The following is a 72,089-nucleotide window of genomic DNA, read 5'->3' as shown; positions in this document are numbered from 1 at the left end:
AGAGACTCTGCTCCTCTCCTCTCCTTACTACTCACTGACTGAACTTAACTCTCCAACTAAGATGGCTTCCCTATATATACCTCCTATAATGGTGCTCCCCTATTATACATCCTCCACCCACACCCACTACTGGTTCCTCCTCTCTTTGGTTCCCCCCACTCCAGCCAGGGACAGGGCAGCAGAAGAAGTGCATAATGCCCTTCCAGCCGGCCTGGAGTAGTGTAATGTTGAATGCGGGTGTTGGGGTCCCGGGCAGCACTCCCTCCTTACCTGAGAAAAGGAGACGCCACACCTCTGGGTGAGGTGCAGTACCACTGTGGCGACTGAACCCTCAGGGGCGCCACACTTGTTTCCTCCGTCCCCTTTATTGGTTTAATATTTTTTCACTTTTTTGTTTATTTTATGCTCCATTGAGAGTTAAGTTTAACTCCACCATGAGGAGCTCTAGTGAAAACCAGGTAGCTACTTAGCTACACCCCTCCGAGGTAAGCCCGGCCCCATGGCACAGTGGGTCTATGATCCACATGTGTGACAGTTTGCTCAGGCCATAGATCCCGCTGATCCCAAGACTCCTCTGGCCTTGGAGCTACACCAAGAGTTGATATGTGAACGAGACCAGCAGGAAAGAATTTTGTCCTATCTGTGGACTGTAAATACCAGGTTGGATGCCCTGACAATGGCTGATTCCTTTGCTCCAGTCTAATTTGTAGCAATCTCGACAGAGAGTACTCAGCTTGCAACTTATGTACCTGGCACTAATCATCATTTGTCTGCTCCACCACGCTATGACGTGGATTCGAAGCAGTGTCGTGGGGTCCTGAATCAGTGCACGCTTCACTATGAAATGTAGGCCCATCAATTTTCCTCTGACCAGATTAAAGTGGGATTACTGATGTCCCATCAAGCAGGAGAGGCCCTAGTGTGGTCAACCCCTTGTGAACTGGCTGATCGAGTTATCCCTGCTACCCTAGACAACCTAATTTCCCTGGAAATCCGCATAGATCTCAGGTTTCAGGATTGGTCCAGAGAGGTGATGCATGAGAGGAAACCATTGCGTCTGGCTCCATCCTTCCAGAGACCCCTTGTTTTACATAGTTAGTAAAGCCGAATAAAGACTTGCGTCCATCAAGTTCGACCTGTTAGTTCTGTAATTGCTAAAGTTGATCCAGAGGAGGGCAAAAACCCCAAATGATTTAGCCAATCTTCACCTGAGGAAAAATTCCCTCCCGACTCTGAAACCAGCAGTCAGAATAAATCCCTGTATCAACCTACTATTTTATTTTATTTTTAAGTATATGCTGAAATCTGCCTGGTATCTAGAAAAGCATCCAGTCCCCGCTTGAACTGGTTTAGTGAATCCGACATTACCGTCTCCTCACTCAGTGAATTCCATATTCTCACTGCTCTTACCGTAAAGAACCCCTTCCTATGCTGGTGCTGAAACCTTTTCTCTTCCAGTCTTAGTGAATGCCCTCTTGTTACCGTAATATCCCTCCTTTTGAACAAATCCCGGGCAAGGTCTCTATACTGTCCCCTAACATATTTGTACACATTTATTATGTCCCCCCTCAACCTTCTCTTTTCCAGGCTGAATAGTCCTAGTTTTGCCAACCTCTCTGGGTATTGCAGTCCCTCCATTCCCCTTATTAATTTTGTTGCCCTCCTTTGTACCTTTTCAAGCTCATTTATATCCTTTCTATATATTGGGGCCCATAACTGAGCACAGTATTCCAAGTGTGGTCTGACCAGAGCTTTGTACAGTGGAAGAACAATGTTCTCATCCTTTGCAGCTATACCTCTTCTGATACATCCCATTACCCTGTTTGCCCTTACAGCAGCGGCCTGACTTTGGGCACTCCAATTTAGTTTGCTATCAATCAAGATGCCCAAGTCCTTCTCCATCTCTGAATTCCCCAATGATTTCCCATTCAGTGAGTACTGGTGACTTCCATTTTTCCTTCCCATATGTATGACCTTACATTTCTCCTCGTTAAACCTCATTTGCCATTTAATGCTCCACCTACCCAGCTTATCCAAATCCCTCTGTAGGTCTTCACTATCCTCTTTTGTATTAATTGTTTTACATAACTTTGTGTCATCTGCAAATATTGATATTTTACTATTTATCCCGTTGACTATGTCGTTAATAAAGATATTAAATAACATTGGGCCTAGTACAGACCCCTGTGGTACCCCACTAGTGACGCTTACCCAATCTGAGTATATTCCATTTATAACCACCCTCTGCCTTCTATCCTTTAGCCAGTTAGCTACCCACTTGCAAACATTTTCCCCCAGCCCCATCATTCTCATTTTGTATACCAACCTATTATGTGGCACGCTATCGAACGCTTTTGAGAAGTCGAGATACACGACATCCACTGGTTCCCCCTGATCTACTCGAGAGCTAACCTCCTCGTAGAAGTCAATCAGGTTAGTTTGGCAGGAGCGATTCCTCATGAATCCATGTTGGTTCGGGGTTAATAGATTATTAGCATCAAGATGCTCCATGATTGCCTCATTAATAAAGCCTTCAAAAATTTTGCCCACAACGGACGTCAGACTCACCGGCCGATAGTTTCCGGCGTCACTTTTCGCTCCCTTTTTGAATATTGGCACTACATTCGCCTGTCGCCAATCAAGTGGTACAGACCCAGTCTCAACAGAGTCCTTAAATATAAGATATAACGGTCTGTCTATCACATTACTTAGTTACCTTAGTACCCGTGGGTGTATGCCATCAGGTCCTGGTGATTTGTTTATTTTAATGTTACTGAGGCGTTTCTGTACCCCAGCTTGGGTTAGATTTGTCATACTTAGTGGAGGATTAAGCTTGTCACTTCTCATTTCTCCTGTTAGTTCTATTTCCTTTGTGAAAGTTGACGAAAAAAATTTATTTAATAGATTAGCTTTATCCTCATCTTTCTCTATGATTTTGCCTTCATCACTTTTTATCGGTCCAATATTATTCGATTTAATCATTTTACTATTTATATACGTAAAGAACAGTTTGGGATTTGATCTACTTTCCCTAGCAATACGTCTCTCTGTTTCCTCCTTTGCTATTTTTATTTGTTCCCCCTCTCTCCCCCTCAAAGATATATTATCCCATACACCAAATTAAAGACATACCTGGGAAGGTATCTTCAATTCTTGTCATTAAACAGGTTCTCTCTTCAACTCCTGTGCTCTTGAGACCTGAGGATCTAGTGGTCAGGAGAGGATTTAGACTTGAAAAGAGATCATAGGAGTTCAATGAGAGCATTGATGCCTTGCTTCTTCTGCAGAGATTCCTTGCAGGCTTGAAGAAGAGAGGGCGTAGAGAGGGGGTACTGTAACACTAATGCCACCGTCACTGCATGTTCCCCCTCACTCCTCCTGGTAGCGAAGCCAAATACTGACCAGCTGATATTTGTCAGGGAGGAGGTTAGACTCTGGGTCCCGCCCTGCTAATCCCTTCTGGGAATTCTCATAAATAAGAAAGCTTTGAGGTTGTAGCACCACATTACAGTGCTTTTTGTCCTTTGTATGTTGTTTGTTTTTTGTTACCTGATGAAGGCTGCACTGTAAAAATAGCAGCCGAAACGCGTGTAGATAAACATAGTTGGTTCTAAAGAGACTCAGTTTCCTTATATATATAAAATATATAAAAAATTGTAGTACAGTATAGTACCTGTATTCTATCCAAAATTAGCTTATAAATACTTGGTGTTACATTGTTGCAAACAATCATAAAAATACTTAAAAATATAAATATAATATAATTCTAATACTTTCATAAAAACACTACTATCATCTCTACATAGATCAATTCATCCCATTAAAAAGCAAGTGATGCAAAAAACAACAAAAAAAACAACAAAAAACTGAGTGCCTGGATGAATAATCACCGCTATAATCACAAAGAACGGGCAGATCAAACATAGTCTGTCCCGTCATCTTTTGCAGAAGTACAAAAAATGTTTCTGCATCACGGTCACACCACTGGAATATGTATCAAAAGGGGCTAATAATAGGAATAAATTATTAAACCGAAAGGAGTCCTGTTGAATATATAGGTTACAAAGCCTCTATCCGAATGGACTCAATAACATGATAGAGAATGTGTAAAGGTTTGTCACGGATGAGACAGACGTTTGTGCATGAGATAATATATACAACAGCATAAAGTTCCTTTCCCTTTATGAGTGGCAAAGGACGTTTGTTTGTTTTTTTAATTTTTTAAATTTTTTTATTTTTTTGGTTGTTTTTTTTTGTTGTTTTTTGCATCGCTCGCTTTTTAATGGGATGAATTGATATATGTAGAGATGATAGTAGTGTTTTTACGAAAGTATTAGAATTATATTTTAATTTTAAGTAGGGAGGCAGAAAAATTGTATAAAACATTAAGTAACGTAAATCTCCTAAAATTTTTTTGCACATACGCTTTTTTATAGATCTAAAAAAATTTTTTGTGTTTTCTTCGTGATACATGGGTTTTAATTTTTATGTCATTTTTATGTTCCTTTTTTATATTTTGCCTGATATTGGAAAAAAATGTAAAGAAAAATATGGAATACATGTCTATTTTTGACATTTTTTATGATCACAAGGGACATCATGCGGGCGTGGCTAGAAACAATTCAACCATTTAGACTAGCAGTGTCTTTTCTTTATTTTTTTGGTTTCCTTTATTTGACCTTTGAGGCTCATTTTAACATGTTATTCCATACTTTTTATTGCTAATTTTCCCTGTAAATGGGGTGGGGTTTAATAGCAACAGTTCCAGGTGAAATTAAGCCTCCTGCCTGAATAGCAGAGCTGTCTGGTAGGGATTAGCGAATCCTAACGGTAAAGTTCGGGGTTCATACCGGACATCTAGTGTCCGGTGCCGAACACAGACTCTTACAGTTCGAATTCAGCAGCCTAATAAAGCTTGTTGAAAGGCTTCAGTGCAACCAATCAACAAGCTTTAAGGCTGTGGGCACTTCCGGCCCCATCACAGCCATGCCAAGTAATGACCCCATATTGTTTTTTTGCTTTTATTTATTTATTAACAAGTATAGTAAATGTCTCGCCCCCCGGTGGGGCCTTACTGTCTGGGGCAGTATATATGTATATCACGGTGGCTGGCCCAGGGCGGACAGTGCACCAAAAGAGGTTACCAGCGCTGCGACAGTCCACTGAAACTGATGTTAGGGGCAACTTTGATGGGACGGCTCCCCACAGGTGGAGCAGGCCTCAGGGAAGTGTAGAAAGAAAGGAGGTGGGTGCGCTGGGCGTTGTGGTGCAGGTAGGGAACGATGGCGCAGCCGGAGTAACGGACAGAGACAGGGGGTTTTGCTTTGCTACCTTTACTGGTACAGCTGGTAGATATGGTCCAGGGTACTCTAGGTGAACGGCGCACTTTCGGACTTCTCCCCAATGAGCGGGTATAAGGCCTCCTGTTCTGTGTCTGTCTCTGTGTAAGCTCCTGGCCAGCCTGCAACTGTGCCTAGCTTATGTGTCTTGCTTGTTACTCCACCTGTTGCTCTGAAGTAGGACCTCCGGTTGGTAACCACTATCCCTGGACGTCGGGGCCTTTGTGGTACCTGGTCCTGTGAGTCTAGCTTCAGGTCTGACAGGTACTTGTAGTCCTCCTGGGATTCCGGTAAACCCTACTGGGTGTGAAGGGACCCTGTAGGCTTGGACCCGGTGTCCGGTAAATATATTGGGGTGAGCCTGGTATGCTCCTCTACCCCCTTTATCACTCCTTCTCTCCTCGCCGTCGGCCACGCTTGGGGCCTTCACTACAAGGCAGCTGGCGTGCTGCATCTTCACCGCTCTATGAGCGGTGGCACGCTCTCTGTCTGGCTTCAGAGCTGCTGGAGGCCTAGGTTGCCTCTAACAGCAGCCTGTGTGCTGTTCGCTGTCTGAACACTGACTAGAAACTTATCTCAAAAACAACTGAGCTGCCTAGCCCACCTTCCCTTTATATATCCCTATCAGGGCTCCCTCTGCTGGTATGAGGTGGAAGGTGGAGGTGTTTGCATGTAGTGAGGGCCTCTTTTGGAGAATTCCGTCCGTGCACCCTTCTGGGTTCTGTGGCACCAAGCGCAGCATGGCGCCACATTCCCCCCTAGTAAAACACAGTACTCCCGGACTGAAGCATTTTTGCAAAAACAGGTTAAACAATAACATTAACAATTACAATAATAACAACAACAATAAGGTTACAGCAAGTCCCATAACCTGGTGTCCTTTTCACCAAAAGTACATGGTAGTATGAGGGACCCGTCCGCAAACCCTCCACGTAGGCCCTGGGCGTGGCTGCAGGGCATAAGTGATCCAGGTGATGGACCACGTCTTCCGCCACGTCAAGTGGGTTTTTGTTCAGTGGTCAACAGCAAGGCACTCCAGGAAGTGCAATTATTTACAAGAAGCAGTTTTTGGGCTGCACATAGTCCTCAGCCACAAAGTTCTTTATGTACACTGACGGGTAACTAGAGGTAAGGTTAACTGTCCATAAGCTAGGCAAAACAAAACAATGATTAAATACATGACAATTTTACAATAGTAACATACCCCAGGGCCAACTATTTATACAATCAGAATTTCCTTCTTCATTCCCTATATCTGGCAGAGGTCTGACCTTTGGTACTACGTGTGGACCTGCATGGTATTGGAATGCGTGTGGTACTAGTATTCGCACTACTTCCCATTCTGTCAGTACTAGTGGTGGAGGGGCTACAAGACTGCCTTGACCTCCCTGCAGGACTGGCAAGTGTTAAGCTCACGCCCGGACTGACTGGCGTGAGCATGATTAGTGATCCCACTGTACCATGAACCGAGGAGTGCCTGGAGGGGCGTAACTAAGTATCAACCCGATCCGACCAAGGTCGCACGGCGGCTTAGTCGACTCTGTGGACCAAGGAGGAACCGAGCAGAGGGACCAGATGCGACTCCAGGTCAGACCCCGGTCACAGTTGTTGACCCACACTGGGGAATGCAGGAACAGGCAGGTTAGACTGGCACACAGGCAGGTGGGTATTGGCAAGTACGGCTGATATGCAGACAGGTGGGTACTGGCAAGCATGGCTGGTATGCAGACTGGTGGGCACTGGCAAGCACGGCTGGTATGCAGACAGGCGGGCACTGGCAAGCACGGCTGGTATGCAGACAGGGAGATACTGGCAAGCACGGCTGGAATGCATACTGGGAGGTACTAGCAGGTTGGAGCGCAGGCTGGATAGGGTCCAGTACAGACTGGGAGACAGGTACAGAGCCGCCGATGCGGTAGACAGGCAGAGTAAAGCGAAACCGCCAGAGTGGAGGACAAGGCAGAGCAGAGAGGAACTGCTGGTGGGGAGAGCAAGCAGAGCGGAGCAAAAACCGCAGGTGCGGTGGGCAAGGCCGAGCAGAGCGGAACCACAGGAGCGGTGGACAAGGCAGAGCAGAGAGAAACCACAGGTGCGCTGAGCAAGGCAGAACAAAGAGAAGCCGCCGAGGCGGTGGGCAAGTCAAAGCAGAGAGATACCACTGGTGCGGTGAGCAAGGCAGAGCAGAGAGAAGCTGTCGGAGCGGTGGGCAAGTCAGAGCAGAGAAAAGCTGCCGGAGCGGAGGGTAAGTCAGAGCAGAGAGAAGTCGCCGGAGCGGAGGGTAAGTCAGAGCAGAGAGAAGTCGCCGGAGCGGTGGGTAAGGCAGAGCAAAGGGAAGCCGCCGAAGTGGTGGGCAAGTCAGAGCAGAGAGAAATCGCGGCAGCGGTGGGCAAGACAGAGCGGAGCGAAACCGCAGGTGCAGTGGACAAGGCAGAGAGGATAGGGCTCTGTTCACAAGGAACAGACTGGAAAATACAGGAAGATACGGAGGAAGGGAAAAGGGACAAGCAGAACCAGATACACACAAGGTACTTCCTATGAAGTAGCGAGTGGACACAAACCTCACACACAGAAGTACAGAGACAACGAATAGGAGTTAAGTGCAGGTTCAGAGACTGCAGGAAAAGGGAAGGTACGGACATAGAGACAAACAGGTAACAGGCTAGGATACAGTTCAGACAGGAACTGCTACTGCAAAGAGATACAAGAACAGGCCTGGGTATACAGCCCCCAGAGATGGCGGAAACGGACAAGAATTCACAGATAACAGGTCTGGGTATGCAGCCCCCAGAGATGGCGGAAACAGACAAGAAGACACAGAACTGGACCTGGCAACTTCAGAGTCAAATAAGAATAGGGTATCTGCGCTGGTCTTGGTAGGTTAGAGGTACTAAAAAGGTGATGTTGTCAAATAGATAAATAGATAAATATTTTATTAGATAATAAAAGGTATTGGCAAAAAAAATTTTTTGGATAGAATTGTTTGTTAATTTAAAAAACCATGTTGTTGGCTGACCATTTGCAACTAAAAACACAATGGGTAGGGATCTTGCTTGGAGCGTGCTCCAAGAGGTTAATGGGTAGATAGCTTGAAGTAGGTGAGGAGGACCTAGAAGGGAAGGAGAGGGAAGGAGTTAATATAGGCCCTATTACATGAGATTTGTTTATCTACACCTTAGATTTTTAGAGGAATAGTACCTGTATTGAGGTATAGGCGTATTATGGTGGATACTTCGGATCCGTAGGGATACTATAAATGAAAGTCTGTGAAGGCAAATAAACAATGAGGGAAACAGACCTTAGAATTGGGAGCTGTGTGTCTATTAAGTCAAGGATTACCTTGATTGGTAGAAGAGGTGGGGAAGCTGGTGGAATATAGATCCAGGTAAGTGGCTGCCGGCTTTCCTGCGTTTCTAGGTAGGGTTAAACAGTGGATTTTAGAAGAAAGTATACTGTTGGGGTATACTGACAGGGTACTAAGATGGAAAATTACCCTGCGTTGGTGAGAGCACTATTGCACATGAGGAGCACCTTCTTGCTTGCTGTACTTGTATTAGCAAACTAGACTTTGTGCTGGTGCCAGGAGGAGCAAGAGAGGAATACTCTTTCTTGCTTCGTCTTCACTGTAAATTGGTGCCAGACAGGAGTAGGTGCTTCTTGCTTGCTGCACTTGTATTAGCAAACTAGACTTTGTGCTGGTGCCAGGAGGAGCAAGAGAGGAATACTCTTTCTTGCTTCGTGGTCACTGTAAATTGGTGCCAGACAGGAGTAGGTGCTTCTTGCTTGCTGCACTTGTATTAGCAAACTAGACTTTGTGCTGGTGCCAGGAGGAGCAAAAGAGGAATTACTCTCTCTTGCTTCGTGGTCACTGTAAATTAGTGCCAGACAGGAGTAGGTGCCAGCGTCTTGTTGCTGTCTACTTCTGAAGGTCAGCGGTGGTATACCGTATGCTGGAGACCATACAGTTGAGGCGGCAGTTGACAGTGCAAGCACGTACCTTCTGATAGTTCAGTCCGCTGGCGGCGTTGTGAAGGTCTGTATATTACTGACCTGTAGGTGAGAGCTGTTGCGCTTGATTGTGTGAGGGTCATGCCACACCCGGAGTCCCGGCCGGAGGCTCCGGTAGTGGCGGGCGCTCGGAGGTAGCGATACCTTCTTCCTGTTCGCGAAGACCTGCGGGACGTCTGGTCATGTGGTGTATGTGACGTAGGGTCACGTGGTGTCTCGCAGTGGATTGGGTACGGGTAGCACTGAGGACCTTTCCTACGCGTTTCGGATTGCACGGAATCCTTCGTCAGGGATGGTCCTTCAGTGCTGAGTGCTTCCTTATATACGTAAGTACTCGGTCCTCCTAGTGCTACATTTAATTGGAGACAGATGATACAGGGTGGAGTTGATTGTCGTAGTTGTTTAGTTGTTGACAAAAAACAGTATTTACTTGTGGTTAATACAACACACCCTAGGAGGTTCCAATGTGTTGCTAAAGTCTCCTAGCAGATGTTAACATAGATAATTAATTGTAGTCTGGGATCAGTGAATTATTTTAATTAGTTCCATTGTTCAGTTGAACGCAAAGAGTTCTATTTCACTGTTAAGACCTTTTGGTCTCAGTGAATTTAATTTGAAGATCCAGTTACTTTCAATTCGGGACATTTGGTTGATGTAATGACCTTGTCTCCAGTGTTTCTGGACAATTTGGATGCCTGTGATTTTTATACCTTTTATTGAGCCTTCATGTTTGTCCGCAAAGTGTTTGGCGAGGGGGTGTTTCGGAAATTTTGCCCGTATATTCCTTAGATGTTCACCCACTCTCCTATTTAGGGGACGTATAGTATGTTCCACATATAACTTCTCGCAAGGGCATTTTAGTCCATAGATTACCCCCTTGGTGGTACAAGTGATGAAATCTTTGATCGGGAATTCAATATCACCATGGGATATTTTATTTTGTTTTTTGTATGTAAATTCCTGCAGACTGAACATTTGTTGCATGGATAGAAGCCGTCAGGATTTGGAAAAAGGCTTTTCGGTAGAGTGGTGGATGGAGGGTTTTTAATAGATGGGGCTACTAGGTTGCCAAGGTTTCTGGCTTTCCTAAATATGAATCTTGGTTTTAGGGGGATCTGGTCCCCTACTAACTTATCGTCTCTAAGAATGTTCCAGTGCCGTTGAATAATTTTCCTTAGGAAGTAAGTATTAGAGTTGTATGTGGTTATGATTGGGATATCGATAGTGGAACCATTTGTGTTTTGATTAGTTGTTTCTTCTTTGTTGTCCAGGAGTTCTGCTCGGACAATTATACGTGTCTGGACCTTGGCATTGTCCAGAAGTGTTGGATCATAACCTTTATTTAGAAATTTTTCCGTCATGAGGTTTGCTTCCTCCTCAAAATCCTTTGGTTTTGAGCAGTTTCGATATAGTCTCCTGTATTGACTATTGGGTACATTTAAGAGTCAGCTTGGGAGGTGGCAGCTATTTGTGTGTATAAAACTGTTGGTGTCAGTGGGTTTGAAAAAAGTACGGGTGAATATTTGGCTTTCATTAATATATATATATTTAAATCCAGAAAGTTTACCTGATTAGTACTTATTGTTGAGGTTTTTTTGCCAATACCTTTTATTATCTAATAAAATATTTATCTATTTATCTATTTGCCTACATCACCTTTTTAGTTCCTCTAACCTACCAAGACCAGCGCAGATACCCTATTCTTATTTGTATTTAACCCTTGCAGCCTTTCTGGTTCACTGCTTGTATCAGCTGCAGGTCTAGGTTATAGTCTAACAGCGCCCCCTATCAGTACTAACTTCAGAGTCAAGGAGCACACTGAATGTTAGTGTTTCTCAGGCACCTCCTACTGGGTGGATGAGGTTTAAATATCCAGTGACTCACAGCAATAGGCTGGAGACACATCAAGGGTGTGCCCACAGCAGCTATAAGAATCAGGAAGTAACCGGGCCGCCGCCCTAAGCAGTCAGTCAAGAGGCATGCACACAGCATGAACTGGAGCAAGATTTGCAGGCTGGACTGACAGGTAAGATTGCGGTCTTGCATAGTGAGAGGTGGTGCACTATGCAAGCACGCCGCCAGGGATGTTACAGCAAGTGTACCATTAGCTGGGCCTTCCTGCTCTGCTCTATCCGGGGATTCTTCTTCCTGGAATTCTTCCTGAGCAGGCTCCTCTGGGGCACCTACTGGTTCTTCTTGCTGTGGGTAGAAGGTGATTACAGGTATGATTATTGCTCCTCCTAGTTGGGGCCAATCTGCTGGGAAATCTCCTAATTCAGTGTGTATCACTGCTTCTTTAGGCTCCTCCGGTACGGGGAGAGGCACTTCCTCCTGGGGTTTTAGCAGACCTGGATACAACTACAGATGGTCCCTGGATACTGTTGCAGTCGTTCTTCCTCCGTCCTTAGTAATTAAACCGCTCTTCTTGTTATCAAACCTTGAGTTTAACACAGTGCAGGGTTCTCTCTCCCACTAGTCATCAAGTTTGTGGTTTCTCCTTTTTCTTTTTAACACCACTTCTCCTGGTGTGAAGGGTTCTGCGGGCTCATTTTTATTGTAGTGGGCTTACTTCTTGTCCCTCACTCGAGTGAGACTGTCCTCGACACAGGCCTGTACTCTTCTGTACTGCTCCTGTCTGGTCATGTCCCAGTCCTCAGTGGACATATCTGCTTCGGGTTCTACTACACCAAGCTCCAGGTCCATGGGCAACTTTACGGGTCTTGCTCGCATGAGATATGCTGGAGTACAATTGGAGGAACTCACAGGTATGTGGTTGTACAGATCTACCAGGTCAGGTAGTTGGTCTGGCCACTAATTTCTCTCCTCTAGTGGTAAGGTCTTCAGCAGGTCGATGATGATGTTATTCATCTTTTCACAAAGTCCGTTGGTTTTGGGGTGGTACGGTGTAGTCCGGATCTTTTTACACCTGTACAAATGGCAGAACTCCTTGAACAATTCGGCCTCAAAGGCTGAGCCTTGATCTGTCAGCACCTGCTCCGGGTATCCATGGGGCCTGCAGAAGTATGCCTGAAACGTCTTTGCCGCAGTTTCTGCCGTCAGGTCCTTGACGGGTGCGACCACCAGGAACCGGGAGTAGTGATCCACCATGGTCAGGGCATAGGAGTATCCTGACCTGCTAGGTGATAGCTTGACATGATCCAGGGCCACGCTCTCCAGGGGTCGAGTCATCTTAATGGGTAGTAGGGGTGCCTTCTGGCTGCTGTAGTCTTTTTTCCTGAGGTACAGGGTCCACAGTCCCGGCACCACCTCTCAATGGAACTGCGCATTCCTACCCAATAGAACCGACACTTCAACAGGGTTTCTAGCTTCTTCCAGCCAAAGTGCCCCGCTTGATCGTGGTAGGCCTCCAACACCATCTGGATGTCCGTCCTGGGTACTACGATCTGCCACACCATCTCATGGGTCCTCGGGTTGATGTACCTTCGGCACAGCTTCTCCCTATAGATGAACAGCTGGCTCCTCTCATTCCACAGCTGCTTGGCTTGTAGAGACGCGTCCTTCTACAGGGAGGAACCTTCCTGGGTTATCAGTTCCTTAATACGGCTGACAACCGGGTCACTGTCCTGGGTCTCCTTCCAGCTGTGGTGAGGCAAAGGGTTTAACGTCTTACCGCAATGCCTCCTGGAGGCTCGTTGCTCATGGACCATTCCATTACGGTGAAAGGCAGGTAGCTCAATCTCTTCCAGGTCGTCCACTTCTTCTTCAGTGTCCAACTGGTGCGGCCTCCTGGACAGGGCATCGGCGTTGGCGCTCTTGCGGCCCGCCCGGTATTTAATAGTGAATTAGTAGTTTGACAGCTGAGCCATCCATCGTTGTTCCATGGCTCCTAGCTTGGCTGTTTCCAGATGAGTCAAGGGGTTGTTATCCGTGTAGACAGTGAACTTACTGGAGGCTAGATAGTGTTTGAACTCCAGCTTGAAGCTGCTATAGTTCTCCTGGTTCCTCTCGGTCGGGCGGAGCTTTCTGCTTGCATAGGAGATCACCTTTTCTTGGCCATTCAGCTTCTGACAGCTCCTAACCCCTCGTTGCTGGCATCAGTGTACAGCAGGAACGATTGGCTATAGTCAGGGTAGGCTAGGATCTCTTCGCCAGTCAGGATATCCTTCATCACCTTAAAGGATTCAGCTTGCTCCTTACCCCACTGGAATGGGGAGTTTCTGCCTCTCCCGGACTGTCCTACCAGGAGATCTTGCAAAGGTGCTGCCTTCTTGGTGTAGTCCTTCACAAACCTCCGGTAATACCCGACTAGTCCCAGGAACTGACGTACCGCCTTGAGGCTCTTCGGCTCTGGCCATTTCTGAATGGCAGTGACCTTCTCCGGGTCCGGTGCTACTCCTTCTGGACTGTGCCCCAGGTACTGTACCTTTCTCTTGAGCAGGTGGCACTTGGAGGGTTTCAGCTTCATCCCATACCGGGAAAGGGATTCAAATACCTCTGCCAGGTGCTTCAAGTGGTCCTCGTACGTTTTGGAGTACACTATCACGTCATCCAGGTATAGTAGTACAGTCTCAAAGTTGCGGTGTCCCAGGCAGCACTCCATCAATCTCTGGAACGTTCCGGGGGCGTTGCAGAGTCCAAACGGCATACTATTGAACTCGCAGAGTCCCATCGGGGTAGTAAAGGCCGTCTTCTCCCGATCCTCCTCAGCAACAGTAATTTGCAGACTTTAAGGCAGCCAGGGATTCCTCTATACGTGCTAAAGGGTATGCATCTTTATGTGTAATGCGATTTACTTGTCTGTAATCTACACACATTCTCATACCTCCATCCTTTTTCCTGACTAAAACTAGGGGAGCTGCCCAGGGACTACAACTATCCCTTACTACCCCTGCCTTTTTCATGTCGTGCAACATCTCCTTTGCCTTCTGGTAGTGTGCTGGTGGTATAGGCCGGTAACGTTCTTTGATGGGTGGATGGTCACCTGTGGGTATATGGTGTTGTACTCCTTTAATCCTCCCAAAGTCAAGTGGGTGTTTACTGAATACCTGATTGTATTCCTGAACCACCCAGTGTACACCCTGCTTCTGATGGACAGGAGTGGTGTCTGTCCCAACATGGAGCTGTTGACACCAATCCTCCACCTGGGGTGCCGGGTCATTATCTTCTACTTCATCTGGTGAGGTTAAGGACGCCGCCATATGTATGGAGTTGTTATCTACGGTGTACAGTTTGGCAACAGTAGCGTAGCATGGTAATCTAACCTCGTCCTCCCCATAGTTCAGGAGGCATACGGGCACCCTCCCATTGCGTACATCCACCACCCCTCTGGCAGTCAAGAGTGTAGGTCTATGCTCCGAGCTAAGGGGCTCTACTACCACCTGGTAGCTCCGTCCTCTGAGACCTATGGCTGCTCTACACCAAATCAGCATCTCACTCATTGGGGGGATCACAATGGGTATTGGGTCTGTCACCCGTACATTACCAATTTCACCACCTGATAGCTTTACCTGTTGCGGTACATAAGGGCTCGGATCTCTTTCTGGAGAACACTCCTCTGCCCTGGTCTGGCGGTGTCAGCCATCTGTTGGAGCTAGAACAACACTTCTCCCAAACAGTTAACAACAATATTCGTGCCAAGTACCATATACAAGTCTGTATTACCAGGATTAGTCTATACTACAATTAGTCCCTGGTCCTTCAGTTCCACTTTTCCCACCTTTACTGCCACATCCTTAACCCCGACTAGGTTAAGGGGGAGGCCATTAGAGGCATACACGGAAAGGTTTGGGTCTGGAGGGTGAAGTTCGCCTATGGACCAGAACCTTTTGTAGAGAACATCAGGCATAATGGTTACCTGAGATCCTGTGTCCAGTAGGGCAGGGGTCACAATGCCGTCCAGCACAATGGACAGGAAAGGTCTTCCTCCTACGAACCGGCGGTACCAGTTTGATGGGCCTTGTTGCTCTACTCCTGGGTGTTGGCCCTCAGCCCCAGGGTTTTCTCGTTTAAAGGACAGGCCTGCTTTGTGGCAGCGGTAGCAGATGAAGTCTTCTGGAGGGCAACGTTGGTCATTGGTCCTCCCACGGGGTGGCGTTGTCCTTCTTCTTCTCCTCATCCAGGGGACATCCTCAGGGCTGTCGGCTAGCAGGATCCTTCCTTCCGGCTCAGGCTCCGTTTGTAGCTGCAGTGTACTCATGACAGTGGCCAGGGCTTTACTTAACTGGTGCACTTCAGAGCGTAGGCTGTCCAGCTCACCAGGGGGCACTATTTGCATCCTTGTTTCAGCCGTCAATGAAGGAATGGTGGGTGCTGTCGGCTCTGGGATGGTCCCACCCTGGTAATGCTGGATAGCAGTATCTGTGGTTTCCAGGGGCTGCAGGCCCTTTATAGCCATGTCCTTAAGGGTGTCAAAGGTGGTATCTGGATGGTCTAGAGCCCACCACCGTACAGTTCTGCTCTCTTCCTGGGACTTCAACCCCCGGATGAACTGTTCTGTCAGCATTTTATTTTCATCATGGATGCTGGCTGCACTAACCTGTTTCAGGGACCGCAGGGCCTCCTGTAAGCACCAGGCATAGTCCGGGATGCTGTCCTCAGGCTTTTGGACGCAATGGCAGAACCTCATGCGAAGATCTGTCTCAGTGCGGTTTTCAAACGCTGCTTGCAGTCTTTTAAAGAGAGTGGACACTGATTCTTGGTCTGCGGCTGGCCAGGTTTCAACTTCTCGCTCAGCGGCACCAGTCAATTGTCCTAATACTACAGCGACTCTCTGTTTGCCAGTCATAGAGTACATGTCCAGTATGCCGCATATCTTCCTCTTGAATCCGGACAAGGTGTCCGATTTGCCGTTATACTGGAGGTATGACAGGGGTTACAGGCCCTGCTGGTGAAGCGGCCGCTTCAGCCTGCTCAGCGCCGAGCGCAAGTGGGACATCGGGACCGTTAACCGATACTTCGGCATTCTGCTGTGCTTCCGACATCGTTGCGCCCCCCCTAGTGAACCGCGGCCTACCTTCTTTACTTTTCCTCTGGTAGGCTGCAGCTCTGCAGGTGACGGTCTCCTTAGGGACCTTGCGTCGCTTGCGTCCTACGTCAGGGCGTCCTCTCGCTCCTTCCAGGACCTGACGCTTCCTGGTTCGACGTCAGGGGTGGGGCGTGTCCTCGACTTCGCGCGCTTCCAGCGGTTATGCCCCTCTTCTTCGCGCGTGGAGTCCAGAAAATGGCGGCCAGTGGCGGGAAACTCTGGAAAATGGCGGGAATAGCTTCGCCACAGTGAGTTTCACAGTTTCTTAAGGCGCACAGTACCCGGTGGCAATGGGCACGCAATCCTGTTCGTGATGCCAAAAACGAGCTGTCTTGCCCCCGGTGGCGCCTTACTGTCTGGGGCAGTATATATGTATATCACGGTGGCTGGCCCAGGGCGGATAGTGTGCCAAAAAAGGGGTTTAGTAAAATGAAAATAAAAGTTTGTGACGCCACCTGTGGATTCTGGTAAGAGGTTACCAGTGCTGCGACAGTCCACTGAGGCTGATGTTAGGGGCAGCTTTGATGGGAAGGCTCCCCACAGGTGGAGCAGGACTCAGGGCAGTGTAGAATGAAAGGAGATGGGTGCGCTGGGCATTGTGGTGCAGGTAGGGAACGATGGCGCAGCCGGAGCAATGGACAGAGACAGGGGGTTTTGCTTCGTTACCTTTACTGGTACAGCTGGTAGATATGGTCCAGGGTACTCTAGGTGAAGGGCGCACTTTCGGACTTCTCCCCAGTGAGCGGGTATAAGGCCTCCTGTTCCGTGTCTGTCTCTGTGTAAGCTCCTGGCCAGCCTGCAACTGTGCCTAGCTTATGTGTCTTGCTTGTTTCTCCACCTGTTGCTCTGAAGTAGGACCTCCGGTTGGTAACCACTATCCCTGGACATCGGGGCCTTTGTGGTACCTGGTCCTGTGAGTCTAGCTTCAGGTCTGCCAGGGACTCGTAGTCCTCCTGGGATTCCGGTTAACCCTACTGGGTGTGAAGGGTCCCTGTAGGCTCGGACCCGGTGTCCGGTAAATATATTGGTCTCTGAGCGTTGGCACGCTCTCTGTCTGGCTTCAGAGCTGCTGGAGGCCTAGGTCGCCTCTAACAGCAGCCTGTGTGCTGTTCGCTGTCTGAGCACTGACTAGAAACTTATCTCAAAAACAACTGAGCTGCCTAGCCCACCTTCCCTTTATATATCCCTATCAGGGCTCCCTCTGCTGGCATGAGGTGGAAGGTGGAGGTGTTTGCATGTAGTGAGGGCCTCTTGTGGAGAATTCCGTCCGTGCACCCTTCTGGGTTCTGTGGCACCAAGCGCAGCATGGCGCCACATTCCCCCCTAGTAAAACACAGTACTCCCGGACTGAAGCATTTTTGCAAAAACAGGTTAAACAATAACATTAACAATTACAATAATAACAACAACAATAAGGTTACAGCAAGCATGTAGTGAGGGCCTCTTGTGGAGAATTCCGTCCATGCACCCTTCTGGGTTCTGTGGCATCAAGCGCAGCAGGGCGCCACATAAACTACGCATGCAACCTTCTCTGTGGGGAGTCAGCTGTGTCTGACTGATGGTTCCCCACTCTTGCTGCTGCATGATCTCATGCAAGCACCTTTTTTTAATAACATTTTAAAACATTAGTGCATGGTAAAGTACAAATGTTTGAAGTCTATGGTTCGTCCGGAAGTGGTTAAAATCAAAAGTGTGTAAACATGTTTATATAGAATAAATTAAAAAATGAACAAGCTCATTTTTACAACAATGTTTAATTTGTATGTATTCCTTTTAATCAATGCAACAAATATATTTTATCAAGCCTTCAATGAGGGAAATTTATCATTAGAAAAAAATTACTAATGGCTGTATTGCTTTTATTTGTGCCAAATGTATCCAAGTGTAACATAGTGTTTGATACATTTGGCACATTTTTAGATATAACTGTTTAAAACATTTTTTTCTCACCTTTTTACAATGGTGTGTTGGAGTAAAAAATATGACTTTTATTGCGACTTTTTAAAAAATTTCAAATTATAAATTTTGCTTACCAAAATGTGCCTAACTAATTAAGCCTACCTCCCTACTCACTTTTTAAAAGTGGTGAAAGTGGTGTAAGATTGCGGAATGTCGCAATTTTTTTCGCAAAGACAATACAATACAAAATTTGTACATTTTTTACTCCATTAAAAATTAGCACAAAAACCTCGATAAAGCACTACTGCAGCATTTTTTTTTGTCAGTGCTGGAGTGTTGCTTTATATGTTAGCCCGCTGCCTCCAGTCATATACTCACGCTTTGGTGTCTTCACCATTTTTCAGCACTGATTTGATCCCACGGCTCCATCTTGTGAGTGCAGCTTCTGACTGGCCGGAAGTCAGAAGCTACATCACAAGCTCTGAATGCAAGTCGTGTATTGAAAAGTGACTTTCGCGCCGCTTCATGAAACACTGGAGTTGCAGGCAGGTCACTTTCCACCTGAGACCGATGGGAGTGGCTCTGTAAAACATTCAAGGTGGCAGGTGAGTATGTGACAGGGGGCAGGGGACTTACATCTAAAGCACCTCTGGAGTGGTGCTTTAATGGTTTTTGTAATGGCTTGCTCATTTTGGATGTGTCATATTTTGCTATAGACATCAAAATACATTATACAAATGTCAAATAAATCTTTGCTGCAGTTATGAAAAATGACTGTTGTTGGAGGATCCCTTCTGGCTTTAATAGAGTACTAGATCATCTGTATTATCCCTTTTACCAGCAGAATTAGAGAGTGATAAAATTTCTCTATAACACTCAAAATGCAATTCTCTTCATCAACAAAACAAGAGGTGCAATAATATGGTTCTTAAAACAATTATGCTAATAAACCAAATTAAAACCCACCTAAATACACTAGCAATTGTTGTAGTCTATCTACATTTGGAGATACTGTTTTAATTTTCTTTTTTGGCATAAAACCCTACTGGGAAATTTATTTTGGGAACTTCTTCAAAAGCCATTTTTATTTCTAATTAAGCCCACTAAATACTTTCATCTGCTTGCTTCTAAACAACAGCATACAGTAAGACTTTTACCAGCCAAAACTTTTCTTGCAGTTCTTAGCAGAATTCTAGTTAAATGTTTGATCAAATGTTAAACGTGTTGAGGAAAACAAGCTACATTGTGCTTCTTTTCTGCTATGAATTAGAAAGTCAGAATCTATCCTTGAGAGCTAGTTACATGGACCAGTCAAAAAATCATAAAATATGGTACACAAAATAGAATAAAATGCAACAAACCTATTTATCATTTAAAAGCATGTAGCTAGATATTTACTTCATTTTTTTTACAAATTTATGTATGCTAGCACACTTTGAGCCAAATTTGCCAATATGTTGTATTAGATGTTCTGAATTTGGTGCTTATTCAATACAACACAAGAGTTTGCAGGTAGATGTCACATCTGTAGACAGAATAAAATGTATTTACTATTGCTAAAGGTGAACAAATACAATATCAAGACATATAAGAAAAAAAAATGTGCATTTCTACATTATTAAAGAAGTTGTCTCAATATTGATCTTCAGTATTGCACCGTTCCCCTGTCTTCTGGCTTCCTGATCAACTGCCAGTTCAAACAAGGGACATTGTCATTCTGCTCCTCTGATCTGTGTACTCTCCAACGCTGCTAGCAGAGGCAGCTTACCCTCTGCAACATTGAAGGAGCACATTGGTACAGAAAGTGGCCAAATTCAGAAATCTGGCCAGCTTTAACACCTTCACCCCCAGTATGTTTTCCCCTTCCAGACCACTCCATATTTACAGTGTCACTTTATGCAGTAACAACTCTGGAACGCTTTAACGTATACCAGTGATTCTGAGATTGTTTGTCCGTGACACATTGTACTTTATGTTAGTAGTAAATTTAAGTTAATATTTTTTGTATTTATTTGGGAAAATATCGGAATTTTGGCAATTTTCAAACTTTTAGTTTTTATGTCCTTAAACCAAAGAGTTATATAACACAAAATAGCTAATAAGTGACATTTTCCACATCTCTACTTTACATCCCCATCATGTTTGAAACATATATTTTTTTTAAGGGTTAAAAGTTGATCAGCAATTTCTCGTTTTGATCAGCTCACAGCAGTCTACTTTGCCTTTGCTGGTTACTAAAAATTGAGGGACCCCAAAAAGCTGAAGTAGGGTCCCCCTTATATTTAATAACCAGCTAAGGCAAAGCAGACAGCTGCGGGCTGATATTAATAAGCTGGGAAGCGGACATGGATATTGGACCTTTCACAGCTTTATAAGACCAGCCCTCAACCACCCCAGAAAAGGCGCACCAATTAGATGCGCCAATTCTGGCACTTAGCCTCAGCTCTTCCCGATTGCGGTGGCATTTAAGATAATGGTTTTGGGGTTGACATCAGCTGTGTAATGTCCACTGACATCAAGCTGAGTGGTTAGTAATGGAGAGGCTTTTGTTACACACGCCCACTACTAACCCCATAGTCAAAAGAAATAAACACACGCTCAGCAAAGTCCTTTATTTGTAAAAATCACTCCCTTACAAGTTCCTTCTTTTAATCATTAATTACCAAAAAAAAAAATAATCCACAGGGTTCCTTCGCAATCAATATAAGAGTTCCATGATGATCTCAATCTTCTTCATCCAGTCTATAAAGCTCTGTACAGAGAACACAGCTCTGATGCAGCAGCCACTGCTGGGTCTGACACTGTACTCCTCGAGACAAATAAAGGACTTTTCTGTGTGATTCTTTCTTTTGACTATGGGATTAGTAATGGGGATGTCTAACAGACTCCTCTTCATTACTAACCCCTAGACTCGATGTCAGTGGACATTACACAGCTGACATCAGGGATGGTCTTATTAGGCTGGGGAGGGCCAAATATCCATGGCCCTTCCCAGCCTATTTATATCAGCCCAAAGATGCCTGCTTAGCCTTTGCTGGTTATTAAAAATAGGGGCGACCCCATGTAATTTTTTTGGGGTTCCCTTATTTTTAATAACAGCGAAGGCAAAGCAGATAGCTGCAGGATGATATTAATAAGCTGGGAAAGTGCATGGATATTGGCCCCTTCACAGCATAATAAGATCAGCTCATAGCTGTCTGCTTTCCCTTGGCTGGTTATAAAAATAGGTTTTTTTTTTCATTATTTATTTCACGTCAAACCAGGTCACATACTGCGCCGGTCAAACACAGCCATGCTAATACTGGACATGGCTGTGATGGGGCCAGGAGTGTCCACAGCCTTAAAGCTTGTTGATTGCCTTTCAATAAGTTTTATTAGTCTGCCGAACCTGAACAGTAGCATGGACATACAGTATGAAATTCGTGTTCAGGGTTTGGTACCGGACACTAGATACTCCATTTTCTGCATGTTCTGGCCATGTTGATGGATGAATAATTTTACAACTGAGAAACTGTTTATATTTGTAATTAGTGATGAGCGAATATGTTCGAAATCCGATCTCAAAATTTAAGTTCGACACGAATGTGGCAAATTCGGATTCGTGATCGGAAAAGCAAGCAAAATTTGTTAAGTTCGGTAAAATCGGTAACGTTCGGCGAATTTACGTGGTTACGTGATTGCGGGGCAACTACTGTGTTTTTTACAGTTTTGCTAGCATAGTGCTCGTGTATTATGAGCGGGGAAATGTGGCAGATGAGTGGGGGGGCTGTTGATAGCTCAGAACAGCTCAGATCAGCGGCGCACTTTTTTTTTTTTTCCTGTAGGCTGTAACTTTAAGTCAGGAATGCGCGGCTAGCCAATCAGAGCGCAGGAAGCATTCACAGTGTCCCAGACACAAGGGCTTCTACAATTGGCTGCTGAAATCACATATCCTCCTTATATAAAAAGTGGCCATGTTCCCTCAGCGCCATTTTATGCATGTCACTGAAGGAGAGAAGGAGATAGACGCTGCTGAGTGTGCTCTGTCCTGTGTAATGAGAGATATTAGCTAGATAGATGGGACTTCTGTGGAAGTCAGATAGTGTAGATAAGTCCTGTGCTGTGTACCTGTTCAATCGACCTTGCAGCCGTTTTTTTGTTTTTGTGCAATTACTGAGATTCTGACACAAAGAGCAGGGCCTATGGCTCAGAACAGTGCTGTGCACCGGTTGTACTGTCTGTGCTCCATGCAGACCTTCAATCTATTTTTGCACTTGCTAATGTGATAAAGCAAGCAAGCAAGCCCTTGTAGGCGACCTTTTGTTTTTGTGGGGTTGAAATTCAGCTATCTGCAGAGATTGTCAGGGAGGGGTTCTGATTGCAGAGCACAAAAAAGTTTTTTTTGATTTGCTAATATGATAGTGCAAGCTGTGTTAGCCCAGTTTGTCATTTTTTGGTGGATGAACTTCAGCTTTATGCACAGTAAAAATTTTTTTTTTCTGTTGCTAGCCTCAGTCCACCAAAGATTTTTTTGTGTGGCAAACGTGATACAGTCTTCTAAAAGCCACCTACTATCTTAGTGGCGGTGAACCTCAGCTGTTTTCAAAGTAAAAAAAATTGATTTGTTGTTTTGCTAGGCAGAGTCCACAAACCATTTTTTTGTGTGGCAAACGTCATACACACTGCTATACATCAGCTACTACTGTACATTAGTGGCGGTGAAATTCATCTTTTTTCAGAGTAAAAAAATAGATTTTTTTCTGTTGCTAGACAGAGTCCAAAAAATATTTTTTTCTTTCGCAAACGTGTTACACTCTGATTATAAGCCACCTAGTCCTTTTAGAGGTGGTGAAATTCAGCTGTATTCAGAGCTTGTGCAGAGTCCAAAAAATCTATCATTTGCTGTTGCTAAAGTTATACAGCAGGCTAGATCTGAGTTTTAAATAGTTTGGAGAATATCTCCTATGTTATACAGGCCTCATCCACAGTAAAAAAATACTTTGGTTCCTAGCATTATACAGCAGGGACATCTCAGTTTGAAATAGTTTGGAGAATATTTCCCATGTTATACAGGCCTCATCCACAGTAAAAAAAAATACTTTGTTTCATTCCTAACGTTATACAGCAGGGACATCTCAGTTTGAAATAGTTTGGAGAATATCTTCTATGTTATACAGGTGTGATCTCCAGTAAAAAAAATACTTTGTTCGGTTTTTAACATTATACAGCAGGAACATCTCAGTTTGAAATAGTTTGGAGAAAATCTCCTATGTTATATAGGCGTCAACCCCAGTAAAAATAATACTTTGTCCGGTTAGTAACGGTATACAGTAACACATATCTCAGATTGTCATTTAGTGCCACTGAAATTCAGGGGTGTGCAGAGCTGTTGCAGAGGAAAATATCTAATTTTGGTTTGCTAATAGCATGCTCCTACTACAGTATCTGAGCAACATGAGTGGGAAAAAGAGAGGTCATGGTGGAAGGGGGAATAGGCTTGGTGTTCAAGATATACGTGGGGTAGGTGGTAATGTCAATTTCTGTTACTGGACAGGCTACTCCACTCCCTTTCTTTGTCAGCCGCACAGTGATTCTGTCAAGGTAAAATATACAGTATACATTATAGAAAATCAATTAGTATATTTTAATAGATTACCTAATCAGTGTGAATTAATATAGAGATGTTGGAATAATCTATGTGTATGTACAGTGGTGGCCAAAAGTATTGGCACCCCTGCAATTCTGTTAGATAATACTCAGTTTCTTCCTGAAAATGATTGCAATCACAAATTCTTTGGTATTATTATCTTCATTTAATTTGCTTGCAATGAAAAAACACAAAAGAGAATGAAGCAAAAATCAAATCATTGATCATTTCACACAAAACTCCAAAAATGGGCCAGACAAAAGTATTGGCACCCTCAGCCTAATACCTGGTTGCACAACCTTTAGCCAAAATAACTGTGAACAACCACTTCCTGTAACCATCAATGAGTTTCTTACAATGCTCTGCTGGAATTGTAGACCATTCTTCTTTGGCAAACTGCTCCAGGTCCCTGATATTTGAAGGGTGTCTTCTCCAAACTGTCATTTTGAGATCTCTCCACAGGTGTTCTATGGGATTCAGGTCTGGACTCATTGCTGGCCACCTTAGAAGTCTCCAGTGCTTTCTCTCAAACCATTTTATAGTGCTTTTGGAAGTGTGTTTTGGGTCATTGTCCTGCTGGAAGACCCATTACCTCTGAGGGAGACCCAGCTTTCTCACACTGGGCCCTACATTATGCTGCAAAATTTGTTGGTAGTCTTCAGACTTCATAATGCCATGCACACGGTCAAGCAGTCCAGTGCCAGAGGCAGCAAAGCAACCCCAAAACGTCAGGGAACCTCCACCATGTTTGACTGTAGGGACCGTGTTCTTTTCTTTGAATGTCTCTTTTTTTTCCTGTATACTCTATGTTGATGCTTTTTGCCAAAAAGCTCTACTTTTGTCTCATCTGACAAGAGAACATTCTTCCAAAACATTTTAGGCTTTCTCAGGTAAGTTTTGGCAAACTCCAGCCTGGCTTTTTTATGCCTCGGGGTTAGAAGTGGGGTCTTCCTGGGTATCCTACCATACAGTCCCTTTTCATTCAGACGCTGACGGATAGTACGGGTTGACACTGTTGTACCCTCGGACTGCAGGGCAGCTTGAACTTGTTTGGATGTTAGTCAAGGTTCTTTATCCACCATCCGCACAATCTTGCGTTGAAATCTCTCGTCAATTTTTCTTTTCCGTCCACATCTAAGGAGGATAGCCACAGTGCCATGGGCTTTAAACTTCTTGATGACACTGCGCACGGAAGACACAGGAACATTCAGGTCTTTGGAGATGGACTTGTAGCCTTGAGATTGCTCATGCTTCCTCACAATTTGGTTTCTCAAGTCCTCAGACAGTTCTTTGGTCTTCTTTCTTTTCTCCATGCTCAATGTGGTACACACAAGGACACAGGACAGAGGTTGAATCAACTTTAATCCATGTTAACTGGCTGCAAGTGTGATTTAGTTAATGCCAACACCTGTTAGGTGCCACAGGTAAGTTACAGGTGCTGTTAATTACACGAATTAGAGAAGCATCACATGATTTTTCAAACAGTGCCAATACTTTTGTCCACCCCCTTTATTAGGTTTGGTGTGGAATTGTATCCAATTTGGCTTTAGGACAATTCTTTTTGTGTTTTTTTCATTGAAGACAAATTAAAAGAAGATAATAATACCAAAGAATTTGTGATTGCAATCATTTTCAGGAAGAAACTGAGTATTATCTGACAGAATTGCAGGGGTGCCAATACTTTTGGCCACCACTGTATGTATGCAAATGTGTATATGCACATGGATTATGTTAATAGTTAATGAATATATAACTAACAGTTTCTGTTCTTATTGTAGGTATGAACAACTAAATAATTTCCTGGGAATGATGTATACATGTGCATGGCTAATAACAGAGAGATTCATGTTGAGTTGGCAAAGATGGCGCTGAGAGATGACTTCACCCCTCCCATCAAAATTCCCAAGGCGTTACTGAGGTCAAGAGATACATGGATGAGCAAATTGCAGTGTGCCAAGTTATCAGAAAGAGCAATGAATTTTACTAATCCCACCTAGGAGTAGAATACGATATACAGTGGTGGCCAAAAGTATTGGCACCCCTGCAATTCTATCAGATAATACTCAGTTTCTTCCTGAAAATGATTGCAATCACAAATTGTTTGGTATTATTATCTTCATTTAATTGGTCTTCAATGAAAAAACACAAAAAGAATTGTCCTAAAGCCAAATTGGATACAATTCCACACCAAACCTAAAAAAGGGGGTGGACAAAAGTATTGGCACTGTTTGAAAAATCATGTGATGCTTCTCTAATTCGTGTAATTAACAGCACCTGTAACTTACCTGTGGCACCTAACAGGTGTTGGCAATAACTAAATCACACTTGCAGCCAGTTAACATGGATTAAAGTTGACTCAACCTCTGTCCTGTGTCCTTGTGTGGACCACATTGAGCATGGAGAAAAGAAAGAAGACCAAAGAACTGTCTGAGGACTTGAGAAACCAAATTGTGAGGAAGCATGAGCAATCTCAAGGCTACAAGTCCATCTCCAAAGACCTGAATGTTCCTGTGTCTTCCGTGCGCAGTGTCATCAAGAAGTTTAAAGCCCATGGCACTGTGGCTAACCTCCCTAGATGTGGACAGAAAAGAAAAATTGATGAGAGATTTCAACGCAAGATTGTGCGGATGGTGGATAAAGAACCTCGACTAACATCCAAACAAGTTCAAGCTGCCCTGCAGTCCGAGGGTACAACAGTGTCAACCCGTACTATCTGTCGGCGTCTGAATGAAAAGGGACTGTATGGTAGGATACCCAGGAACACCGCACTTCTTATCCCGAGACATAAAAAAAGCCAGGCTGGAGTTTGCCAAAACTTACATGAGAAAGCCTAAAACGTTTTGGAAGAATGTTCTCTGGTCAGATGAGACAAAAGTAGAGCTTTTTGGGAAAAAGCATCAACATAGAGTGTACAGGAAAAAAAAGAGGCATTCAAAGAAAAGAACACGGTCCCTACAGTCAAACATGGCGGAGGTTCCCTGACGTTTTGGGGTTGCTTTGCTGCCTCTGGCACTGGACTGCTTGACCGTGTGCATGGCATTATGAAGTCTGAAGACTACCAACAAATTTTGCAGCATAATGTAGGGCCCAGTGTGAGAAAGCTGGGTCTCCCTCAGAGGTCATGGATCTTCCAGCAGGACAATGACCCAAAACACACTTCCAAAAGCACTATAAAATGGTTTGAGAGAAAGCACTGGAGACTTCTAAGGTGGCCAGCAATGAGTCCAGACCTGAATCGCATAGAACAACTGTGGAGAGATCTCAAAATGGCAGTTTGGAGAAGGCACCCTTCAAATATCAGGGACGTGGAGCAATTTGCCAAAGAAGAATGGTCTACAATTCCAGCAGAGCATTGTAAGAAACTCATTTATGGTTACCGGAAGCGGTTGTTCGCAGTTATTTTGGCTAAAGGTTGTGCAACCAAGTATTAGGCTGAGGGTGCCAATACTTTTGTCTGGCCCATTTTTGGAGTTTTGTGTGAAATGATCAATGATTTGATTTTTGCTTCATTCTCTTTTGTGTTTTTTCCTTGCAAGCAAATTAAATGAAGATAATAATACCAAAGAATTTGTGATTGCAATCATTTTCAGGAAGAAACTGAGTATTATCTGACAGAATTGCAGGGGTGCCAATACTTTTGGCCACCACTGTAACCCCATTTCTACGTAATAAAGTATGCCATTTTGCGTGGTTCAGTCTCTGAGTGAAGTTTTTCGACCAGATTAGCAAATTTGGTTGATTAGCTTCTTTGCATGCACTCGGACATCTTTAATTTGGAGGCGAGCAGTTACCTAGTGTATCTTAAACTGGTGAAACCTCCACAATACGTCTTGTTGATAAGGGCCAGAAAGAGCAGGTGCTCCAGTGGATGACAAGCGCTGCTTCAAGTGACTTCTCCTCTTCTTCCTCCACCTCAACATCACACTCAGTACAGTCCACAGAAGTGGTCCTCCAATTACCCTTGCTTCCCCCCGTGTCACAATTGTCCAAGCGCCCAACTGACTGTAGCGAACCACAAATGGGCGAGTCTGTAGAACTGTTCACTCATTCAATAACATGAGCATCAGAAGTGTACGCCACACATCCACAGAGCCAAGCAGAGGAGGAAAGGATCTGCACTGATGCCCAAAATTTTTTTTACGTTGGATTCGGGACAGGATGGAGTAGGATCCGAGCAGGTTCCTGACCCTCTTTACCAGACGCTAACCACCGGGGAGGGAGGTGACCCTGATGAGACTCAGATACCTGAGGCTCATGTGGACTGTACAGTGCTGTCAAGGCAACAAGAGGAGAAGGGTCACTCTGAGGCCAAGGAATGGGATAACATATTGGATGATGACGAGGTTGAAGATCCTACTTGGTGTGAACCCAGAGTCACGCAGCCCAGTAGGTCATCTGAGGAGGTGAAGGAGGAGGACGAGGAGGTTACCTTCCGCCCTATGGTGCAGACACAGAGTGATGCAAGCATGAGGAGCACTGCATCCTTAGCCAAAACTGTGGCTGTGGCCAGCAGCGGTCGCGGGTCTGCAGCTCGCAGGGGTGGCAAGGGTTTCCTAGCCTGGCCTTTTTTGAGACCGCAAAGGATGAGCCAACTCACATTATCTGCACACTTTGCAAGAAAAGACTCAGTAGAGGGAAAAAGTGCAATAATTTGACTGCTATATGCATGAACCTTCACATGCGCACACCACATGCGTTACTCTGGGAATCTCACTGCACTAAAATACAGACCAGCGGACCTCAACAAGCATCAGCTGCCCCATCAACCGCATCCGCCCGTCAGCTGTAACGGAAGCTGACATGCCTGCTGTGTTTGTTTCACCGAGCACACCGCATGTTTCTCAATCCACCGTAACATCTGCGCCTGCACCTCACTAACAGTCCAGCAGTTTGTCCGTTTCACTGTACTCCGCCTTTTCTCAGCACCACAGCCAGCCCTTGGTCCTTTAATTGTGGTCACGTAAAAGATTGTTTCATCCTACACATGACAAAGCTAAAAGGTTGAACTCCACCATCTCAAATCTTTTGGCCACGGAAATGCTGCCTTTCCGCTTGGTAGATACAGACAGTTTCCGAAAGCTGATGGCCATCTCAGTCCCCCAGTACCAGGTGCCTAGTCGCCATTACTTCTCTAAGAAAGCTGTGCCTGCACTACACCATCATGTCGCAGACAGCGTCACCTGTTTCTTGACTAAATCTATATCTGCCAGGGTGCATTTTACCACAGACACCTGGATGAGTAAGCATGGCCAAGGGCGTTACATCATGCTGAATGGGCACTGGGTGACTCTGGTGGCTGTGGGGACAGCCGGGGAAGGGGCTTCTCCACAAATCTTGGAATCCCCAAGGCTTGCAGAAGAAACCTCTGTATTTCCCACTTCCTCCACTGCTTCTGCGTCCTCCACCTCCTCTAGGGCCTTCACCTGCGCAATCAACCTCTGCCTTAACGAGACACGCATTCCAACAGTGCATAGCGAATCCACACCACCTCCATACTGCGCAGCCAGGGCTCACCACAATCAGGCATTCTTAAAATAATATGCCTTGGAGATCGCAGTCATACAGATGAAGAGTTGTGGACAGCTCTCCAGGCTCAGTTTCAGCAATAGCTGTTTCCGCTGAACCTGGAGCGAGGGAAGGCTGTGTGCGATAATGGTGCAAACCTGTTGGCAGCCCTACGCCGAGGCCAACTCACACACATGCCTTGCATGGCTCACGTCCTCAACCTGGTGGTACTGCGATTTCTTCGCCACTATCCCGGCCTGGATGAGCTGCTTCAGAAAGTAGGGAAGCTGTGTGCTCACTTCCGCCGTTCGCTTCCCTCATGTCATCGACTTGCATTGATACAGAGGTTGTTCTCCATGCCAGTTAACAGGATGATATGCAATGTGCCAACTAGGAGGAATTCCACTCTGTACATGTTGCAGCAACTGTGGCAGCAGCAACGAGCCCTGATGCAGTATGTCATGTCGTATAGCCTAAGCCAATGCAGTACGGACGTGGGGCATATCACGTTTAAGTAGCGTGACCAGATTAAGGACCTCAGCACCCTTCTGTACAGTTTTGAAATAGCTACCAAACTAGTTAGCGCTGACAATGCCATCATCGGCATCACTATTCCGTTCATCTACATGTTGGAGAAGACTTTGAATAGAGTGCCGCAGGAGGTGGTTGTCCCAGAAGAAGAGGAGGATGCGGAAGGGATAAGAATGTCTCAAAGTTCCAGACTGTCGTCTCACAGGCGGATGCCAAGAGACGATGGCTTCCTGCGATTGAGGGGGTTTGATGATACCAGACATACTGTTAGTGAAGGTGCAAGAGCCGAGGAACAAATGGAGGAGGTAGAGGGCATGGGCAATCAACAGTCAGAAGATGAAGAGGATAATCATCCCCTCTCTGTTGAACGTAGTTGGGATCAGTGTAACGCAGCCAACAATAGAGTCCGGCTTTGGACCTATAATAGCCCGACATATGAGTGCCTTCTTGCTGCACATGATCCCCGTATAGTTAGGATTTGAAATAATGCTGACTACTGGGTTGCCACTCTGTTAAATCCACATTATAAGAGTAAATTTTACCAGATGCTTCCCGCCCTGGAAAGGGATACACAAATGTAGGAGTGTCGAAACAAACTTTTAAGCAACATTAATAGAGCTTTCCCCCAAGATAGGAGTGAGGCACACAGTGTGCATCGCAGCTGTAGTCTTTCAACCTCTGGCACATCAGTTTGTCAACGCCAAAACATTAGCAGCAGCAGAGTAAGTGGCAGAAGTAATTTCTGTGAGTCCTTCCACACATTTTTAGACCAGCTCGTGCACCAGCACAACAGAGTACAAGTCTGACACGTGGAGAATGACTGGAGAGGATGGTGGAGGACTATTTAGAGCTCAATACAAATACCATCAATGAGGATTTTGACCCTTTTACATTTTGGTCTTCAAAAATGGATGAATGGCCTGAGCTCACCTGTCACGCTTTGGAGGTTTTATCATGCCTGTCAGCCAGCGTTCTCTTAGAATGTGTGTTCAGCGCTGCTGGTGGTGTCCTGACGTATAAGCGCACCCTGCTGTCCCATGAAAGTGTTGACCGCCTAATTTTCATCAAGATGAACAAGTCATGGATCTCCAAGGACTTTTGCACCCCAACTGCAGACTGTACAGAGTAGGCGATGTAGTTTTTAGTGTTCTGCAGTCTGTGATATGGCTTACTGTATGTGCCTGCTCTTACTGCAGCTGCAGGTTTTAGGCCCTAATTTTTGGAAATGTGGGGAATCCTGACTGGGTCTTCATCTATTGTGTTGGCTGTAGTGGAAGAGGTGTCGGTCCCCATTATACTACTTATACTCTAGTGAAATTGATGCCACTTTGATGGCTTTAGGTCCAATTGTTTTCAAATGGGAATAGTCCTGATTGGGTCTCCATCTACTGGGTTGGCTGTAGGGGAAGAGGTGTTGTTCCTGTTTGTACAATTTTTACTGTACTGAAATTGATGCCACTTTGTTGGTGTCTGCCAATAATTTTTGGAAATGTGGGAATCCTGATAGGGTATCCATCTACTGGGTTGGCTGTAGGGGAAGAAGTGTCAGACCTAATTATACTATTTCTACTGTACTGAAATTGATGCCACTTTGGTGGTATTAGGCCTTAATTTAGGGAAATGTGAACACTCCTGATTGGGTCTCCATGTGCTGGGTTGGCTGCAGTGGAAGAGGTTTTGGTCTCCTTTACAATATTTATACTCTAGTGAAAATAATTTTGGTGCAGGTACTGTTCTCCACACAGGGGTACAGAGACCTGATAAACTCAACATGGGTATATAAAGCAGACTGCATCTCAGCTTAAAATTGTTTGGGGCAGATATTCTTCTCCACACAGGGGTACACAGACCTGATAAACTCAACATGGGTATATAAAGCAGACTGCATCTCAGCTTAAAATTGTTTGGGTCAGATATTCTTCACCATCACAGGGGGAAAAAAAAGGTTGGGTCCGAGCAGCTTCCTGACCCTCGACTGTACTGTGCTGTCAGGGCAAGAAGAAGATGAGGGTGACTGTGAGGGTGAGGAATGGGATATCACTTTGGATGATGATGAGGTTGCACATCCAACTTGGTGTGAACCCAGAGGCACGCCGCTGAATAGCTCATCTGAGGAGGTGGAGGAGGAAGACAAGGAGGTTACCTTCCACCCTAAGGCACAGACACGGAGTGATGCAAGCACGAGGAGCACTGCATCTTTAGCCACAACCGTGGCAGTGACCAGCAGCGGTCGTTGGTCTGCAGCTCACAGGGGCGGCATGGGTTGCCTAGCCTGGGCTTTTTTTGAGACTGCAAAGGATGAGCCAGCTCACGTTAGATGTAAACTTTGCGATAAATAACTCTGTAGAGGGAACAAATGCAATAATTTGACTACTATGTGCATGAATTTTCACATGCGCAATCAACATGCGTTACTCTGGCAATCTCACTGTGATAAAATGCGGACCAACGGACCTCAACAACCATCAGCTGCCCCATCAACCGCATCCGCTGCTTCTTACCCCTCTTCTGTTACCATGCCAAGTATTGGCACTCAGTTTTCCCACCGCAGAACCTCTGCTTCTCTACCCACTCCAGTCAGGCTGAGTGAGAACCCGTCAGCTGTAACGGAAGCAGACATGCATGGTGAGTTTCTTTCACCGAGCACACCACATATTTCTCAATCCACCATAACATGTCCCCCTGCACCTCACTCACGGTCCAGCAGTTTGTCTGTTTCACCGTACTCCGCCCTCTCTCAGCACTGCAGCCAGCTCTTGGTCCCGCATTTGTGGTCACGTAAAAGATTGTTTCATCCTACAAATGACAAAGCTAAGAGGTTGAACTCCACTATCTCCAATCTGTTGGCCACGGAAATGATGTTGTTAGGCCCTAAGTTTTTTCAATGTGAACACTCCTGATTGTGTTTACATCTGCTGGGTTGACTGTAGTGGAAGAGGTGTCTGTCCCCATTATAATACTTATACTCAATTTAAATTAATTGTTTGGTGCAGATATTTTTCTCACAGGAGAACACATGATAAAATAGAAATTGGTTTTCTTTCTACAGTGGTGTATAAAGTAGGCTACATCTCAGCTTAAAATTGTTTGTGGCAGATATTCTTCTCCACACAGGGGTACAGAGACCATATAAAGTTAAAATGGGTATAAAGAGCTGGCTACATCTCCACTTAAAATTGTTTGGTGCAGATATTCTTCTCCACACAGGGGGAAAAAAAAAGTTTGGGTCCAAGCAGCTTCCTGACCCTCGACTGTACTGTGCTGTCACGGCAAGAAGAGGAGGGTGACTCTGAGGGCGAGGAACACATTGGATGATTATGAGGTTGCACATCCAACTTGGTGTGAACCCAGAGGCACGCAGCTGAGTACCTCATCTGAGGAGGTGGAGGAGGAAAACGAGGAGGTTACGTTGCATCTTATGGCGCAGACATGGAGTGATGCAAGCACGAGGTGCACTGCATTCTTAGCCACAACCATGGCAGTGACCAGCAGCGGTCGTGGGTCTGCAGCTCACAGGGGCGGCAAGGGTTGCCTAGCCTGGGCCTTTTTTGAGACTACAAAGGATGAGCCAGCTCACGTTATCTGCAAACTTTGCGATAAAAAACTCAGTAGAGGGAAAAAATGCAATAATTTGACTACTACATGCATGAACCTTCACATGCGCAATAAACATGCATTACTCTGGCAATCTCACTGCGATAAAATGCGGACCAGTGGACCTCAATAACCATCAGCTGCTGCATCAACCGCATCCACTGCTTCTTCCTCCTCCTCTGTTACCATGCAAAGTATTGGCACTCAGGTCTCCCACTACAGAATCTCTGCTTCTCTGCCTGCTTCAGTCAGGCTGAGTGAGAGACTATCAGCTGTAACGGAAGCGAACATGCCTGCCATGTTTGTTTCACCGAGCACACCACACGTTTCTCAGTCCACCGTAACATTTTCGCCTGCACCTCACTCACAGTCCAGCAGTTTGTCCGTTTCACCGTATTCCGCCCTCTCTCAACACCGCAGCCAGCCCTCGGCCCTGCATTTGTGGTCACGTAAAAGATTGTTTTTTCCCACACATGACAAAGCTAAGAGGTGGAAATCCACCATCTCATATCTATTGCCCACGGAAATAGTGGTGTCAGGCCCTCATTTTCTGAACTGTGTACACTCCTGTATGGCTGCTTTTTTACTGAGGAGGTAACCAGAGAACCTCCAAACACGAGGGGAACATACAAACTACTTGCAGATGTTGTCCTCTATCATCATAAAGGAGTTAGCTCATTGTCTAGGAGACCGACCACCGCTGCTGTCTACCTTGTGAACATTGTGTTGAAGCTTGCAAGGTGTCACGGGTTTACAGTGATAGAGAGGAGCCAGAAGACCACAGCGTCCGATTCCTCCCACTCCTGCAGTCATTGAAAAGAAGCCTTTTGCCTTCATATTAATCGGTGCAGGGGTTAATCTGCTCAGTTGTGAGCTCCTGGAAGCTTAACGTGATTTAGGCTCTCACCAGATTTGTCCCGTGCATCTCCCCTACTGTGATAACGCTGTACCCCAACATATCAGACTGTCACCTACCGTGGAAACCTTTAAAAGGAAGCTGAAGACCCACTTCTTGTGACAAGCGTACAATCTGCGGAAAGCCTCGCTCCAGAATACCGTTGCTCGACTAGCTGTACCCTGACCTACTGTATCCTCACCCATCTCTTGTAAATTGTTTGTGCACCCTCGCTGGCAGGGTCCTCTCTTGTACCAGTCGGTGACCCTTTTTGACATGTAAAGCGCCACGGAATAAATAAATTTCATATTCGACGATCATAATCCGAATCGAATATTGAAACATTCGCTCTTATCTATTTGTAATCACTGAATTGCCATGCTAAGCAGAAAGTTTTGATGACAGCTTACACAATCCCCTAGTTTTCAAGATTCATGATAGGAATGTAGCTTATTGATGATCACCATTCTCTAGCATTTTTTAACTAAACATCTGTAGTTTTATGTTTCATTTGGCCAGGTTCTATAGTGAGCAGTATGGAAACAGATTGCCTACTTTGAGTAATTGTATAATCTTGGTCTTGTGACTGACTTTAAAGATTCTTTACAGTTACAATGCAGAGATTGTACATAAAGAATGGACAATTGTTCAAGCAAAATCCTTAGTGAATCAGAGCTAGATCTTTAAAAAATTAATGAAGGCACAAGTATTTTGATCTGTGCATTGCCTTGCATCTACTGACTTTGAAAGCCTCTCTAAAATGTTTGGATAAGACATCTTAGTAATTGTTCCATATAGCCAACTTAGAGTGGCTTAATACCCTTTAACTATATAAAATACAATACAATAGCTATCCTTTCTATGCAAAACAGAATTATGATTTATATGTGACTGTTTAATACCTTTGTTTCTGTGTCAATAGCCTTCTATGATAGTCTGTTGGGCCCTGCTAAAAGCATGGTCTAATAGGCTATAAGTCAGTGCGAAACTTACAAGCATAATGCTCTGCAATAGAGAAGCGTTGAAGTGTACTATATCAGCAATATATCAGCAATTGAAGATTGAAGCCTTTACTTGGGATTAAACAAAGGGGTAAAAACTAATGATGAGCAAATGTGCTTGCCACTGCTTGGTACTCGCCCGAGCATCACGGTGCTCGACAAGCTCGGCGAGTATTTCCGGGTTGCTCGGGCGTGAACTCGAGTCCCCTCCCCACATGTTTGGTGCTCTTTAGAGAGCCAATGAACATGCAGGGATTGCCTGCCATTCACTGTAATGCCATAGCCATGTTGGTTGTGACATTACAGTGATTGGCTGGCCACACAGAGTCATCAGGTCTATATAAGACCTGACGCTGCTATGCTTCTCACAGTCTACCCCGGAAACAGGCAGAGTAGGGAGAGGTGTTGCTGAGTCAGGGAGAGATTTGCTTGTTTATAGTTAGTATAGGTATTCCACAACATATATATATATCCATCTGAACTAACAGTCCTTCTGAGGACTAATCCAGGTGCATATTTTCAGTGGTGAAGGTGATAGCAGGAGTTAGGCAGGCAGGCAGTGTATGTGGCAGACTGCAGTACATATAGTGCAAGAGGGTCCATTGAACGTCATGTTAGTATAGGTATTCCACAACATATATATACACTGCTCAAAAATATAAAGGGAACACTCAAATAACACATCCTAGATCTGAATGAATGAAATATTCTCATTGAATACTTTGTTCTGTACAAAGTTGAATGTGCTGACAACAAAATCACACAAAAATCATCAATGGAAATCAAATTTATTAACCAATGAAGGCCTGGATTTGGAGTCATCCCAAAATTAAAGTGGAAAAACACACTACAGGCTGATCCAACTTTGATGTAATGTCCTTAAAACAAGTCAAAATGAGGCTCAGTATTGTGTGTGGCCTCCACGTGCTTGTATGACCTCCCTACAACGCCTGGGCATGCTCCTGATGAGGTTGCGGATGGTTTCCTGTGGGATCTCCTCCAAGACCTGGACTAAAGCATCCGCCAACTCCTGGACAGTCTGTGGTGCAACGTGACGTTCGTGGACGGAGCGAGACATGATGTCCCAGATGTGCTCAATCGGATTTAGGTCTGGAGAACGGGCGGGCCAGTCCATAGCTTCAATGCCTTCATCTTGCAGGAACTGCTGACACACTCCATCCACATGAGGTCTGGCATTGTCCTGCATTAGGCGGAACCCAGGGCCAACTGCACCAGCATATAGTCTCACAAGTCTGAGGATCTCATCTCGGTACCTAATGGCAGTCAGGCTACCTCTGGCGAGCACATGGAGGGCTGTGCGGTCCTCCAAAGAAATGCCACCCCACACCATTACTGACCCAGTGCCAAACCAGTTATGCTGAAGGATGTTGCAGGCAGGAGATCACTCTCCACGGCATCTCCAGACTCTGTCATGTCTGTCACATGTGCTCAGTGTGAACCTGCTTTCATCTGTAAAGAGCACAGGGTGCCAGTGGCGACTTAGCCAATCCTGGTGTGCTGTGTCAAATGCCAAGCGTCCTGCATGGTGTTGGGCTGTGAGCACAACCCCCATCTGTGGACGTCGGGCCCTCATACCACCCTCATAGAGTTGGTTTCTAACCATTTGTGCAGACACATGCACATTTGTGGCCTGCTGGAGGACATTTTGCAGGTCTCTGGAAGTGATCCTTCTGTTTCTCCTTGCACAAAGGTGGAGGTAGCGGTCCTGATGCTGGGTTGTTGACCTCCTACGGCTCCCTCCACGTCTCCTGGTGTACTGGCCTGCCTCCTGGTAGCGCCTCCAGCTTCTGGATACTACGCTGACAGACAAAGCAAACCTTCTTGCCACAGCTCGCATTGATGTGCTATCCTGGAGGAGCTGTATTACCTGAGCAACTTCTGTGGGTTGTAGAGTCCGTCTCATGCTACCACGAGTGTGAAAGCACAACCAGCATTCAAAAGTGACCAAAACATCAGCCAAAAAGCATTGGTACTGAGATGTGATCTGTGGTCCCCACCTGCAGAACCACTCCTTTATTGAGGGTGTCTTGATAATTGCCAATAATTTCCATCTATTCTCTATTCCATTTGCACAACAGCATGTGAAATTGATTGTCAATCAGTGTTGCTTCCTAAGTGGACAGTTTGATTTCACAGAAGTTTGATTTACTTGGAGTTATATTCTGTTGTTTAAGTGTTCCCTTTATTTTTTTGAGCAGTGTATATCCATCCTGAACTAACAGTCCTTCTGAGGACTAATCCAGCTGCATACAGTGGGTACGGAAAGTATTCAGACCCCTTTAAATTTTTTACTCTTTGCTTCATTGCAGCCATTTGGTAAATTCTAAAAAGTTCATTTTTTTTTCTCATTAAAGTACACTCTGCAACCCATCTTGACTGAAAAAAACAGAAATGTAGAAATTTTTGAAAATTGATTAAAAAAGAAAAACTGAAATATCACATGGTCATTAGTATTCAGACCCTTTGCTCAGACACTCATATTTAAATCACATGCTGTCCATTTCCATGTGATACTCCTTGAGATGGTTCTACTCCTTCATTGGAGTCCAGCTGTGTTTAATTAAACTGATATGACTTGATTTGAAAAGGCACACACCTGTCTATATAAGACCTCACAGCTCACAGTGCATGTCAGACCAAATGAGAATCATGAGCTCAAAGGAACTGACCAAGGATGTCAGAGACAGAATTGTGGCAAGGCACAGATCTGGCCAAGGTTATACAAAAGAATTTCTGCATTACTCAGGGTTCCTAAGAGCACAATGGCCTCCATAATCCTTAAATGGAAGAAGGTTGGGACCACCAGAAGTCTTCCTAGACCTGGCCGTCCAACCAAACTGAGCAATCATGGGAGAAGAGCCTTCGGTCTCTGTAACGCTCCCGCCGTCTTTCAAGAGTTGGTCAATGACATCTTCCGGGACCTTCTCTACTCCTGCGTAGTGGTGTACCTGGACGACATCTTGGTCTTCTCTCCGGATCTCCCCACACACCGGAGGGATGTTCGTCAGGTTCTGCTCAGGCTCAGGTAGAACCACCTCTACGCTAAATATGAGAAGTGTCTCTTTGAGCAGACCTCGCTTCCGTTTTTGGGCTACATAATTTCTCAGACCGGCCTACGAATGGATCCTGAGAAACTGTCTGCCATCGAGAAGTGGCCTCGACCAGAAGGGTTGAAGGCTATTCAGCGGTTCCTGGGCTTCGCCAACTACTACCGCCTCTTCATACCGCACTGCTCTTCCCTGACTGCCCCAATCTCTGCGCTCACCCGCAAGGGCACTAATCCCAGAGAATGGCCGCCCGAAGCTGAGGAAGCCTTTCTTTCCTTAAAACAGGCTTTCTCTTCCGCCCTGGTGCTGCATCACCCGGACGGCAACAAACAATTCTTCCTGGAAGTTGACGCCTCCTCCTCTGGAGCCGGAGCGGTACTTACCCAAAAATCGTCTTCCGGGAGAATGGTAACTTGCGGCTTCTTCTCCAAACTCTTCTCCTCTTCCGAGCGCAACTATTCTATAGGAGACCGAGAGTTATTGGCCATCAAGCTGGCATTGGAGGAGTGGCGTTACCTGCTCGAGGGGGCTCTTCACTCGGTAATAATTTACACGGACCACAAGAACTTGGCTTACCTCCAGAGTGCCCAGAGACTTAACCCGCGCCAAGCCCGGTGGTCCTTGTTTTTTGCTCGCTTTGATTTTGTTCTTCATTTTCGCCCGGCTGACAAAAACATCAAAGCTGACGCCTTGTCCCGATCCTTCCTGGTGTCTGATCTTGAGGAGGAACCTAAACACATCATCGATCCCGCCAGAGTAATGCAGGTGGCCCCCGTGAGTCTAAATCGTCTCCCTCCCAGAAAGACGTTCGTAACGGTACCTGATCGGGAGAGGATCCTACACTGGGGTCACTCGTCTAAGCTTGCTGGCCATGCCGGTCAGAAAAAGACCCTCCAGCTTATCACCCGGCACTACTGGTGGCCTACCCTGCACAAGGACGTAATAGACTTTGTTTCTGCCTGTGTGTCCTGCGCCCGCAACAAGGTTCCGAGACACCTGCCAGCCGGTCGCCTCCTTCCTCTTCCAGTACCTGCTGCCCCCTGGCAGCATATAGCTATGGACTTCATAACAGATCTCCCTGTCTCTGCCGGTTGTACGGTCATTTGGGTGGTCGCTGACCGCTTTTCCAAAATGGCTCATTTCATTCCCCTGCCAGGCCTCCCGTCTGCACCCGAGCTGGCTAAAGACTTTATCCGCCACATCTTCCGTCTCCATGGCCTGCCCCTCCACATCGTGTCGGATCGTGGGGTTCAGTTCACCTCACGCTTCTGGAGAGCCACATGTAAGCTGCTAGACGTCACCCTGGACTTCTCCTCCGCATACCACCCACAGTCCAATGGTCAAGTGGAGCGGATCAATCAGATCCTGACCAGTTACCTCCGGCACTTCGTTAATGCCCACCATTCAGACTGGGTGGATCTCCTGCCATGGGCCGAATTCTCTTACAATAATCACGAGAGCGAATCTTCCTCCAAATCCCCATTTTTTGTAGTCTTCGGTCAGCATCCTCGGATCCCTTTTCCCGTCTCCAACTCGGTGGACAATCCGGCTGCGGAATCTCTCGTTAGCAAATTTTCCTCCATTTGGGGGAGTACCCGATCCGCACTCCTTCAGTCATCCAAGCGGATGAAAAAACACGCTGACAAAAAACGCCTGGATCCTCCACAATTCCGTTGTGGAGATAAAGTCTGGCTCTCGTCCAAGTATGTCCGGCTCAAGATTTCTTCCTACAAGTTAGGGCCTCGGTTCATCGGCCCACTGGAAGTTATCAAACAAATCAACCCAGTGGCCTATAAATTGAAACTCCCGGCCAACTTGCGGATCCCTAACTCCTTCCATGTATCTCTCCTCAAACCCGTGGTACTTAACTCTTTTTCCAAGTCTACAGGTACGCCTCCTGCTCCGGTTTCCGCTGAAAACGAGTTTGAGGTAGAGAACATTCTGGCCACCAAAAGGGTAAGAGGAAAATCCTTTTTTCTGGTAGATTGGAAGGGGTTTGGTCCTGAGGAGAGAACGTGGGAGCCCCGGGAGAACATCCATGCCCCTCTCATCCTTGATAAATTTCTGTCTGGCCTAAAAAAGGGGGGGCCTAAAGGGGGGGTACTGTAGCGTCGGTGTCCCTGCCTCCTGCTAGGCAGGGACGCTGTTCCCCTCACCTCTCCGCTCCGTGCCCGGCATCCTCCTCCCGCTCTGCTGGCAGCGCGTGCTGCTTCCCGGCCACTGTGCTTAGGGCGCGCGTGCTCCGCCTCTCTTAAAGGGGCAGCGCGCGCCGTCCTAAGGAGTCCCCGGCCAATGGCCGGAGGACCTCACCATATATAAGGCACCTCCTCCAAAATTGAGGTGCCCGAGCAATGTTGTTGCAAAGCCTTCACTCTGCTTCAGCCCTCAGGTCCCGTTACCAGTTACCTGCCAGTCACCTGCCAGATTCCTGCTTGATACCTGCCTGATATCCGCTTACCTGCTTGCAAGCCTGCGGTCCGACGGTCTGCCTTCCGACACCTGTCAGTCTGTCTATGGACCAGCCTGCCCGCTCACCTGGGAGCGCTCACCTGCTACCTGCCTGCTAGTCTACCTGGAGGCTCTGCCGTCACTTGCCGTGACCATCTGCCAGTCCAGAGTCTCTTGTCCGCTCACCTGGGAGCGCTCACCTGCTACCTGCCTGCTAGCCTACCTGGAGGCTCTGCCGTCACTTGCCGTGACCACCTGCCAGTCCAGAGACTCTTGCCCGCTCACCTGGGAGCGTCCACCTGCTACCTGTCTGCTAGTCTACCCAGAGACTGTCCCTGTGACTACCTGCCCTTCTACCCAGAGACTGTCCCTGTCACTTGCCGTGACTACCTGCCCTTCTACCCAGAGACTGTCCCTGTGACTTGCCGTGACTACCTGCCCGTCTTCCCTGGGAGCCACCTGCTTCCTTACAAGGACCGCCCCCTTGTATAGTTGCTCAGAGGTTCCGCCTCCCAGACCCATTACAGTTAGCACTGCAGAATACAGCCAGATCTGTTTCATATTTCAGCAGTGCAGTGTGTCGGTCAAGCTATTCACACTAGGTGTCTGTGAAGAATAATATTAGTAAATTACAGGCCTGCTATTTAAAACTGTGGTTCTCTGTCAGACATATCACCTATAACAGTGTTCCAAAATCAGCCATTTCTTCCATTTTCATTTCGTTGCAATGTGTCGGTCAAGCTATTCACACTAGGTCTCTGTGTAGAATAATATTAGTAAATTACAGGCCTGCTATTTAAAGCTGTGGTTCTCTGTCAGACATATCACTTATAACAGTGTGCCAAAATAAGCCATTTCTGCCTTCCATTTCGTTGCCGTGTGTTGGTCAAGCCATTCACACTAGGTCTCTGTGTAGAATAATATTAGTAACTTACAGGCCTGCTATTTAAAACCGTGGTTTTCTGTCAGACATATTACCTATAACTGTGTTCCAAAATTAGCCATTTCTTCCATTTTCATTTTGTTGCAGTGTGTCTGTCAAGCTATTCACACTAGGTCTCTGTGTAGAATAATATTAGTAAATTACAGTCCTGCTATTTAAAGCTGTGGTTCTCTGTCAGACATATCACTTATAACAGTGTGCCAAAATAAACCATTTCTGCCTTCCATTTCATTGCCGTGTGTTGGTCAAGCCATTCACACTAGGTCTCTGTGTAGAATAATATTAGTAACTTACAGGCCTGCTATTTAAAACCGTGGTTTTCTGTCAGACATATTACCTATAACTGTGTTCCAAAATTAGCCATTTCTTCCATTTTCATTTTGTTGCAGTGTGTCTGTCAAGCTATTCACACTAGGTCTCTGTGTAGAATAATGTTAGTAAATTACAGGCCTGCTATTTAAAACTGTGTTTCTCTGTCAGAGATATCACCTATAACAGTGTTGCAAAATCAGCCATTTCTGCCTTCCATTTCGTTGCAGTGTCTTGGTCAAGCTATTCACACTAGGTCTCTGTGTAGAATAATATTAGTAAATTACAGGCCTGCTATTTAAAACCATGGTTCTCTGTCAGAGATATCACCTATAACAGTGTTCCAAAATCAGCCATTTCTGCCTTCCATTTCATTGCAGTGTGTTGGTCAAGCTATTCACACTAGGTCTCTGTGTAGAATAATATTACTAAATTACAGGCCTGCTATTTAAAACCATGGTTCTCTGTCAGACGTATCACATATAACTGCGTTCCAAAATCAGCCATTTCTCGTGAACTTGGAAAATATTGTCCTCTATTTAAAATGGGAAAGGTGCATGGCAAGGGACAGGGAAGTGGACGTGATGGTGATGGTGATGGTGCATGCAGAGGCCAAGGATGTGGCCGTGGGCAAGCTGAAATTGTGCCACAACAAACACCCACATCTTGTCGCTGGACCTTCCTGTCCCAATTACTAAGGGACCACAGTACACCACTATTGAACACAGAACAGTGTCAAAAGGTTGTTGTTTGGAAAGCAGATAATGCTTCCAGTCAGTTTGTCACCACCACCATCCTGTCTTCCACACAGTCAATTCTCAGTAGCCGTGAGTCTGGACAGCATATTCCTCACCCTGATCCTCCTTCCTCCCACCATGCCGAGTGCCCTTAGACAACTGATCCCATACTTGGACACTCAGAAGAGCTGTTCACTTTTCCATTTATAGATTCGGACCTCTCGCCTGGCCAGCTTCAAGCGAGTCAAGAGGAGAACGCGTGTAGTGATGCCCAGATAATGGAGCCACGGTCACAAGAAGGCAACAGTGGGAAAGTGCAATTACCGTCGCAAGAGGTGGATGATGATGAGACACAATTGCCAGAAAGTCAGGAGGAGGACCAGGGTGCAGAAGTGGAAGATGAGGTGGTGGATGATATAGTAACTGACCCAACCTGGCAGGTGGACATACAGAGCGAGGACAGCAGCAAACAGGGGGAGGGAGGCGTAGCACCACAACACAACAGGCAGGAAGAAGCAGTGTGGTGGCCACAGACACAAGGCGGGAAAGCGTTCCTCGTTATGCCAACACGACTGAAGTTGCCAGCACAACTGTTATGTCTTCCCGAGTCTGGTTGTTTTTTAAAGACTCTGCAGATAACCCAAAAAAGCCATTTGCACCACCATTTGCAGGCCAGCATCAGCAGGGGTAGCAAAACTAGCAGCCTGAACACCACCAGCATGATCAGGCACATGGCAGCAAATCACCCAACTAAGTGGGCCGAACCCCAGGGTCCAGAAAAAGTGTCTGCGGGTGACACCACTGCTTCTTCCACTGTTGTTCATGCACGCCAATCCCCTGTCCATAGCTTGCACTCGAACTGTTGCCTTTTAGCCTTGTGGAGACGGAAGCTTTCCTCAACCTGATGGCGGTGGCTGTCCCTCGGTACTCTGTCGCCAGCCGCCACTATTTCTCCCAGTGTGCTGTCCCTGCATTACACGAGCACGTGTCGTACAACATTAGCTGTGCCCTCAACAGTGCAGTTAGTGGGAAGTCCACTTAAGCACAGACACAAGGACAAGAGCTTGTGGGCAGGGACGGTACATCTCTCTGACGGCACACTGGGTTTAATATAGTGGAAGCTGGGACACAGTCGAACCTTGTGATGGAACATGTCCTCCTGATGCTAAGGATTGTAGGCCCTGGGTCAATTAGGGCTGCCCCCACATTCCACAGCTCCTACACCTCCTCCTCCTTTTTCGCCTCCATCTCCGAAATTACCACATCAGTCGCAAGCTGGAAGCACTGCAGCATTGCCTAGGCCAAGCGGCAACCGGCTGTGCTGAAGCTAATATGCTTGGGTGACAAACCACACAACGCTGTAGAGTCGTGGACAGCTCTGAAAGAGCAGGCAGATCTGTGGCTGACACCACTGACCCTACAGCCAGTCATGGTCATGTGTGACAATGGCCAGAACATGGTGGCGGCTCTGAGGCGAGGCGAGCTCACACACGTACCATGCCTGGCCCATGTGCTTAACCTCGTGGTTCAGCGGCTTCTCAAAACCTACCTAGATCTGCCTGATTTGCTTGTCAAAGTATGCCGCATGTGTGCCCATTTTAGTAAGTCAGCTACAGCTTCTGCTGCCCTTGCCGTGCTTCAGCAGTGCTTGCAGCTTCCAGCTCACTGACTGATCTGCGATGTTCCCATGCGTGGAACTCCACATTGCAGATGTTGGGAAGGATTTGTTAGCAGAAGAGGGCAGTTGTTTACTATCAGCATCAACAAGGCCGTCAGTATTCAGTTCAGACTCCAAACATAAGACCTCAGGAATGGACATGGATGTCAGACATCTGTACCATCCTCAAAAACTTTGAGGACTCCACTAAGATGGTGAGCGGCAATGACGCCATAATTAGCATCACCATCTTGCTTCTCTGTCTTCTGAAACGCTCTCTGCTCACAATTAAAAACATTACTGGCGGAGCACGATGAGATGAAGCAAGGAACGATACAGGGTGATTCCACACAGCCCAGCCTCATCTCATCCCAATGTGGATTGGTTGACAATGAGGAAGAGGAGGAGGTGGAAGAACAGGAGCTAGTTTCCCGCGCTATAGACGGTACTATCTGATCAACTGACATACCGTCTGTTCAGCGTGGAGGGCCTGAGGACAGGGAGGAGGAAGAGGAGGAGGAGAGCATGGTCAGTCGGGAACATTGTTTTCAGGAGGCCCTCCGACCTCTACGTCTCTTGCAAGGTACAATGGAATTCCTCCACATTCTTGGCAGCCATTGCATTCACTGCATAGGCAAACAGTATGGAAGACCCAGTTCCTATTAATAGGAACATTGTTTTCAGGAGGATCTCCGACCTCTACATCTCTTGCAAGGGGCATTGGAGTTCCTCCAAATTTTTTGCAGCCGTTGCATTCACTCCATAGGTAAACAGTATGGGAGACCCACTCCTCTTTAATGGGAACATGTCGTACACTGTAGCATCAGCGTCTCTGCCCCCTGCCAGGCAGAGATGCCGTCCCTCTCACCTCCCCGCTCCCCGCGCGGCGTCCTCCTGCGCTCCTCTTCCTGCTGCTGCCGGCGCGTGCAGCTTCCCGGGCACTGTGCTTAGGGTGCGCGCGCGCGCTCTTTCTCTCCTAAAGGGGCCGCGCGCGCCGTCCTAAGGAGTCCCCGGCCAATAGCTAGAGGACCTCCCATATATAAGGCACCTCCTCCAAAATGGAGGTGCCCGAGCAATAGTTGATGCACAGCATACTTACCTCTGCTTCAGCCCTCAGGTCCAGTTGCCAGCCTGACTACTGTTCCAGTCCGCCAGTCTGACTTCTCTCCAGCCTGACAGTCTGTCTTCCGTACAACCCATCAGTTTGTCTATGGGCAAGTCCGCCTGCTTACCAGGAAGCACCTGCCAGTTACCTGCCTGCTACCTGCCGTGCCTGATAGTCCGCTCACTTGGGAGCACTCGCCTGTTACCTGATAGCCTACCTGGAGGCTCCTGCTGTCACGTGCCGTGACCACCTGCCTGCTAACCTAGAGACTTCAGCCTGCTTGGCCGTCACTTGCCGTGACCACCAGATAGCCTACCTGGAGGCTCCTGCTGTCACCTGTCGTGACTACCTGTCTGCTTATCCTAGAGACTTCAGCCTGCTCTGCCGTCACCTGCCGTGATCTCCCGTCAACTAACCCAGAGACTTCTGCCTGCTTGTTGTGCTCATCCGCTATACCGGTCAGTCCCAGTCTTCTGACCCGTGGGAGCCACCTGCTCTCTTACAAGGTCGTCCCCAGAGTAGCATCTGGTCCCTCTGCTCGGTCCCTCCCTGGTCACGGAGTTGTTAGCCGCCGTACGACCAGGGTCGGTCTGAGTTGATACTTAGTTACGCCCCTCTGGGTCCCTCCTTGCACCGCGGCACAGAGGTTCCACCACCCGGATCCGTAACAGTTTGCTCGGGCCATGGAACCCGGTGGCCCCCAGACCCCCGCAATCTCTGACCTGCACCAGGAGGTCTTACGTCAGAGGGCTCAACAGGAGTCGGTCCTGTCCTTCCTGCGGTCTGTTAACTCTCGCCTAGGGGCATTGTCCGATCCGTCTGTGCCCATCTCTGGTCAGGCAGCGCCTGCTTCCGTGGCACCACAACCTAGTACCATTATGGCGTCCGGCTATGGACCCCGGCTCTCGGCACCTCCACGTTTTGCTGGCAACCCCGCCTTAGCTCGAGGTTTCATAAACCAGTGCACCCTGCACTTTGAGCTCTTGGCACATCAGTTCATCTCCGACCGGGCCAAAGTGGCATTCATCATGTCCCATCTTACTGGGGAAGCACTGGCATGGCTAAATCCCCTGTGGGAGAGAGGGGATCCCCTCGTGTCCGACCTGTCATCTTTCCTCGCTGCTTTCCGGAAAGTCTTCTATGAACCAGGGCGAAAAACCTCTTCAGACTCCTCTCTGCTACGTCTCCGCCAAGAGAGTCTCACCGTGGGCCAATATGCCATATGGTTCCGTACCCTCGCTTCTGAGCTTGCCTGGGATAACGAGGCTCTAGTGTCCATCTTCTGGGAGGGTCTTTCCGGTCGGATTAAGGATGAGCTAGCCGGTTGGGACATTCCTACCACCCTGGATGACCTGGTGTCACTCGCTGCCCGGATTCACATCCGGTTCCAAGAACGCACCAAAGAGACCACCCGGGAGAGAAAGTTTTCCCGCCCTGCTCCTACTTTCCAGAGACCTGCCTCTCAACCAGTCACTCCCCGGGTGCACTCGCCCGAACCCATGCTGATCGACCAGACCAAGATGGTCAAATCTCGCCAAGAGTCACGTCGAGCAGAGGGGAGCTGTTTCTATTGGGCAGTAAAGAGCACCTGATCCGTTCCTCCCCGGAGAGGCCGGGAAACTTCAGTGTCTAGGACCGCTTGGAGAGGTCGTCCTAGGCAAAAGTAAGCCCTCTCCATCCCTGAATTTGTCTGTCTCTATCTCCTGGGGAGAGAACCGTCTCTTTGAAATTGCTCACCTGGATTCTGGAACTGCTGGAAACCTCATTTCTCAGTCCCTGGTAGAGAGATACCGAATTCCCACCAAACCTCTGGCTGAACCATTGTCTGTTGCCTCCGTGGATGGAAGACTCCTTCCGGTGACCATCCTGCTTGTCACTGAGCCCCTAACCCTGCAGGTGGGAATGCTGCACTCGGAGAAAATCTCCTTCCATGTGCTGTCTGGACTCTCTCACTCCCTATTGCTAGGTCTACCCTGGCTCCAGACACATGAACCTGTGCTGAACTGGCAATCCGGTGAAGTACTCCGCTGGGGGCAGGACTGCCATAGGACCTGCCTGGTTCCGGTTCGCCGACTCGTCCACCACCTACCCCAACTAATTTACCCGGTCTACCGGCTCCTTACTGGTCCTACGCGGATGTCTTAGGTAAAAAGGAAGCAGAGACACTACCACCTCATAGGCCATATGATTGCCCGATCGACCTGGTACCTGGCGCCACTCAACCCCGTGGGCGTATTTACCCGTTGTCGGCGGCCGAAACCTGGGCCATGTCTGAGTACATTGAGGAGAATCTGGCTAGGGGATTCATCCAGAAATCTACCTCCTCGGCTGGAGCCGGATTCTTCTTTGTCAAGAAGAAGGATGGCTCGCTACGCCCCTGTATTGATTATAGAGGACTCAATCAGATCACGGTAAAAGACAAATATCCCCTTCTGCTCATCTCCGAGTTGTTTGATCGCCTTAAGGGCGCCAGGATCTTCTTCAAGCTGGATCTACATGGAGCGTACAACCTGGTCCGAATCCGTCAAGGAGATGAGTGGAAGAAGGCATTCAATACCCGGGACGGTCACTATGAATACCGTGTGATGCCCTTCAGTCTCTGCAATGCTCCCGCCGTCTTCCAAGAATTGGTCAACGACATCTTCCGTGATCTTCTTTACTCCTGCGTGGTGGTATACCTGGACGATATCTTGGTCTTCTCTCGGGATCTTCACACACACAGGAGGGATGTTCGTCAGGTCCTGCTTAGACTCAGGCAAAACCACCTCTATGCAAAATACTAAAAGTGCCTCTTCGAGCAGACCTCTCTTCCATTCCTGGTCTATGTTATCTCCCAGACAGGCTTACGAATGGATCCCGAAAAACTCTCTGCTGTCCTAAAGTGGCCACTTCCGGAGGAGTTGAAGGCGATTCAGCGATTCCTGGGCTTCGCCAACTACTATCGTCTCTTCATTCCGCACTTCTCTTCCCGGACTGCTCCCATATCTGCACTCACCCGTAAGGGAGAAAATCCTAAGGTATGGTCGCCCGAAGCTGAGGAGGCCTTCCTCTCCTTAAAGCAAGCCTTCTCCTCTGCCCCGGTGCTGCACCGCGCGGACTGCAACAAACAATTCTACCTGGAGGTTGATGCTTCCTCCTCCGGAGCCGGAGCGGTGCTCACCCAAAAGTCTTCATCTGGGAGAATGGTAACCTGCGGCTTCTTCTCCAAACTCTTCTCTTCGTCTGAGCGCAACTACTCCATTGGAGACCGAGAATTGCTAGCCGTTAAATTGGCGCTGGAGGAGTGGGCTACCTGCTTGAGGGGGCTCTATACCCGGTGATCATCTATACGGATCACAAAAATCTGGCATATCTCCAAAATGCCCAAAGACTCAATCCGCGTCAGGCGTGGTGGTCTTTGTTCTTCGCCCGCTTCGACTTCGTCCTTCATTTCCGCCTGGCGGACAAGAATGTCAAAGCCGACGCCTTGTCCCCATCCTTCCTGTCCTCCGATCAAGAGGAGCAGCCTATGCACATCATCGACCCCTCCAAGGTGATGAAGGTGGCCCCCTTGGATCTGACTCGTCTTCCACCCGGTAAGACGTTTGCAGCAGTACCAGATCGTGAGAAGGTTCTTCGCTGGGGTCATTCATCTAAACTAGCCGGCCATGCTGGGCAAAAGAAGACCTTCCTGCTCATCACCCGGCATTACTGGTGGCCTACCCTGCGCAAGGATGTGGTAGACTTCGTCTCAGCCTGTTCGTCCTGTGCCCGCAACAAAGTTCCCAGACATCTACCAGCCGGTCATCTCCTGCCTCTTCCCGTACCTGATGCCCCGTGGCAACACATTGCTATGGACTTTATTACAGATCTCCCTGTCTCTGCCAGTTGTACAGTCATTTGGGTGGTCGCTGACCGCTTTTCTAAAATGGCTCACTTCATCCTCTGCCTGGTCTCCCGTCTGCATCAGAGCTAGCTAAGGACTTCTTCCTTCATATCTTCCGTCTCCATGGCCTACCCCTCCACATCGTGGTGGATCGAGGGGTTCAGTTCACCTCGCGTTTCTGGAGAGCTACGTGTAAGCTGCTGGATGTCACCCTGGATTTCTCCTCCGCTTTCCATCCACAGTCCAATGGTCAAGTGGAGCGGATCAACCAGATCCTTACCAGCTACCTCCGGCACTTTGTCAATGCTCACCATACTGATTGGGTGGATCTCCTGCCATGGGCCGAATTTTCCTACAACAACCATGAGAGCGAATCATCTTCCAAGTCTCCGTTCTTTATAGTCTATGGTCAACATCCCCGGACTCCGTTTCCTGTCTCCGCTTCTGTGGACAACCCTGCCGCGGAGTCTCTGGTCAGCGAATTTTCCACCATTTGGGAGAATACTAGGTCCGCACTTCTTCAGTCCTCCGAGCGGATGAAGAGACATGCTGACAAGAGACGTTTGGATCCGCCTCAATTCCGTCCGGGAGACAAGGTTTGGCTCTCCTCCAAACATGTTCGGCTCAAAATACCCTCCTACAAGTTGGGCCCTCGGTTCATCAGTCCACTTGAAGTCCTTAAACAAATCAATCCAGTGGCCTACAAGTTAAAACTCCCAGCCACCTACGGATTCCCAACTCCTTCCACGTATCTCTCCTCAAACCAGTTGTCTTTAATTCTTTTTTCAACAATCCAGGTTCTTCTCCTGCTCCGGTTTCCACTGAGGACGTTTTTGAGGTTGAGAATATTCTGGCCACCAAAAGGGTAAGAGGAAAAACCTTTTTTCTGGTGGATTGGAAGGGGTTTAGCCCAGAGGAGAGAACTTGGGAACCCAGGGAGAACATCCATGCCCCGCTTCTCCTTGAAAAATTTCTTTCTGGCCTAAAAAAGAGGGGGCGTAAAGGGGGGGTACTGTAGCATCGGCGTCTCTGCCCCCTGCCAGGCAGAGATGCCGTCCCTCTCACCTCCCCGCTCCCCGCGCGGCGTCCTCCTGTGCTCCTCTTTCTGCTGCTGCCGGCGCGCGCAGCTTCCCGGGCACTGTGCTTAGGGCGCGCGCGCGCTCCCTCTCTCTTAAAGGGGCCGCGCGCGCCGTCCTAAGGAGTCCCCGGCCAATAGCTAGAGGACCTCCCATATATAAGGCACCTCCTCCAAAATGGAGGTGCCCGAGCAATAGTTGTTGCACAGCATACTTACCTCTGCTTCAGCCCTCAGGTCCAGTTGCCAGCCTGACTACTGTTCCAGTCCACCAGTCTGACTTCTCTCCAGCCTGACAGTCTGTCTTCCGTACAACTAGCCAGTCTGTCTATGGGCAAGTCCGCCTGCTTACCAGGAAGCACCTGCCAGTTACCTGCCTGCTACCTGCCGTGCCTGATAGTCCACTCACTTGGGAGCACTCGCCTGTTACCTGCCTATTACCTGGTAGCTTACCTGGAGGCTCCTGCTGTCACGTGCCGTGACAACCTGCCTGCTAACCTAGAGACTTCAGCCTGCTTGGCCGTCACTTGCCGTGACCACCTGATAGCCTACCTGGACGCTCCTGCTGTCACCTGCCGTGACTACCTGTCTGGTAACCCTAGAGACTTCAGCCTGCTCTGCCGTCACCTGCCGTGATCTCCCGTCAACTAACCCAGAGACTTCTGCCTGCTTGTTGTGCCCATCCGCTATACCGGTCAGTCCCAGTCTTCTGACCCATGGGAGCCACCTGCTCTCTTACAAGGTCATCCCCAGAGTAGCACCTGGTCCCTCTGCTCGGTCCCTCCCTGGTCACGGAGTCATTAGCCGCCGTACGACCAGGGTCGGTCTGAGTTGATACTTAGTTACGCTCCTCTGGGTCCCTCTTGCACCTTGGCACAGAGGTTCCACCACCCGGATCCGTAACATACTCGTTACTGTAGCCCAGCTCTATGTGCTTTTAAATTGTTAGCAGGGTTTTTTCTAAATTTTGGCAGCCATTGTTCTCACTGCATACCCTATAACTGCATAGCAGACCCTCTCCTTTGTAATGGGAACATGTCGTTACTGTGGCCCAGCTCTATGTGTGTTTAAATTGTTAGTGGGGTTTTTCCTACATTTTGGCAACTGTTTGACTCACTGCACACCCTATAACTGTATAGCAGACCCTCTCTTTTCTAATAGGAACATGTCATTACTGTGGCCCAGCTCTATGTGTCTTTAAATTGTTAGTGGGGTTTGTCCTAAATTTTGGCAGCCGTTGGACTCACTGCATACCCTATAACTGTATAACAGACCCTCTCCTTCTAATAGAAACATGTCATTACTGTGGCCCAGCTCTTTGTGTCTTAAAATTATTAGTGGGGTTTTTCCCAAATTGTGGCAGCCCTTTCAGTTACAGCATGGGAATTACCACTATAGGAGACCCACTCCTTTATAATGGGAACATTTTTTTTACTGAGACCCTTCTCTATGTCTCTTCAATGGGGTATTGGGGTGCGTTCAAATTTTTGGCAGCCCTTGCAGTCACTGCATATGCAATAACAATATAGGAGACCCACTCTTTAATAATGGGACCAACAAAGCATAGCTGACTGCTGGCCCTTTAAGAATAGTAATGCTGTAAAAATAGTGTTTGTGACTTTCACAATCCCTCCTTCATAAATGGAAACAGGATGTGTCTGATGATGTTTCACACACCACATGGCGAGATAAGGTTGTAAAATGTTAAAATGACATTTCCTGGTGAATGCATTTGTCACGGTTGAAAGCAATGCAAAAGTGCAAAAACGCATCAAAAACGCTACGGTGTGGAGGAACATTTTTGTTATATGTTATTTATGTTGCCTTATATATAAGTCATTACCCTGGAAAGGATGTTCTATACATATTTCCCAGGAAAATCCATTTTGTTTTTGTATGTTTTATTGTGAGTCAGTAAAAGTGGTGTAATACCTCTGACAACATTGTTGACAGCAGTGACCTGGGAGTCAGAAATGCTTCCAGGGGTCTTCCCAATGCTGTTCCCATGTCATTTGAGCACCGTTCAATGCTTGAGTTTCCTATAGACTTACATTGGGCTCGACCCGAGCAACGAGCACCCGAGCATTTTAGTGCTCGCTCATCACTAGTAAAAACTAATGAAAAAAGTTTTTTAAAAATGCTTAAAATATTTCCTTTTTACATTGCAAAATATGTTATTAGAATAAAATCTGAAAATTAAAACAATACAGTATATGCAAAATTGATATAGAAAATCTGTAACAAAGTTAACCTCGAAAATTTTTTCTCCATAAAAATAATGGAATAAAAAGTGATTGAAAAGATGCACATACCCAAAAACAGTATAATTACAAAATACATTTTGTCCAGCAAAAACAAGCCCTCAACCAGCTTAATATGTGAACAAAAAAAAATTCCTTTAAAAATAAAATTTATTGTGGATAAGTAATAAAACACACACCCAGACACACACACACACACACACACATATATGTTATCATTGTTATGCAGGTTTATACCCTTCTAAAGTTAGCATTTAAGTTATACATAATAAATGCTGTAAGACATGGAAATAAATAGAATGGCAGAATTGTTGTGTCTAATTCATATTTCATTTTGACTCCTATGAAATTGAATAAAATGCGAACAAGAAGTTTTAAGAACCCCCAAATTATATCATGAAAATGGCAATTCATGCAAATACAAGCCCTTCTAAAAGCTTTGTCAGCAGAGAAATAGAAAAGTTATTGCTCTAGGTCAAACCAAAATAGGCTGCCAGGACATTGTAATGTCAGTTTACATCTTCTATTAAACTAAAAGGAGGTGTAGGGGAGAGTATGATTGAGAAACAGAGTGAGAAAACAAGCAGAGGCAGACAAGATAGTCAGATAGCTTTAGATTATCGAAGAGTGGCATTCATAGCAATAAAGCTCAGTTCTTCTGTATGGTCTTGTCAATGTTGAGCACCTGCAAATGGAAAAAAGCCGGCATCCCGTGTTTTCTTTCTACTATACGCAGGAAACATCATAGCAGCTAGTCTGATAGGTTAGCGTTAACATGTCATTCGTACTACACAGTGAACGTTGAAAAAACAAAATCTAAGAAAAAATGGTGGAATTGTTGTTGTTTTTTCCTATTCATACAGTCCACAAAAAAATATTATTTTCCCAGGTATGGTGCATAACATAGGGGCTGTTCTCATTAAGATCCTAGCGTCTTTTGAGTAGGTACGTTTGACCACTTCATAACATGTATCCCCAAGTACACCTCATCTTTACAAAACCATAGACTGTAATGGTCATATGTAGCATTACCCTGCTTAAACTTGATCACTAGAGATGAGCTGATCAGTAGTGTTGAGCATTCCGATACTGAAATATCGGGTATCGGCCGATATTCGCGGTATCGGAATTCCGATACTTAATTTTGATACTTTTGCAATATCGTATACCGGAATCGGAAGTTCCCATAATGCAATGAGCCATTTTCATTTTATTCAGCCAATGAGGATCCTAAGAAGTGTGGGCACATCCTGTTAGGCATGTAGGCATCTTAACTAATGGCATGGCTGTGATTGGCTGCTGAAATGATGTCATGATGCACTATAAAAGCCGCCGCCGTCATTTTGAGCTCACTCTGCTGTGAATTCAGTTAGGGATAGGATGCTGTTGTTCTGAGGGACAGTTTTAGCTACCTATTTGGTCTATTCTGCTTTACCCAAGCTACTTTATAAATCGCTGTGCCTTGCAGTGCTAGTGCACAGTTCTCTGTGCTGTTCACCGCTTTCTGCAAGGTCTCTGTGTGTGAGTGCAGCTCACCCTGTAGTGTGTGCTTCAGCCACGTCTGGTTATAGTGCACTCAGTGTGTGTCACTGCCTCATACATTGTCCTTTTTTGCCAATTCATAATTTTTCCTGATATCTCCTATTAGTGTGGTGGTTCCATCCGTATTCAGCTAAATTTGTTCCAAACACACTATATAGGAGTAGATAGAGAATTTTTTTTGGTCTTGCAGCGCTAGTGCACAGTGCTCTGCATCTGTACTGTTCACCGCTGTCTGCAAGGTCTGGTGTGTGAGTGCAGCTCACCCTGTAGTGTGTGCTTCAACCACGTCTGGTTGTAGTGCACTCAGTGTGTGTCACTGCCTCATACATTGTCCTTTTTTGCCAATCCATAATTTTTCCTGATATCTCCTATTAGTGTGGTGGTTCCATCCGTATTCAGCTAAATTGGTTCCAAACACACTATATAGGAGTAGATAGAGAAATTTTTTTGGTCTTGCAGCGCTAGTGCACAGTGCTCTGCATCTGTACTGTTCACCGCTGTCTGCAAGGTCTGGTGTGTGAGTGCAGCTCACCCTGTAGTGTGTGCTTCAACCACGTCTGGTTGTAGTGCACTCAGTGTGTGTCACTGCCTCATACATTGTCCTTTTTTGCCAATTCATAATTTTTCCTGATTTCTCCTATTAGTGTGGTGGTTCCATCCGTAGTCAGCTAAATTGGTTCCAAACACACTATATAGGAGTAGTTAGAGGAGCCTTTCTGCAGCATTGGGCCCTGCAGCCCCAGCCAGATTAGTATTAGCCTATTTTTTGCAGCCTCATCTATTGCATTGTAGGTTACCTTCCTACATTGTAATAGCTACAAAAAGTTTGTGATACTATCGTTATTACATCTTTAGGCACATCCAGTGTCTTTTTGTGACAAAAAAAAACTAAATAAAGTTCACTAAACACTCCACTTTACAGTTGTGTAGGCCACATTAGCTCATATTAAAGTCTAGTCCACACTTTATAAAATTAGTGTTTCTTATACCTGTTAGCAGCTGTTCAGGAATAAGCACACTAAGCCCTTAGTACTTTTCTGCCTATCTTTATCAGTCTACCAAGATGAAGAAGGCAGGGAGTAAGGCATGTGGTCGTGGGCGTGGGCGTGGGCGTGGAGTTTCTGCAGGGAGAGGACCTGAGGATTCTGTGCCTGCAGGGAGAGGACGTGGGGATTCTGTGCCTGCTGCGGGAACCAGTGACTCAGCATCCCCCAGTTTTACCAGGGAACAGTCCTTTATGCGCAGCTTTGTAGGAGCTAGCCGTACCCCACTGCTGCGGGAGGACCAAATTGAAGCCGTTGTCGGATGGATGGCAGCTAACGCATCGACTTCAATTAGTTCCAGATCCTCTCAGGTCCTGAGCACTGAAGAGCACCCATCTGTCTCTTCACCACCTGCCAAATTGCCCAGGCAGTCAGAGAGCCCTGGACAGGAGCCATCTCTACTACTGTTCTCTGAATCTCTTGGCTTGGAAAGAGGGGGCCAGCCAAGCAGAATTCGAGAATTTGAAGAAGAGGTAGTATGCAGTGATGCGCAACCGTTTTGTCTCTCTGAATCTGAAGAGGTGGGTGGGCCAGTGCACACCTCAGTACGCATCTGATGATGAGACTCAGGTGTCACTTTCTGGTGCGTACTGTGCTGTCGAGACTACCCAGGAGAAGCAGTTGTTTGAAGAGGGTGGTGTAGATGATGAGGTCCTTGACCCATCATGGCGTGAGGGACAGGAAGGTGGTGGGAGCAGCTCTGAGGAAGAGATTCCCCGAACAGCCCAAAAAGGAGGGAGAGGGAGGGGGCAGACTTGGTTGCCTGTAGCCTCCACTTCGGCACCCATTAGGAGCATGGCTCTTCCAAAATCCAAAGCGGGCGCTCCCAAGACTTGCAGTGCCTGGTCCTTTTTTGACACAGTTGCAGATGACATTTGCTTTGTCAAATGCAAGCTGTGTAATCAGAAGGTGAAAAGAGGGAAAAGTGTCAGCAACCTCAATACCACAAATATGTGGAAACATGTGCGGACCAAGCACGTGGTGGAGTTACAAAAACACACTGAAGACCTAGGCCAACCTACAACGCCACCTACCACCTCTTCAGCTCGTGTTGTAGCCTCTTCCTCCAGCTCACACACAGCTGGTTCGGCTTCCTCACAGGATCGCCATGGAAGAATCTCTGGCACTGTTGTACAGAGACACAGTGTAATTCCACCCACCGCACCACTTTCCCAGTCATCCTCACACTCCCAGGCCAGTCTACAGCCATCGTTAGCACAGGCATGGGAGAAAAGGCGCCCATACTCGGCAAACCACCCCCGAGCACAGGCTCTGAATGCTGGCATTGCTAAACTACTGGCCCTTGAAATGCTATCATTCAGGCTGGTGGAGACTGACACATTCCGTAACTTTATGGCATTGGCAGTCCCACAATACAACGTGCCCAGACGATTTTATTTCAGCAGGCAAACCGTCCCTGCCCTGCAACATCATGTGGAGGGAAAAATTAAACATGCGCTACAAAACGCCGTCAGTAGCAAGGTCCACCTGACCACCGATGCGTGGACCAGTAAGCATGGACAGGGACGATACCTTTCCCTCACTGCCCATTGGGTAAATGTTGTGGAGCCGGGTACAGATCTTGAGAGTGGCGCTGTACGTGTTCTGCCAACTCCAAGGATTGCAGGAATCCAGTCTGTACACATTGACTCCTCCTCATACTCCAGTTCCTCTGAATCAGCGCTGCAGGAGCCGTCACGGTCTACCTCCACATCGACCCGTGAACGGTTACCTGTTATGGTGACCAATATGAGCACAGCCGTGGCCAAACGTCAACAGGCCGTATTAAAATTAATTTCTTTGGGGAATCGAAGCCACACAGCGCAGGAGCTCTGGAATGCCATCAAGCAGCAGAGAGACGTGTGGTTTGTGCCAGCGAATCTCCAGCCAGGCATGGTAGTGTGTGACAATGGCCGAAATCTGGTGGCAGCTCTGGGCCTAGGCAACCTCACTCACATCCCATGTCTGGCACATGTGCTCAACTTGGTCGTGCAGAGTTTTTTGAGGGACTATCCAGATCTTGATGCACTGCTTCACAAGGTCCGCATAGAGTGCGCTCACTTGCTGCGTTCCAGCAATGCAAGATCACTCATTGCAGCTCTGCAGCGCCGATTACGTCTTCCGGAACATCGCATCATATGTGACCTACCCACCAGGTGGAATTCAACGTTACATATGTTGGAGAGGTTGTTTGAGCAGCAGGCAGCAGTAATGGAGTACCAGCTGCACCAGGCGCAAACAAGTCGCAGTGCGCGCCGTTCACACTTCACCACCACTGAGTGGGCCTCTATGAAGGACATTTGCCACGTTTTGCGTGCCTTCGATTATTCCATGCGGATGGCGAGTGCAGATGATGCACTAGTCAGCATGACTATCCCCCTTATCTGCCTGCTTGAAAAAACACTGCAAGCACTAAGGGACGAGGTTTTGGAAGAGGTGGAGGATGAGGAGTCACAAATGCCATCTGCTTCTCTACAGTCTGCGCAACGTGGTTCCTCACAAAGGCCTAGGCAGGGGACACTTTGTGAGGAGGATGAGGAGGAGTCAATGGATGAGGAAGACATCTGTCCAGAGGAGGGAGGTACACAATGCTCTAGTAGTCAGTATCTAGAGTGAGGGTGGGGTGATGCAGAGCAGGCAGAGATCACGCCTCAAGCAGGGGACAGCGTTTCTTGGCCAGTTGGCAGTCTGCAGCACATGGTTGATTTCATGCTGCAGTGCCTGAGAAACGACAGCCGCATCGCCCACATTCTCAACACGGCTGATTATTGGGTGTCCACCCTCCTAGATCCTCGCTACCGGGACAACTTACAAAGCCTCATAACACCGTTGAACCGGGAGCGTAAAATGCGGGAGTACCAAGACACACTGGTGCATTCCATCATGTTCTCCATTCCAACCGAGAGCAGTGCTGCTAGTGCTTTACAAAGCAGCTCAGTGCGTCGAGGCAGTGGAGGAAGCTCTGCACAAAGAGGGAGCAGAAGCAGCGCCTCAGCACAAGGCAAGACCAGTATGGCCGAAATGTGGCAAAGTTTTGTGTCCCCGCCGCCACAAATGTCTACACCATCACAGACGGCTCCAGTCAGCAGGAGGCAACGTTTCCGTCAGATGGTGACAGACTACATGTCTTGCCCTCTTAGTGTACTCCCAGACGGCTCTTCTCCCTTCAAGTTTTGGGTCTGTAAGCTAGATACATGGCCAGAGCTAAGTCAGTATGCATTGGAGGTGCTAGCTTGCCCTGCTGCTAGTGTATTATCGGAACGCGTCTTTAGTGCCGCAGGTGGTGTACTAACAGACCGTCGCATGCGACTATCCTCCGATAACGTTGACCGGCTTACTTTTCTCAAAATGAACAAGGCCTGGATCTCTCATGAATTTGCCAGTAGAGATGAGCGTTGTTCTACTCGAACTGTTCGCCAATCTCAAATTCGAGCTGTTTTGGGCGGTGTTCGAGCCGTTCGGCAAACACGAACGATTTGAGAAAAATTCGGCTGTTCGAGGTTATGTTCGATAACTGTTCGTGCACCAAAATCATAACTGGATTTTTTCTCAGTAATGATGAAAATTAATGTTAATACGCAGTTTGAGTGTACAGCGGGGCGGGGGGAGGGGCAGGGGATGGATCTCTGCAGGAATAATGAAGATCTCCATTTTTTTTTCTCTTTCCCGCATTTACAGTGGGGAGGTGCAATCTGTCAGCCTATCAGCAGTGCACACACGGAGCGAAGTGCTTTTTTTCACACAAGCAAGGGCATGTGTCACAGTGTATGTCACATGTCCTTGCCCTATAAGACCAAGCCATTTTCCCCGTCGCCACCATTTTCTCACTGCTGCAGCTGCGTGTTAGACGGCACCGCTGTTGCTGTGTGCGCTATACCTTGTTAATTTCAAGCCAATTTTCGCACAAATATACAGATAGCTTGGGAGTAGGGAATAGTTGTGATTGCAGTCCTTTTAAGGACTAGGTTACAGCATTTCCTACGACTTTTATCAGGCAGGTCTGTGCTCTTAAATAGATAGATTATGGGAGTAAAGACTAATTGTAATTGGAGTCCTTTTCAGGACTAGGTTACATCAGTTCCTATCAGTTTTTGCCAGGCAGGTCTGTGCCAGTGCTGTGCAAGTTTTTTTCACAGCATTTGGCTGAATCTAGCAAAGCTAATCCTTTTTGGCCTATTGCAGAGTGTGTTAGTCAGTGGAGTAGCCTATCTGTGTTGCAAGATATACCACCTGTGTATAGAATACCAATTTTTTTACTGCACCTAGTGAAGTAAAATCTTTTGGGCATAGCATCATTCTATTAGTCCATCTATACTGACCTCCATCAGGTTGCAAATTGAATATAATTTTTTTCTGCATCTAGCTCTGAAAAAATATTTGGCCTTCTAGCAGTGTGTGGGACTTTCTCTATTAGTTCATCTATACTGACCTCCATCAGGTTGCAAACTGAATATATTTTTTTCTGCATCCACCTCTGAAAAAATATTGGGCTTCTAGCTGTGTGTGGGACTTGTTGTATTAGTCCATGTATACAGACCTCCATCAGGTTGCAAACTGAAGATAATTTTTTTCTGCATCTAGCTCTGAAAAAATATTTGGCCTTCTAGCAGTGTGTGGGACTTTCTCTATTACTCCATCTATACTGACCTCCATCAGGTTGCAAATTGAATATAATTTTTTTCTGCATCTAGCTCTGAAAAAATATTGGGCTTCTAGCTGTGTGTGGGACTTGTTGTATTAGTCCATCTATATTGACCTCCATCAGGTTGCAAACTGAATATATTTTTTTCTGCATCTACCTCTGAAAAAATATTGGGCTTTTAGCTGTGTGTGGGACTTGTTCTATTAATCCATCTATACAGACCTCCATCAGGTTGCAAACTGAATATAATTTTTTTCTGCATCTAGCTCTGAAAAAATATTTGGCCTTATAGCAGTGTGTGGGACTTTCTCTATTAGTCCATCTATACTGACCTCCATCAGGTTGCAAACTGAATATAATTTTTTTCTGCATCTAGCTCTGAAAAAATATTTGACCTTCTAGCAGTGTGTGGGACTTTCTCTATTAGTCCATCTATACTGACCTCCATCAGGTTGCAAATTAAAAATAATTTTTATCTGCATCGAGCTCTGAAAAAATATTTGGGCTTCTAGCTGTGTGTGGGACTTGTTCTATTACTCCATCTATACTGAACTCCATCAGGTTGCAAATTGAATATAATTTTTTTCTGCATCTAGCTCTGAAAAAATATTGGGCTTCTAGCGGTGTGTGGGACTTGTTGTATTAGTCCATCTATACTGACCTCCATCAGGTTGCAAACTGAATATTTTTTTTTCTGCATCTACCTCTGAAAAAATATTGGGCTTCTAGCTGTGTGTGGGACTTGTTCTATTAATCCATCTATACAGACCTCCATCAGGTTGCAAACTGAATATAATTTTTTTCTGCATCTAGCTCTGAAAAAATATTTGGCCTTCTAGCAGTTTGTGGGACTTTCTCTATTAGTCCATCTATACTGACCTCCATCAGGTTGCAAATTGAATATAATTTTTTTCTGCATCTAACCCAGCCAATAGTTTTGGCCTAATACCACAGTTTGGCCACTCAGCTCTGCTCGGTTCCCATCCATTGTTGTTTTGTGCAAACAACTCCAGAGTTGTGAATTAGTTAACCACCAAAATGAGTGGAAAAAGGCCTGCTGCTGGTGGAAAGGGGAATAGGCGTGTTGGGAAGGGGAAAAAAGGTTGTGTCCGTGGGGTAGGTGTTAAAGCAACAGTAACATCTGCAGAAGAAAGACCATCTTCCAGCCAAACTAAAATGTCTACTTCTTTTAGCGGACAATGTGATAAGATCCCTTTCTTACGGCCACGCCAATCGCTACAAATTCCAGATGAGGCACAAAAACAGCAGGTGCTTCAACGGATATCAAGTGTTCCTTTAAGTGGGCTCTCCTCCACATCAACTTCAACATCACAAATACTCCAGTCCTCAAAGGTGTCACCCCAATCGCACTTGCTTCCTCACAGCTCCCAAATCTCCAGCTGCCCGTCTGAGTATGAGGTAGAACAGATGGTTGAGTCTGCAGAGCTGTTTACTCATACTATAGCCTGGGAATCAGAGGTCGACTCCAGCGCTTCTGTGAATCCAGACGAGGAAATGATCTGCACTGATGCCCAGAATCTTTATGAGTCGGATCCAGGACCAGACGCAGAAGGTTCTGACCATAATGTAGACCCTCATTCCCAAACTGTAACTCCTGTTGGTGGAGACAATGAGGAAGACGATGATGAGACTCAAATACCTGATTGGAGCGACAACTTTAGTTTTTTGTCAGGGCAGGAACAGGTTGGCTCTGAGGACGACGGGTGTAATAACGCACAGGGTGATGATGATGAGGTTGGAGATCCCACTTACTGTCAACCCACAGTCAGCCAAGAGATGAGGTCAGCAGAGGAGGTGGAGGAAGATGCTAGTGACGACGAGGTCAGGTTGCGCCTTCCCGGACAGAGACGTAGTACTGGAAGCACGTCAACAACTGCATCCTCAAACACAACTCTGCCTCTCACCACAAGTCATGGTGGCTCTTCAGGTCGCATGGGTGCTAAGCCTTGCATAGCCTGGGCATTTTTTCAGATCGATAAAGATGACCCAACTCGTGTTATCTGTAACATTTGTCAGCAAAAGCTAAGTAGAGGCCAAAAAATACATAGTTTGAGTACTTCATGCATGAACCGGCACATGGACATGAAGCATAAGTTGCAGTGGGAAGCTCAGTGTGCTACAATGCGGCCTAGCCGGCCGGGCCAACCACCGTCTGCCATATCTTGTGCATCCGCGGCCTCTTCATCCTCTGTGACTGGGGGGACAGCAGTCACACCTGTTTAGGGCGCAGACCTGCCACCTCTTTACCCGCAACAGCCAGCGTGATTGGCAGGTCATCATTTTCTTTGGAGGTGGTAACACCAGCTGGTGTTGAGCGCTGTCCGACATCGATAGCACCACCTTTGGATCAAGGCAACCTAACATGTCCGCCTGCATCTTCCTCACAGACCGGCAGTTTGCCGGGGACACCCTTATCAACCCCGTCTAAGCACAATAGCCAGCCCTCGGTCCCTCAGATGTGGACAAGTAAAAGACCATTTCCTCCTAGCCATGAGAAAGCTAAGAGGTTAAATTTCACCATCTGCAAGCTCTTGGCTACAGAAATGCTGCCTTTCCGCCTGGTGGACACAGAGGATTTTCGAGACCTTATGTCCGTCGCAGTGCCCCAGTACCAGATGCCCAGTCGGCACTACTTCTCAAAGAAAGGTGTGCCTGCGCTCCACCAGCATGTCGCACACAACATCACCGCTTCTTTGAGAAACTCTGTGTGTGACAGGGTGCATTTCACCACAGACATTTGGACGAGTAGGCATGGACAGGGGCGTTACATGTCGCTGACTGGGCACTGGGTAACTATGGTGACAGCAGGACAAGGGGCTGCTGTCCAAGTCTTGCCGTCCCCACGAGTTGTGCGTCAATCCTCTTTATGTCAAAGTTCCTCCACTGCTTCTGCCTCCTCAACCTCCTCTCGGTCTTCCACCTGCACCCAAAGCCTGTCTGGTCATGCCACAAGCTTTCTAACTGCGCAGAAGGGATCCTGCACACCTCCTTACTATGCTGGCAGTAGGGCTCAACGTCATCAGGCGGTTTTTACTTTGAAATGTCTGGGAAATGTGAGTCACACAGCTGAGGAGTTGTGGTCAGCTCTGGAGAACCAATTTCATGAATGGTTGTCTCCACTGGACCTGAAACCAGGGAAGGCCGTGTGCGACAATGCTGCAAACCTGGGTGCGGCCCTTCGCCGGGGCAATGTCACACACGTGCCTTGTATGGCTCACGTGTTGAACCTGGTTGTCCAGCAATTTTTAGCCCACTATCCCAGACTAGATGGCCTTCTGCAGAGGGCACGGTCGCTGTGTGCTCACTTCCGCCGTTCACATCCCGCAGCTCAGCGACTTACATCTCTACAAAAGTCGTTGGGCCTGCCACTTCCCCGGCTAAAATGCTATGTGCCTACCTGGTGGAATTCAACTCTGCACATGTTGCAGCGACTGTGGCAGCACCGACAAGCCCTGGTGCAATGCGTTCTGACGTATAGCCTGGGCCAACGAGATCCAGACGTGGGGCAAATCACGCTGGAGGAGTGGTCTCAGATCAGGGACCTATGCACCCTTCTGCACAGTTTTGAAATGGCGACGAAGATGTTTAGTGCTGACGATGCCATTATCAGCATGACTATTCCGGTGATTTACATGCTGGAGCACATGTTAAACAGAATTCGGAGTCAGGTGGTGGCACAAGAGGAGGTGGAGGAAGTAGAGGAGGAGGAGTTGTATGCGGAAGGGCTAACATCTGCAAGGTCCAGGCGGTCGGCAGCACCAAGGCGGCAGGCATGTGAGGGTGGGGGAGATTGTTTTACCAGGGCGCATGGTAGCAGCCAAACTAGTGAGGAAGGTGCAGGAGCCCAGGAAGAAGTGGAGGACGAACTGATGGAAGACTCATCAGATGAGGGAGACCTTGATCACATTTCTGTTGTGCGAGGTTGGGGGGAGAGGACAGAGGAAGGAAGCATGATTGTTACCTCGCCACCAACACAACAGGGACTCGGTGCTCCTGGATGCGCAACACACATGAGTGCCTTCTTGCTGCACTACCTGCAACATGACCCTCGAATTGGGAGAATTAGAAATAATCCTGACTACTGGGTTGCCACACTGTTAGATCCCCGGTACAAAAGTAAATTTGCAGAAATTATTCCTGCCATAGAAAGGGATGCATGTATGCAGGAGTATCAGCAGAGACTGTTGCAGAATCTTACATGTGCTTTTCCACAAAACACCAGTGGTGCACGTAGTGAATCTCACAGTTCCAACTTGCCAACCGTGGGACCGTCAAGTGTTCAGCACTCAAACCATAACAGAACCACAGTATCTGCTGGTAACATCAATTTTGCGCAATCATTTCACCACTTTTTTAGCCCATCCTTTGCAAGGCCACAGGAGACAAGAAGTCTGACACATAGTCAACGCCTAGAGACAATGGTACAGGAGTATCTCCAAGTAAACATTGAAGCCATGACTGTGTCACTGGACCCTTGCTCTTTTTGGGCTTCCAATCTGGATAAATGGCCGGAGCTAGCCACTTACGCCTTGGAGATCTTGTCATGCCCCGCAGCCAGCGTTCTGTCTGAACGTGTGTTCAGCGCTGCTGGTGGTGTGCTGACAGATAAGCGCACGCAGCTCTCCACTGATAATGTAGACAGACTCACGTTCATAAAGATGAACAAATCATGGATCCGAAACGACTTTTCTACCCCTGTGTCATCCTGGGGAGAGTAAAAGATGGATGATTGGTTAAAATCACCCTACCAACCGTTTTAAGCTTTCAAATTACTAATCATGTTTATCTGTATCTTGGCTGGAAAATAATTTGGGCTTTGTAGCAGTGTGCAGCACTGATTCTATTAGGCCATCTATAATAAGCTCCACCAGATTTAAAATTACTAATCATGTTTATCTGTATCTTGGCTGGAAAATAATTTGGGCTTTGTAGCAGTGTGCAGCACTGATCCTATTAGGCCATCTATACTAAGCTCCACCAGATTTAAAATTAATAATAATTTTTAGCTGCATCTAGCCCGGAAAATAATTTTGGGGCTCCGAGATGCGCAAGACACATAAGTGCCTTCTTGCTGCACTACCTGCAACATGACCCTCATATTGTCAGAATTCGAAGTAATCATGACTACTGGGTTGCCACACTCTTAGATCCGCCAAACTTTTCGATCAACCTTTTCATTTTAATAAAGACCAAAAAAATTGTCATTTTTGAAATTATAAGCATTAGCAGGTTATTAGAAACTGAAATCAAACAGTTTTCAGCTCAAAACTTTATTCTAGGTGATGTTACATTTTCACATAGGACCCCTTGTTCGAAAGGAGCTTCTGAACTCTCTCGTCCATTGAATTTGTCAGGTTTTGGATGGTTTCTGCTTCAATTGTTTTGCATGAGGACAGAATACCCTCCCAGAACTGTTGCTTAGATGTGAACTGCCTCCCGCCATCATAGACACTCCTTTTGATGATGCTCCAGAGGTTCTGAATGGGGTAGAGGTCAGGGGAGCATGGGGGTCACACCATAAGTTTGTCCCCTTTTATGCCCATATCAGCCAGAGATGCAGATGTTTTATGTGCAGCATGAGATGGTGCATTATCATGCAAAAAAATGATCTTGCTGTGAAATACACGGTTCTTCTTCTTGAACCATGGCAGGAAGTGCTGTTTGAGAAAATCCACATACATTATGGAGTTCATCTTTAGCGCCTTCAGGGATCCTAAAGGGGCCGACAATCTCTCTCCCCATGATTCCAGCCCAAAACATTACTCCACCTCCTCCTTGTTGGCGCTGTAGCCGTGTTTGCGTGGGGTGTCCATCAACCAGCCATCCTCCACTCCATCCATCTGGACCATCGAGCGCTGCACGGCACTCATCCGTGAACAAAACAGTTTTGAAATCAGTCTTCATGTAATGTTTGGCCCACTGGAGCCGTTTCTGCTTGTGTGAAGTGGATAGAGGAGGTCGACAGGATGGCGTATGCACAGCTGCAAACCTCTGAAGGACCCTGCATCTTGTTGTTCGGGGGACGTTGGAGGCACCAGCAGCTTCAAAAACTTGTCTGCTGCTATGACAAGGCTTTTTTGCCGCTGCTCTTTTAACCTGATGTAATTGCTTGTAGGAAAGAGTCCTCAATTTGCCCTTATCAGCACGCACACGTGTGTACTGTGAATCAGCTACATACTTCTTGATTGCCAAGACACTTCATCCTGATCATCGCATTATGTTGATTGTAGTCATGCCTTGACCTAAACACTCCACAATTTGTTGCTTCTCAGCAGCCGACACATCCTTTTTCTTTCCCATTTTGGCAGAAAATGTAGGCTGCTTAATAATGTGAGACAGCCTTCTTAAGTAGTCTTGCCTTTCATTGGACACACCTGCCAAACTAATTAGCACAGGTGTCTGCAATTGCTTACAGTGATATAAAGAGCCCTGACACACATCACCATCAATGAGTTTAACTGACAAACAAACAAATTCTTCCCTTATCACTCCTAAACACTCTTTGCATAATAATTTGGAACACAGTGTACATGTGCTTTTCCACAAAACACCAGTGGTTCACGTAGTGAATCTTACAGTTCTAACTTGCCAACCGTGGTCTGTATGGAGTTGTTCAATAAAGGGCCCAAAATTAAGATAACATAGATGGGAGAGGTCTCTATGAATAGGAATTCCTAAGTATTTGATACCCTGTGAGGGCCAGGCAAAGGGAAAGTTGGACTGGATGGAATCCTATATGGATTTGGGGAGGGAGACATCGAGGGCCTCAGACTTCGCTGCATTGATTTTAAAATTTGACCATGTAACAAAGTGATCTATTTCAGCCATAACAGCATGGATGGATATATGTGATTGAGTGATATATACTAGGACATCATCAGCAAATAGAGAGCACTTGTACTCGCTGCCTCCCACCTCAATCCACCTAATATTGGGGTTATGGCGAATTGATGAGAGCAGGTGCTCCGTCACTAGGATGTATAAGAGAGGGGACAGAGAACATCCCTGCCTTGTCCCATTGGTGATTGTGAAAGGTGATGAAAATGTTCTGACGCGCCCCCTGGGCCTTGGGACACCAGGAGCCGGACCCTTTTTGGTGGATGCTGGTGGTTGTAGTCTCCGTGGCGGCGACCCGGTTCTGTGGCTCAGGGCGGTCAAACCAGTGGCGGAACTATTTATGTGGTTTTGATGTTTAAATGTCCGACTACGCCACCCGTGGATTGCGGTCAGAGTGAACCGCCGCTCCAGGGCAGACCGCTGAGGCTGGTGTTGTGGGTGCAGCAGAGCGTAGCATAACTCCCCACGGGAGGAGTATAGCCTCAGGGCAGTGTATGCGGAGGATGGGGGTGATGGTGCAGGGCAGCAGCAGTAACGACACGGAGTCAGTGATGCAGTCCAGGGCCTTTACTCACAGTTCTTATTATCCAGACCACGTCTGCAGGTAACGGCTGCCCACGTCATACTGTGCTCACCAGGTGAGGGGCTCAGACAACTCCCAGATAACTTTGGAGCGCTTCACAGGACCCCCTTTGTGTGTCCTTTGTCTGGCCTTTCTTACCAACCCTTCTGTCCGGCTGCCTCGGGCCTCCTCTTGGTAAACTTGGCGCCAGTTTCCCTGACCCTATGTGGTGCCTTCCTAGCGGGTGTAGCGAGGGGCTGCGCCACATATAATGTCACAGCCTCCGGTTTCTAGCTGAGGGTCGTTTCCTGCCTCCACTAGTTTCGGGGACCGGCCTCCCCCTTTGGCCTGACCCCTCCACGCAGGTGGATTCGGGCGTGCGGTGGCGACTCGCCCGTCCGCACCCCTGGGATCCCTTCATTCCTCGTTCCTGGAGCCTTCTCCGCTCCTCTTCCTTCCTTCTCCCTCTTCCAGGCCTGGGCCTCTGTTACTAGGCCCGCCTCCGGAGCAGAGCTCATGCAGAGCCCCTGCTCCCTGCCACTTCTGCTCAGACTTCTCTGCACTGAACTAAGATGGTGCCCACCTTTTATACTCCCTTCTCAATGCACCCAGGAACTGCTTCCTCCCTGCTCCTGCACTACAGGGTTCCCCTTCCTCAGTGTTCCCTCCCCCCACTCCAGCCAGGGACAGGGACTGTCGTGCCCATCTCAGGGGCATATTGGTCGCCCTGCCCCACGGCAATGTGGTGTAATGCATGCAGGTGTCGGGTCCTGATCCACACTCCATCCTTACCTGAGAGTGAGATATCACACCTCTGGGTGAGGTGCAATACCTCTGTAGCAACCGAGCCCTCAGGGTAATACAGTTCCATTTATCTTCAGCCTAGGTGACGTATTGCGATACAGGGCCGTGATTTTGGCTATAAAAGGGTCCCCTAGACCCCTACCCCAAGCTTTTTAAGAGAATCATATATGGCGTGCCAGGAGACTCTATGGAATGCTTTCTCAGCATCCAACGAGAGTATCTAATTACAAATTTTTAACTGCATCTAGCCCAGGAAATACTTTGTGCCTAGTAGCAGTGTCTGCTAGTCAGCGGATTATCCCGGCTGTTAAGCAAGCTACACCACCTGTAGTTTTGACACTTAATTTTTTCAAAGGAAATGCTTCGGGACCACGGGATACTCAGTGAAGAGCATCAGGAGGCACCCCAAGGCATAGGGGCTCGGACTGGCAGTAGGATGCCTTGCGGTGGACAGCCGAGCTCGATCCTTATAAAAGCTTTTTAACTGCAGCAGCTTTAGTGGACGCTACTGGAGCTGGAATTACGCGGCTGCTGGCATGAGACTTGCCCTCCAATAGATCCTTGTAAATGGATTTAAAGTGTATTCATTCAAATTAGAGAGACAATTTAAATTAAAAAGCTTAGAGCTGCCTCCACCACAGGGGGGCTCGCTCGACCCACCAGCGGACAGGCACCAGTATTGGGAGAGGGGGGCTGGCCGTCAGGGTTCATCGTGGCTCTTGCACAAACCCGGCGACACGGAGGTGGCACGGGCAGGAGCGGACTGAACGTGTCGGCTTCTCACTTTTTGGATTTTAGAAGGGCATGACATGCCTATATCTGTGTCTCCCCCTCCTTTTACTCCTCCACCTCTTTTCTTTTCGCATGACTATATGTACTTGTCACTTTTCCATGTGTTAGTTGTGTCTTCAGAGCAGTTTGTCAGCTTTCGACACCTTTGAAGGTGTTTTCTATGTGTTTCTATGTGTTTTTGTTTGCCTGCCATTGGTTTTAACGGTGTTCGAAGGTGTTCGACGAACAGTTCGACGAACAGTTCGGCGAACACACGGGTGTTCGAGGAACCGAACCGAACTCGAACACTACGGGGGTGACTCAGCACTATTTGCCAGTCCTCTTCCAGAATAAATAATTGTTGGCAAAAGTATCCAGGTCTCCTGTTCTGTTCATGTTTCTACCACCTGAACTGTAATCCCTGAGCTCCAACACCGCCAGTTGGCGCTCGGAAGTGCCGTCTGCACAGTCAACACTTGCTTCCCTGTCATTGGGGTTCAGTAACGTCAGCTGTTCCCCGGCTGTGCGGACGGCAATTTCTCCTGCTCTGTCCACATTCTCACTACTACAGATTTTAAAGTTGCTCCAATTACACCTCTGGCTCCTCTGTTTTCAGTATTATCCCTGAGCTCCAACACCGCCAGTTGGCGCTCGGAAGTGCCGTCTGCACAGTCAACACTTGCTGCCGTGTCATTGGGGTTCAGTAACGTCAGCTGTTCCCCTGCTGTGCGGACGGCAATTTCTCCTGCTCTGTCCACATCCACTGTACTACTGATTTAAAACCTCCTCCAAATACACTTCTGGCTCCTCTGTTTTCAGTATTATCCCTGAGCTCCAACACCGCCAGTTGGCGTTCGGAAGTGCCGTCTGCACAGTCAACACTTGCTGCCGTGTCATTGGGGTTCAGTAACGTCAGCTGTTCCCCTGCTGTGCGGACGGCAATTTCTCCTGCTCTGTCCACTTCCACTGTACTACTGATTTAAAACCTCCTCCAAATACACCTCTGGCTCCTCTGTTTTCAGTATTATCCCTGAGCTCCAACATCGCCAGTTGGCGCTCGGAAGTGCCGTCTGCACAGTCAACACTTGCTGCCATGTTATTGGGGTTCAGTAACGTCAGCTGTTCCCCTGCTGTGCGGACGGTAATTTCTCCTGCTCTGTCCACATTCTCACTACTACAGATTTTAAAGTTGCTCCAATTACACCTCTGGCTCCTCTGTTTTCAGTATTATCCCTGAGCTCCAACACCGCCAGTTGGCGCTCGGAAGTGCCGTCTGCACAGTCAACACTTGCTGCCGTGTCATTGGGGTTCAGTAACGTCAGCTGTTCCCCTGCTGTGCGGACGGCAATTTCTCCTGCTCTGTCCACATTCTCACTACTACAGATTTAAAACCTCCTCCAAATACACCTCTGGCTCCTCTGTTTTCAGTATTATCCCTGAGCTCCAACACCGCCAGTTGGCGCTCGGAAGTGCCGTCTGCACAGTCAACACTTGCTGCCATGTTATTGGGGTTCAGTAATGTCAGCTGTTCCCCTGCTGTGCGGATGGCAATTTCTCCTGCTCTGTCCACTTCCACTGTACTACTGATTTAAAACCTCCTCCAAATACACCTCTGGCTCCTCTGTTTTCAGTATTATCCCTGAGCTCCAACATCGCCAGTTGGCGCTCGGAAGTGCCGTCTGCACAGTCAACGCTTGCTGCCATGTTATTGGGGTTCAGTAACGTCAGCTGTTCCCCTGCTGTGCGGACGGTAATTTCTCCTGCTCTGTCCACATTCTCACTACTACAGATTTTAAAGTTGCTCCAATTACACCTCTGGCTCCTCTGTTTTCAGTATTATCCCTGAGCTCCAACACCACCAGTTGGCGCTCGGAAGTGCCGTCTGCACAGTCAACACTTGCTGCCGTGTCATTGGGGTTCAGTAACGTCAGCTGTTCCCCTGCTGTGCGGACGGCAATTTCTCCTGCTCTGTCCACTTCCACTGTACTACTGATTTAAAACCTCCTCCAAATACACCTCTGGCTCCTCTGTTTTCAGTATTATCCCTGAGCTCCAACATCGCCAGTTGGCGCTCGGAAGTGCCGTCTGCACAGTCAACACTTGCTGCCATGTTATTGGGGTTCAGTAACGTCAGCTGTTCCCCTGCTGTGCGGACGGTAATTTCTCCTGCTCTGTCCACATTCTCACTACTACAGATTTTAAAGTTGCTCCAATTACACCTCTGGCTCCTCTGTTTTCAGTATTATCCCTGAGCTCCAACACCGCCAGTTGGCGCTCGGAAGTGCCGTCTGCACAGTCAACACTTGCTGCCGTGTCATTGGGGTTCAGTAACGTCAGCTGTTCCCCTGCTGTGCGGACGGCAATTTCTCCTGCTCTGTCCACATTCTCACTACTACAGATTTAAAACCTCCTCCAAATACACCTCTGGCTCCTCTGTTTTCAGTATTATCCCTGAGCTCCAACACCGCCAGTTGGCGCTCGGAAGTGCCGTCTGCACAGTCAACACTTGCTGCCATGTTATTGGGGTTCAGTAACGTCAGCTGTTCCCCTGCGGTGTGGACGGCAATTTCTCCTGCTCTGTCCACATTCTCACTACTACAGATTTTAAAGTTGCTCCAATTACACCTCTGGCTTCTCTGTTTTCAGTATTATCCCTGAGCTCCAACACCGCCAGTTGGCGCTGGGAAGTGCCGTCTGCACAGTCAACACTTGCTGCCATGTTATTGGGGTTCAGTAACGTCAGCTGTTCCCCTGCTGTGCGGACGGCAATTTCTCCTGCTCTGTCCACATTCTCACTACTACAGATTTTAAAGTTGCTCCAATTACACCTCTGGCTCCTCTGTTTTCAGTATTATCCCTGAGCTCCAACACCGCCAGTTGGCGCTCGGAAGTGCCGTCTGCACAGTCAACACTTGCTGCCATGTTATTGGGGTTCAGTAATGTCAGCTGTTCCCCTGCTGTGCGGACGGCAATTTCTCCTGCTCTGTCCACATCCACTGTACTACTGATTTAAAACCTC

The sequence above is a fragment of the Phyllobates terribilis genome, unplaced genomic scaffold (assembly GCF_046119375.1).
Source record: "Phyllobates terribilis strain yellow unplaced genomic scaffold, ASM4611937v1 Scaffold_1__5_contigs__length_1240528914, whole genome shotgun sequence".
In the NCBI taxonomy this organism is placed as follows: Eukaryota; Metazoa; Chordata; class Amphibia; order Anura; family Dendrobatidae; genus Phyllobates; species Phyllobates terribilis.
Note: the sequence above shows the minus strand (reverse complement) of the source record.